At 48.5% G+C, this 71,381-nt stretch overlaps 1 protein-coding gene and 1 long non-coding RNA gene across 2 annotated transcripts; both read right to left on the reverse strand.

The window, feature by feature from the left end:
- Positions 1 to 9,070: 9,070 nt before the first annotated feature.
- LOC113878394 lies at positions 9,071 to 15,429 on the reverse strand. Its single transcript, XR_003506979.1, has 2 exons — positions 14,959 to 15,429; positions 9,071 to 10,043 (listed from the first exon to the last, which is right to left on the reverse strand). It is a non-coding gene; the product is annotated as an uncharacterized LOC113878394 (long non-coding RNA).
- Positions 15,430 to 28,863: 13,434 nt separating this feature from the next.
- PIRT (phosphoinositide interacting regulator of transient receptor potential channels) lies at positions 28,864 to 40,619 on the reverse strand. The gene is made up of 2 exons (XM_027519370.1): positions 40,483 to 40,619; positions 28,864 to 32,280 (listed from the first exon to the last, which is right to left on the reverse strand). The coding sequence occupies exon 2, from the start codon at positions 32,163 to 32,165 to the stop codon at positions 31,758 to 31,760; it is 408 nt and encodes a 135-aa protein (XP_027375171.1). The 5' UTR covers positions 32,166 to 32,280; positions 40,483 to 40,619; the 3' UTR covers positions 28,864 to 31,757.
- Between the last annotated feature and the right edge of the window lie 30,762 nt (positions 40,620 to 71,381).

Raw genomic sequence — 71,381 nt, forward strand, 5'->3', positions numbered from 1 at the left:
TCATGACATACTCATAATCACAAAAACACACTACTCTACAGACCTTTCTCCCCAAAAGCCAGTGCACAGGGTCCCTGGACCTGCCTGGGACCCAGAGGTCTGGTCCTTTCTGTTTAAACCCCTCCTGTCTCCCCTAGACTCCATACTGCCATGACCTAATGTTGTAGGTAAGATACCTCCAGTGGCTTCCAGTTTACCTGATTTGAAATCATTTGCAATACAATAGTAGGCTGTGAACACATGACATAGATTGACTCTGCTCTCAGTGGAAAAACAGCTAATAAACGATGGAAAAACAAATGGTCTTTTGATGGGAAAAAAGAGAAAGAAGAATTATTTAGAATGTTTATCATTCATTCCATCCATGAGTACTTGCTGAGTATCTGTGCTGTGCTGTGCTGTGCCTGACTCTTTGTTAACCCATGGACTGTAGCCCTCCAGGCTTCTCTATCCTTGGGGATTCTCCAGGCAAGAATACTAGAGTGGGTTGCCATGCCCTCCTCCAGGGGATCTTCCTGACGTGGGATTGAACCTAGGTCTCCCACATTGCAGGCGGATTCTTCTGTTTGAGCCACCAGGGAAGCCCAAGATTGCTGGAGTGGGTAGCCTATCCCTTCTCCAGGGGAACTCGCTTACCCAGGAATCAAACTGGGGTCTACTGAGTATCTGCTGCTCCTGCTGCTGCTAAGTCATTTCAGTCGTGTCCGACTCTGTGCAACCCCATAGACGGCAGCCCACCAGGCTCCCCCGTCCCTGGGATTCTCCAGGCAAGACCACTGGAGTGGGTTGCCATTTCCTTCTCCAATGCGAGAAGGTGAAGAGTGAAAGTGAAGTCGCTCAATCGTGTCCGACTCTTCACGACCCCATGGACTGCAGCCTACCAGGCTCCTCCATCCATGGGATTTTCCAGGCAAGAGTACTGGAGTGGAGTGCCATTGCCTTCTCCAGACTGAGTATCTACTGTATGCCAAATATTGTTCTAGGTGTTTGGAATATATCAAAGAGTCAAAGAGACAAAGATCCCTGCTATCAGGGTGCTTACCAAAGGAATTGTATTGCACCTCCCCAGAAAGAGCCCCCACAATCTGCCTTGCACCCCACCCCCCCATCAACTTTGTTACTCCTGTAGTCAGTTGTTGCCAGCACATCCCCATTGCAGCCTCCTTGTTCCAGGAGGCCGGCACCATAGCATCTATACCATCTATACCATGGATACCATGGTATCTATAGCAAGGGGAGGTGGGCAAGATGGGGAAGTGGTATATTTCTCAGAACACCCCAAGCTGGACTTGGGATGGACTGACACTTTGGGCAGAGAGGATGAAGAAACTAGTGTCAAAAGCACAGACAAACCCAAGTGATCAGTGATCTGATGGTGGACCAAGGAGAAGGACTTGGGATGAAGGTAGTGGGTGTTGTACATATCTGTAAATTGCAGGAAAGCATTGTGATCAATTGACAATATCTGCTGTGCGCTCTGGAATGGGGAATAAAGGAGGTAATTACTCTCTTAATCCCTGTGCTAAAAATTTGAAATCCCTCTCTCCCTAACTCCCGTCCCTCCTGCCCTGCCTCCAGTGATCTGTTTTCTGTTCCCGTGGCTTAGTTTTCTTGAGTTTTATACAGAGGAAATCATACAAAATGTGCTCTTTTATAAGTTCATCAGGTTTCTTTCACTCCCTATTATAATCTGGAGATTCATCCTCATTGCTGGCTGTATCAATAATTCATTATTGCTGAGTAGTACTATTCCGTTGTACGATATGCAACAATTTGTATCTCTGTTGACCTGTTGAGAGATTGATGACTATTCCAGTTTTGGCTATTACAAATAAAGCTGCTATAGTCATCTGTGTACACGCCTTTTACAGATGCAGATTTTCTTTTCCCTTGAGTAAATATCTAGGACTACAATGACTGGATTACATGATAGGGGGTTGTTTTATTGAAGAAGCAGCCAACTGTTTTCCAAAGTGGTTGTACCATTTCATATTCCTGTCAGCAATGCACGAGATTTGCAGTCACTCTATATCCTGGCCAATGATTGGTGAGGTCAGTCTTTTAAATTCTAGTTCTCTGAATATGTGCGTAGGGATATTTAAATCAATATTTTAAAAACAAAGTTTAGGTTACTAATCCGAGACTTTCTTTTCTAATACAAGAATTTAAAACTATAAATTCCCTCTGAGCTCTGCTTGAGCTGTATCTTACAAATTTTAAGTTGTATGTGCTTTTTATTCGATTCAAAAATGTTCGGATTTTCCCTTTGAGTTATGGACTCTCTATAAGTGTGTTACTTAGTTTCCAAATATTTGGAAGATTTTCTAGATATCTTTATGTAAATGGTTTCTAATTTAATACTATTGTGGTGAGATAATATGCTTTGTATAATTTCAGTCATTTAAAATTTATTGACACTTGTTTTACGGCCCAGAATATGGTTTGTCTTGGTGAACGTACTATTGTTAGGTGGATTGTTTTATAAATGCCAGTTGGTCAAGCTGGTTGGTAATGTTCCAGTATTGTATCTCCCTGCTGATTTTTTCTCTCCACCTTTTTTTAATCAACTATTATGGGTGTTGAGATTTGCAACTATCACTATGGAGTTGTCTATTTCTCATTGCAGTTCTATTAGTGTTTGTCTGCTACATGTTGAAACTTTGTTATCAGGTACCTATGTGTTTAGGATTGATATGTGATGAATCCATCCATTTATCACTATGAAATGACCTTCTTTATCTCTGGCCATATTCTTTGCTCTAAAGTCTATTCTGTCTGACATACTGTAGCCACTTCAATCTTCTTTTGAATAGTGTTAACATGGAATATCTTTTCCAACCTTTTTGCTCTTAACAATTTGTGTCCTTATATTTAAAGTACATTTCTTTTAGGTGGCATATTTTGGTCTTTTTTTTTTTTTTTTAATCAAATCTGACAATCTCTGCCTTGGGGGTGTTTCAACCACTTATGTTTCATTTAATTGTTGATATGGTAAAGTTTATCATCTTATGATTTGTTTTCTGTTTGACCCATCCGCTATTTGTTTTCTTCAGCTTTATTTTTTCTGTCTTCTTTTCAGAAAATTGAATAACTTTATTATCCACTTACCTTTTCTTTGATGGTTTATTAGCTATAGTTAGTTCAGTCGCTCAGTCATGTCTGACTCTTTGCGACCCCATGGACTGCAGCACGCCAGGCTTCCTTGTCTATCACCAACTCCCAGAGCCTGCTCAAACTCCTGTCCATGATTCCAGTCAGTGATGCCATCTAACCGTCTCATCCTCTGTCATCCCCTTCTCCTCCTGCCCTCGATATTTCCCAGCATCAGTGTCTTTTCCAGCTATTAGCTATAAAGTCTGTTATAAAAATCTATTTTCAAGTAGTACCTACCACTTCATGTATAGTATGATTATACTTTAATTTGTCTCCTCCTGGCCTTTATACAATTTTTGTCATGTATTTTACAAGCAGGTAAAGTAATTTGATCATATTGAGTTTTGCTTGTGAATTTGTTATGCAAGATCAGAGTAGCATTTAGTCTAGAAATAATGTGCTCCACTACTGAGGCAAAAGCCTTCTGAGTACTCTGCCTAATGCATGGCTTATGTGAGTTTTCAAAGTGGTTTGTGGGTCCAGGCTCTGTCAGTTGCTGGTGGCATGGCCTTGGCCGAGTCACTTAGCATTCTGGACCTCAGCGTGCTCACCTCTGCCCTGAGATGCTTCAGTTGACCAGTGTCCCAGACAATGAGAGACAGGCCCATCCAGCCCGAGGCAGTAGGACAACCTTAGTCATCAAGGGGGAAGAGGGATCCATCACCTGCCTTCATCTCCAGGTTCCCATGAATTCATGTCTGAACAGGGGCTCTATAGGCAGAAATGGGAGAAGTCATTTCTTTACCACCTAGAAATGCAACTGGGCTCAAAGATGACCTGACCGAGGGGAATAGGGGGTTATTCCACAACTCAGCCACAGCTGTCCCCTTAGCCTGGTGTCTTGTAGGGGCTCCAGTGTGTTTAACGGTGGAGACTGAAGATGACTCCAGCGTTTGCAGGAGGAGGAGGGTCTGGGGTCTGCTATGGGGGGTGGGGCAGGAGGGAGCAGAGACAATAGCCACTGGCCAAAAGCCTCCCTGGATTAGGGCTGGCTTGTTCATGAATCTGTGAGATGCCCTTTGGAGAAACCCAGAAACAGGGGTGGGGTGGGGGGAAGCTCCTGGGGCGGGCAAAGTCCTGAGTGACTGAAGCAGGAGCCTGCAGACTGTTGCTGATTGCCTCACTGTTTCCTCCTCCTGCCTCTGTTCACTCCGGCAGCCGAGGTCTGGGATCTCTCATTTCATCTCTTCCTTCCCAGGTCCCTAGGGGTTCATGGTGGTTGTAATGGATTGTTTTAAATGTTTCAAAAACTCTAATGGAAACCATAATACATCTGTTTTCTGCTTTTTGCAGACCCAGTTATGGATGCATTTGATTAATAAATAATGGGGAAATGAATTAATTATTCCTTAATGATTAGTCTCTTCAGCAAACAGCCCTTATCCAGACAATATGGGAGAAATGGGAGAAAAATAATAAAGCAGGGTCTCAGTATTGAATTGGTCAGAAAATAACATAGGATCAGAGGCTCTTTAGGGTTCTTTCCAGGCTCAAAACCCTTCTAGAAAAAGGCTGCATGGTCTAGAACTGCCCAAGGCTGGTGGTACCAGTGGTCTGGGGGAGTGAGGGAAGAGTAAGGCATGTTACAGCCATTTCTTTCCAATTCTGCAAAATCAGGAGGTTATTAGGCCAAGAGGTGGTATGTATGAGAAGCATGTCAGGACTGAGTCACCATACCCCAAGCAGAAATTTAAAAAAAAAAAACACTGAAACTCAAGATCAAGGTGAAGTCTGCCTGCTTATGTACTAGGTTGGCCAGAAAGTTTGTTCAGATTTTACTCTACCATCTTATGGAAAACCTGAATGAACTGTTTGACCAACCCAGTAGAGCTATTCAGCCCAGTGGTTCTCAAGCTGTAATGTGCATCACAGTTACTAGGAAGACTTTTTATTTTTCCTTCTCTTCCTTTTATAAAAAAGTTTAAAAAAAATTTTATATTGGAGTATAGCTGATTAGGGCTTCCCTGGTGGCTCAGTGGTAAAGAATCTACCTGCGATGGAGGAAGACTCAGGAAACTCAGGTTTTATCTCTGGGTCGGGAAGATCCCCTGGAAGAGGAAATGGCAACCCACTCCAGTGTTCTTGCCTGGAAAAATCTCATGGACAGAGGAGCTTGGCGGGCTATAGTCCATGGGGTGGCAAAGAGTCGGACATGACTGAGCACATATAGCCAATTGACGATGCTGTGATAGTTTCAGGTGGACAGCAAAGGGTGGGAAGACTTTTAAAAACAGACAAGTGGGCCCAACTCCCAGAGTTCCTGGTTGCAAAGGTCTGGGGCGGGATCAAGAATTTTCATGTAGGACATGGTCCCAGGCCAGGCTGCTGCTGCCGGTCCAGGAAGCACACGTGAGAAGCACTCTTATTTCCCACTTGCTCACACTCCCTAAGTGCCTTCTACCCTTTCCCTCTGGACTTTTCTCCTGCCTCTTCCCTCCTTTTTTGTCCCTCTACTCCAGCAGCTTCCCCCTCTTGACTTTCTTCTGAAACAACAGGAAACTTAATTGTCTTAAAAACTGAAATGCAGAAGAAGCAAGAAGAAAGCAAAACCACCCCCTGGCTGGCAAGGGACATGAGTGGCAGCTGACTCAGGACAGCATGGGCTGGCCAGGATGTGAGGTCCCTCAGAGCTGACAGAGCCACCCAGGGCTGGTCCAGCCCGGCCAGGACTCCATGCAACAGTGGACGAGGCAGCAGTGGAGGAGATGGGGTCAGCTGGGGGGCAGCCTCCAAGCACAAGCTGGGCTTCAGAGCTCCTTCCCCATAGAGGATCCAGGACTTGAGTGTGCACTGGAATCCCCAGGGCTTGGAAAGTCTGGCTGCAGTGCCCTGTCCCCGAGGCCTCTCAGTTCAGGTCTGGGATGGAATCCCCAGTGCAGGAAAACTGGGATGAGCTGGTCACCCAACCAGGGCTGGAGCCCTCACCCTTCTTAGAAATTCCCAGTGAGGCTGACTTGCTGTCCCAGGACCGCACCTTGAGAGTCACCCTTCATTGCTCCAGGCGACAGCAGAGGCTAGAATGGCTGCAGTAGCCTGGACTCTACAGAAGGGCAAAAGGAGAAGGGGGCGACTGAGGATGAGATGGTTGGATAGCATCACCAACTCAATGGACGTGAATCTGAGCAAACTCTGGGAGATGGTGGAGGACAGGGAGGCCTGGCATGTTGTAGTCCATGGAGTCACAAAGAGTCAGACACAACTGAACGACTGAACAATAAACAACATTAGCACCTCTGTGTGTCACTTTTCTGCCAGATATCATTATGTTTACCAGGAACCAACACAACCCAGGTCTGTGCTGGATGTGTCCAAGTGACAATGTATGGGCCTTGGTATCTTATACAGGTCTTTACCCCAAGCTTTGCCTAATCCTTCTTACAGCCCTTCTTCCCTGAGAAAAAGCAGGGGTGTGGGGAAATGCAGGACACTGGGCATGCCTGTGTGAAGTAGTTGCTGAAGCACACTTGTCTGCCTGACTCTCTTTTCCCTTACTTAGTATTAGTGTTAATTGCTCAGTCTTATCTCTTTGTGACCCCATGGACTGTAGCGCACCAGGTTCCTCTGTCCATGGGATTCTCCAGGCAAGAATACTGCAGTGGGGTGCCATTTCCTCCTTCAGGGATCTTTCCAACCCAGTGATCGAACCTGGGTCTCCTGCCTTACAGGCAGATTCTTTACCGTCTGAGCCATCAGGTCTCTTTACTCAGAAAGTTCTTTGGTCCTTCACCTAAATACATTTTGGAACCGGCCTCTACACTGAGGGGCTCAGCTTCTGATCTACCTCCTCCACGACACTGTAATTTTACTGAGAGATGAGTTGACTCAGAGGGGCTTTAAGGCTATTGATTGGGGGTGGGCTGCCGAGCTGAGATGGACCAACCCTGCCCCCTAGTCATCTGCCATCTGCCCTGGCTTTGTGGGTCCCTGTGGATCCTGTCTGCAGTAAAGCGTGGAAACAAGGTTGTGTGAAGTGTAGACTTGATTGTTAGTGGCAGTCTTGACTGTAAAAACTTTACAGGTGACCAGTCCTGCAGTCCTGGAGTCATTAGGCATCTGAGGAGGTGACCTAAACTTCATAGCTCTGTTTTGACTTCTACAAAAGGGGAAACGATACTCTGTGACATGTTTACATTCAGAAGGCTGTGAGTCTTAGAAAGCCAGCACTGAATGACACATGATCCTGTGACTATGATGTCATTATTGTTATAATATTACCCCCTAACAGGCCAGGATCACCTGTAAGGTCACTCAGCTTGTAAGTGGCAGAGTGGACTGAGTCAGGTCACTGAAAAAGACCAGTTGTCTCTTAAGGGAAGAGATAGGAAGAGGGGCCATGGGGGCAGTAGGAGGTGTTCCATGCCCAGCCGACTGGGAGGATGAGCCCCGATCAGACCTGACCCAGCTCTGTGTGTCCCTGTCTGGTGGAAACGCAGCCCCTCTTTGTCCTCCTTGCTCTTTCCCTGCTTGCCCTGGGTGGTAGGTGCTCATGGGCTCATGGCCCTGTCATCTGCAGTGACACAGAGCAGCGTGGAAGCCTGGTTAGGGTCACATTCCTGGTGCGCAGCACAGCCAGGGTGAAGCGCGAGACATGCTGGTTCATGACTCACCTGCAGCATGAGGTGCTCACCTGCCCTGGCTGCTGCCCAGCTTGCTCCAGCTGCCTGGTGCTCCGCAGGGCTCGGGAGAGTCTGTCAGCAGCTTAAGGTGGGGTGGGGAGGGTGGTCAGAGAGGGCTCGACAGGCAGCCTGCAGACCTGGGCCCCAGTCCTGGCCCTGCTGCTCTTGAGCTGCTTGAACTTGGTAAACTCAGGTCACCTGAGGCTTCAGAGTCCCCTTCTCTAAATGGACAGTGTCTTAAGGACACCAAATGCAGCAGTAATACTTCCTGGCGCCTGTAAGAAATGGAAGCCCTCCCTGAATTGGAGTCTTCTTTCAGTGAGACTCCTGGGGGGTCCGCATCCCGTTGGCAGGGTGCTGCTCCCATCATCTCTGAGATGGAGTGTGGCGCTTGTGGCCTCTACTTCTGTGCCATCAGGGATCCCTGAGATACGGTCCTGCCCTGGCAGATGCTCAGCTGCAGACCAAGCCTTGCCCCTGTGGGAACGCCCCGACATTGCACACACATTGCCTAAGAGTGCCTTCTCACTTCTGGCTCTTAACCTGGGTCCCCAGGTGCGTGCATGCTTGCTAAATCGCTTCGGTTGTGTCCGACTCTCTGTGACTTTATGGACTGTACCCCGTCAGGCTCCTCTGTCCATGGGATCTCCCAGGGAAGAATACTGGAGTGGATTGCCATGCCTTTCTCCAAGGGATCTTCCTGACCCAGGGATCGAATCTGGGTTCTCCTACCATTGCAGGCAGATTGTTTACCTTCTGGGCCACCATCTGAGGGGAAGCCCTCAGGTTCCCGAGTCCAGCCTAATTCTGAGAAGCCAGGCTGGTGGCCAAGCACAGAGCTTCCAGAAGCTTCCATGGTGTTAGAATAACGCATGTACTGTCTCCATCCACCTGGTTCTGTGCGTTTCTTCCCAAGAGCTGCTGAGCTGAACATATGATTCCAGGATTTGCACAGAGGCAGGTGAAACAAATGAGAAGTTGCCCTAAAGCTGGGAGTTTGGGTATTGTTATGGAACCACATAGACTCAGAAACAGGTTGTGTGTGTATGTGTGCATGCTAAGTTGCTTCAGTCATGTCTGACTCTGCGATCCTATGGACTGTAGCCATCCAGGCTCCCCTGTCCGAGGGATTCTCCAGGCAAGAATTTTGGAGTGGGTTGCCATGGCCTCCTCCAGGGCATCTTCCCTACCCAGAGATCAAACCCATGTCTCTTATGTTGCCTGTATTGGCAGGCAGGTTCTTTACCACTAGAGCCACCCGGAAAGCCCCAGAAACAGTTAATGTCGAGTTAAAACAAAAGGCCAGTTGACTCTTTTATTTAGGTAACTACCTCACACGGAAAAAGATCTGAGGCAGCTTCTAAGAAACACATACACGGTTAGGGTGACAAATAAATAAAAAGTACAAAATTAGACCATGGAAAATATAAATTAGTGATGGTGAGCTTGTGAAGGTTGACCCCCCTGCCCCCGACCCCGCCCCGATCCAAGTACTCTAGTTGGGTTGCACTGAATTAGATGCACTTGAATCAAGATAAAAATAGAATACTGCTCTTAGGATCAAGAAATGAGTGACTCAAGGACAGTGCAGCGGAGCCCAGCTTGCTTGTCAGAAAAACCCCAGAGGCTTTCATTTGACCAAAAGCTTGACGTGAGCTCCCCACCCCACCATGGTCCAGCTGTGCAAGTCGGGGGCAGCATTGGTGGTTCCCGGTGTCCAGAGCCAAGGAAGGGGGCCCTTGCCCTCAACACTGGCTCTGCATCTGCCTTGTCAGCCGGCAAGTTGAAATATGCACCACGTGCTGACTGGACGACACGGAAGGATGAGTGAGGTAGACCATCCAGGGGCTCACACAGTCTGTCTGAAGAGCCGAAGGAGCAGTAATTCCACGTGATGCATGCTCGAAGAAATCTCATTTGGACTTCTATAGTTGGTTCCAATACTTTTTTTTTAAGGGACCTTAATGAGAGGAGCCTTGGAGGACGGGACTTCTCATTGACTGCCCAAGCCCACAGGGGAGTTATTGCCATAAAACCCCACTGTGTGAATGTTAGGGGCTCTCCAGACCCTCACAGACAGTTGGGGCGCCAGCAGCAGTCAGCCAGTGGCCAGGGGCAGGGGTTCGGGTGTCTTGATGGAGCCTGGCCCTCATAACCATCCCTGGACATCCTGGCGGGTGTTTTGAAAGCCCCTGGCTCCTGTGGGTTCTGTTACAGGAGGTGCTGCAGAGACAGGACGTCTGTTTGCTACTTCTCCATCAGATGGCACCTGGGCTGAATAAATGAAGATGAAATAGATCAGTCTGAGACTTGAACCTGTCAACTCAAGCCTGGACAGGGTGAAACAAGCGTGGTTCTCAGAGTCTGCTGGACTCGGGTGTGAATTCTAATGCTGGCCCTTGACAGTTTCAGAGCTAGTCCTGAAACTACCTTGAGACTCAGTTTCCTCAGCTGTAAAATGGGGACCTGAACCCCAAACCCACAGAGTTGTAAGCATCAAATGAAGTCTTGAAAGTAAGTGACGAGCCCAGTGAATACTGACCCACCTTCTTTCCTCCACCATCCCACCTGCTTCAATCCCGTCCACAGTCCTGTCTTCAGCCCCTGCCTCCAACTCCATGTATGAGCCCCTTTCTGAGTGTAAATTCTGCACATTCTAGGCCTGTTGGGCAGTTCTGCTGATCAGTATCCCCTGCACCCCCAGCTCTGCATATGCAGAGGAAAACACCCAATTTTGAGCAAGCCCGTGCCTTCCCCTGACCTCTCCTGATTCCACAGTGGGAGTGTTTTCTGAAGCCTGTGACACGACCACTCCCCCTCCCCCTTGAGGGAGACTGGGATGTCTCCTGGGCGTCTGTTGTGCACCCACATGATCTCTGTCCCTCTCCCCTCCTCCCTGAAGCCATCACTTTGGTTCAGTTTCTTGTTATTGCCCCTGCTTTCAAATGCCCCCCCAACCCCACCCCTGCAGTCTCCATGACTCTCCTCCCCAGCCCCTGCTGCAAGTGACACCAGGTACTTCTTTCTCAATCAGAGCCTAGCCAAGTCACCCTCTAGACCACGGAGTCATCGACAGTCCCTTCTTGCTTTCCAAGTGCCAGGTTCCTTATCTGGCTTTCAACGTCCTCCAAGTTCAGCAGTGAGGACCCCGAACCCCAGTCCCCAGCATCTGCGTACGCTTTCTGGGCCACCATCTCATTCTTCCCTTCCTTTCCCTCTGGGCCTTCCCAGGTGCCGGCTCTGCCCGGCACGCTCTTATCTGTTGTTCGAGACCCAGAAGCTGAGGCCACACGTCACCCCCCCTTCTCCCCCAGCCCTCTTCCTCATTTGAGCTTTCAGGCCCCTGTGAGACTGTGCTTCTTCTGTGTACATTTTTGAGGCCCTGTGTACTTGCTTGCTCTCTCCTAGATTAGCAGTTTCTCCAGGACTTGGAGAAAATTTAGCTCTTCCTGCAGCTCCAGAGCGCGCACCACGCAGGTAGGCAGGCCTTTCCAGCCGGCTGTGCTCCGAGCCAACCTGGCAGCCTCACAGGCCCCTCCGAGGCAGAGAGGAGAGCCTGTGAGCGGGAAGAAGTGCTCTTCCCAGGGCTCAGGGCTGGGTGCCTTTCCACACTTTTCTGCGTTGGTTGCTGGGGGTGGAAGTGCTTGCTGTAGGGGTGTCTTTCTGGCATGTGCGCGGCAGGTGTGAGGGCCTGTTTGTGTGTGAACAGGGCAGATGGGATGTGGAAGCCTTGTGATTGTGAGGTTTTTATGTGTGTGTGAATGTGTGTGTGCAGCGGGTGAGGGACATGTGACACGTGTGCGTGCATGGGGTGTTGATGTGTATGGAGGTGTAGGTGAGGAATGTGGGTGTGTGTGGGTGTGTGGGGAGAGTGTATCGGGGATGGATTGTGTGCGAGTTGGGTGTGTGTGATGGGAGAGGTTGGCGTGCACGTAGAGTGTGTGTGCCTGTGGGCATGTTTATGAGGGGACTCAGGGCGGGTGTATATTGGGAAAGTGTGCAGAGGATGGGGATGTGAGTACATGTGTGTGGGGTGTGTGTGTACATTTTGGAGGGAGTGTAAACTCACCCCTTCTTGTGAAAGGATGTGTCCTCCCCTGCCTTTGCAGGAACTTTATCTACAAAAGATGCCCAACCAGGAGAGCATGGAGCAAGCAAAGCTTTGGAAAATAGAGCGACTGAATTATAAAACCGCTTGGTACATAGTTGAGGGATTAAAAATGAGCCACTCATCCCAAAATTCCTGGAATGTCTTGGAGGTTTTAGAGACCTGGTGGCCCTGCCCTGTCCTGACTGCTGCCTGGGGGGCGACGTGCTTGCTGGTCTCCGGGTGGGTGGGGTGGGGGTGTCCTAACAATCACCCCACCAAGCCTCTGGGGCATTCACTCTTTCCTTTGCTCCACTCCAAGGACTGCGGAACTGGCTGGGCCAGTTATAAACTGCCCATAAATCGTGAATATGGTCGGAGAGAACTTCAGGGACACAGGTCACAGAAAGGAAGTGGGTGGGTCGAGGCGTTTCAGAAATATCTTTTAGCATCAAAACTTGGGTTCAAATTCATGAAGTCTTATGTGAAAGTCTGGTATAAACCTTCATACTGGAAACCCCGCGGCTCTGGTGTGTGTGTGGTGGGACAATGGGCTGTGGGCATTTTGCCTGCCCGCTGCTGCCCCAGCCCCCAGAGGCCTCTGCAGAAAACAATCTGAAACCTCTCCTGGGGACCAAACCTTCTACTCCAAGAGGGACGTCGCATGACTTGCCCGAGGTCGCCTGGGGGTGGTGAGGGGCCCCTGCACGGTGGGTCCTGGCTGTAACCTGTCACTCTGGGCGGCCCCAGATACCATCAGGGATGCACGGTCCAAGCTGAGCTGTGTGGAAGGGCCAGCTGACTCTTGGGTCCTGTAGAACTCGGAGTGTGGGGACTGAACCAGTGAAGGAGATATTTGCTTGACTGTGATCAGTAAGTGGACCCACAACTTTTGACGTCCCTTTGAGCCCAGACAGAAGTCTGGAGTTCTGGGGCAACCTTCACTCATATCCACTGGGGAATCTTAACACCATATGCTGCCGCATGAGGAACTGGTCGGGAAGGCTTCAGGGATATCTGTCTCCGAGGAAGGTCCTACCCCACTGTAATGGGCTGGCTACCCACATCAGCACACAGGTTTATTTGAAGGCCCCTTGTTTCATCAACTGTCACTTGTATGGTGCTCTACACATGTGAACTTAATCTCTACAGCACCCTTATGAGGGTGGGGATATCATTAGCATCATCTCTGAAATAGAGGCTATTATTAGCACCCTCTCCATTTTCCAGATGGAGTCATAACTAGTTTATAATTAGTCTGTAACTTGCCCCAGGTCTTGTAGCTAGTGAGAAACAAGACTGGATTCAAACTAGACAGTCTGAGTCTTGACCCGTGGTCTTCATCACCGGGTTATTGAACTACTTTCAATTCAATGAAGGGAGGGTGTGCAGGACAAGGAGACTGAACTGGGGACCCCTTGTTTAGGCAAGCGACTAAACTCCCCAGATGGGCTTCCATGGGTCACCATCATTGTCATCTGGGCCTTTGGCCAAGGTGGTCTTTTGGAAACAGATCAAATTATGTCAAGCGCCTACCCCTTCCTACATCTCTTTAATGACTCCTTCTTGTTCTTGAAATCACGACTAAAAGGATTTTAGGCCCTGCCTGGTCTGGCCTTCCCCTGCCACGGGGCCCTGAACCTCCCTTGCACTTGCCGCCTGTCCTTCAATTACTCTGCTGTCTTCTCTTTCCTGCTACCCCAGGATCTTTGCTCAAGCCACCTCCTCCCTCTGTAAGACTCCACCTTCTGGGTCAGTTTCTCTACTGAACATTCCCAAGGAGCAATATCCCTTTTCTTCCTAATCTTCACCAGACTATTATTGTATTGATGCCTCGTTGGTGGGGCTGACTCATGTCTCTCTCTCACCTGATGAGAATTCCCTGAGGATAAAGAGCTCGTGTGTTTTACTCTTCACAGCATCCCAGCACAGGCATTCACAGTGCCTGACGCATCCTTGTGTTGCAACAGGGGCAGGTCATTATCCCGTTTATAGATGGAATTGTAAATAGGGAATACTGAGGCGTGATGCCTCCTAAGCAAACAAGTGGTACTGCTGCGAGCAGGGCCCAGGTGCTCTGACTTCTCATCTCTGTCCTTTCACCTGCTGGGGACAGTTCATCCTCCCCTTCTGAAACCTCTCCAAACCGCTCTTCCCTCTCCCCCTTCCAAGGGTCAGGTGGAACCCCCCAGAAAAGACACAGTTATTATTGCTTCCTTCCAACCCGAAGATGACTTTTGCTTTCCCATGCAGCTATCAAAAGGGAGTGCCAAGCTGTGCCTGGGGGTAGGGTCCAGCCCACCTGGAGGAGGGGATGATGACCAAACTGACCAGGACCCCAGCTTCAGTCCCACTTCTAGTTCAGGGTTGTGGGGGCCAGACCAGCTCTGTCTTTTGCATTCCATGTTCATGTGAAACACCTTACAATTATCCGCCTCCCTGGTTACACACGGTCAACCCAGAGCTGGCCTAGCTGGGATGAAATGGTCAGTCATGGTCCCCCGGCTTCCTGGTCTCTCAGGCTGGCTGGGGGTGGGCAGGTGGGGTGCAGGCTGCCTGGGAGTGGTGGGTAGGGGCACCACTGAGAGAGGAGGCAGGTGTGCTGAGAGGGGACATGGAGGCAGGTCCTGACCCCTTCTGCATGTCCCATCTGGGCAGATGCAGGAGGAAGGAAATGAGAAGGGCCATTCTGGAAGGTTCTGCTCCGCTTCCTCCTGCAGCAGGCAGCCCACAAGGTGAGGGCATAAATGGCCACCAGGGAACTTTCCATCCTCTTGCAGTGCTCAAAGTTCTCCCCAGAGAGCATTCTCCTGAACAGAGAGCCCGGGTGGGCTCCTCGCTCCACTTTCTAAGCTGAAGGGATAACTTCCTTTTCCTCACGGCAGGACCCTTATGGTAGATCTGAAGCAATAGTGTCTGTGGAGACCCCCTTTCCAGTTTCCATGGGAAAAGGGGTCCCCAGGTAGGGAAGCACCTGCCGCTGGAACCTAGGTGGACAGAGTCCCTAGCCAGGGAGTGGTCCTCGGGCCACCTGCCCCTTCAGTCTCCCCCCTGTTTGGTCCAGCCTCCCGCCAGCCCTGCAGGCCGATCAGGGGCACTCACCTGGTCCCTGGCTGGGCAGCATAGCCCTGCGCTCCTCCACCTGCCAGGAAGCCCACGTCCCTCCTCCTCTGCCCAGGGCCAGACTACAAGTCCAGTTTCTCAAGAGGCACCTCCATGTTGAGGGTGTACCAGGCGATCCAGAAGAGCAGGCTGAAAGCCAGGATCAGGGACCCCGTGTAGATCAAGAAGTCCCAGAAGTCAAGGGAGGCAAAGATGCCCACGAGCAGAAGGACCAGGCCCACGACGTCGAGCAGGAGGGCCAGGCCGAAGAAGAGAGCACAGCGTCCGAGGCGGCACGTTCCCCACAGCTTCCCCGGGAGCATCGCCTGGAAGGCAGAGGCAGGAGGGGCCGGGCTGCGCTCCCCAGGCCGGCCTGCACGGGCAGGGGGTGGTGCTGCCAGCCGCTCCCTTCTCTCCCCGCCGGGCATGAGCAAGCAAGAGAGAGAGAGAGCCGCCCTTTCTGGAGCCACACGGAAGTACAGGTGGATGTCCCTTTATGAGCGCGCAGCCAGTGGGGCAAGATATTTCTTAACTGTTTCATAGCTCAGGTATGACCCTGATGCAAGCAGCCTGACATTGTCGTCCCCTGGGGGCCAAACAAATGGCGTGGCAGGGGAGGGGTCTGGAGGAGGGGCTGTCCTGGCCCCTGGCCTCTCTGGTCCTGGGTGGGTCCTCCAGGGCTCCTGAGATGTGCTAGGGACTTCTTCCCACCCCCGTCCCACCTTCTGCCCTACTCTTCTGGGTGGGGACGGGAGGCTTTGTGTAAAATTTAGAGAAGAGGGTTTGTCCATGTAAACAGATCTTGAAATTGTGCTGTAAGAAGCAGTCTATGTCAGCAGCAGGAAAAGCCTGTGTGTCTTGTAGATTCTCCACTCTGAAGCCCCCAGGCCCGAGCTGCCTGGAGGTGGGCTGTGCCCTCTGGCCTGAAGGCAGATCCTGGGGAGCGGTGGCAATGGAAAAGATGGGGAGGACGGGGCAGGGACACCAAGGAGGGAGGGGATGCGTGGCGTCAGTCTGGGTGGGCTGGGTGTGGACCAGAAGGCAACTCCAGGCCAAAGTCAAGAAATGTTTACCTGGTTCTCTGGCAGTGTGACTTTCCAGACTGACTGACTCCCCGTTTGCTTTCTGTGTCAGGGCTGCTGCAGTTGATCCTGAGGGGTTATGTGTGAAACAGGGGTGTCTTATCACCCAGCCCCTCCCAGGGTGTGGTGGAGAAGTGAATGTCAGCTGAGAAACACGCTGTACTGAAATTGTCTCTACTTTTTCTTTGGCCTTCTCCTGTGGATGAAAATGGCTTAGCAGGTGGCTCTGGGAAGATAAAGAATCTGCCTGCAATGCAGGAGATTCAAGAGACATGGGTTCGATCCCTGGGCTGGGAAGATCCCCTTGAGGAGGGCATGGCGATCCCCTCCAATGTTCCTGCCTAGAGAATCCCACGGACAGAGGAACCTGGCGGGCTACAGTCCATGGGGTCACAAAGAGTCGGACACGACTGAAGTGACTGAGTGCACGCACACACGTGAATGAAAATAAATACAGGGGGTTCAAATTTAGTTTCCTAGGAGTAGACTAAGCAGGATGAGGGAGAAACTTTCAGGTGAAAAGCATCGCTGAGGGAGAGAGTGTTTTAAGTTATAGATTTTAGGATCTGAAACACAAGACTTGTCCAAAGCCAGGGAGCCAGTCTGGAGCATCAGCATCTCGAGAAATCGCCAAAGCCAAGCCCCCACCCCGTATCCACATTGTCTCCCCAGCCTGTCCTCAGAAGGGACTAGGTACCTACACAAGAACCCCTCCCAGGGCAGGAGAAGCCTCGGCTCTTCCCGTCTGTTGTCCCCAGCTTTGACTAGAGAGAGTCTCTTAGGAAGAATAGTTGAGGGACAACCCTGCCCTCTTTAGGGGCAGGAGCAGGGCCTCTAGGGTAGGGGGTGGGCAGCACCAGGCTGGTGTGTCCCCGCCTGCCTGTCCACGGGTCCCCAGGCTCCTGAGCAGCATCTGGTGTACGTGTGTGTGAACAACAACTTTAGTGTGAAAATTTCTGGATGCCAGGAGGTCTCTGAGCCCCGGGCCGCCCGAATGGTTGGTCACCATTCTTCTGTCTGACATGTGGGGTCAAAGGGAAGCTGGTATGGGGAGGGTGGGGTTGGGGGTTGAGGAAGAGTAAATTCGGAGCTTGGGTTAACCGAAGCACACTGGTGTTCAGTGTTAGTTGCTCAGTTGTGTCTGACTCTGCGACTCCAGGGACTGAAACCCACCAGGCTCCTCTGTCCAGTGAATATTCAGACTTGATTTCCTTTAGGATTGACTGGTTTGATCTCCTTGCTGTCCAAGGAACTCTCAAGAGTCTTCTCCAGCAACCACTGTTCGAAAGCATCAATTCTTTGTTTGAGTGATAAAATATGATGGAAAAAACTACAAAAATGGGGAAATGGAAGACAGCAGGCATCTGTTATGCTTTCTGAACCATGAGCATGGTGTGTAGGGTGCAGCTAGATGCCCGAACCCCAGCTAGTGATTCTGAGGGCTGATCCCTTAGGGCGCTCTCCCACCCCTCCACTTCTGGGAATCCTTGGGGCTGCAGCTGCCCGACAGCTCAGAGAGATCTCTGTTTCTGCTGTCACCACACAGTCCTGCCTCCTCTTGGCAATGGGGACCCGGTCACTCCCTTGGCAGAGTCACCACGGTCTGTCATGCCTGTGACGTCACACCTCTTCATGACCTGGATCCTACAGGTCAGGCAGAGACAGAGACAGGGACAGGCCAGCCAGGTGCTGAGCTGACCCAGAGCCACAGTTCCAGGGCTGACTCTTTGAATGACAAAGGCTCAGTCACCGCCTGAGTGGCAGGGCTCGGATGCTGAGCAGGTCTGGCCACACGAGCCTGTGCCACTCATCAGCTGTGTGACCTTGGAAAAGTCACTTGCCTTCTCTGGGCCTCGATTTCCTCGTTGTAAGATAATCCCTTGTTTCACAGGATTACTGTGACGATTAAGTGAGTTCATAGGTGTAAAGTGCTTGGAAGCTGCATGCTGGGACACAGACAAGTGTTACCGTATGCTTGTCACTGGTGTGTTTTATTACATCCTTTCTGCCACAGTGCTTCTATAGGGAAAACCACAGGTTGGGAGGGACCTGCCACCGACTCTCTTGCGCCATCATCCTCTCCCCTTTATCAGTCTTGGCTTCACCTGGGGCAGCTCCCTGTCCCCCTGCCCCCACACCCCACCCCACTAGGTCCATGCTGAGCCCTCCCTCCATCCTTTTTATTATTATTTACTTACTTATTGTTGTTCTGGGTCTTTGTTGCTGTCTAGTTGCAGCGAGCAAGGGCTACTCTCTAGCTGTGGAGCAATGGCTCCTCATTGCGGTGCCTTCTCTTGTTGCTGAGCACAGGCTCTAGGGTTCTCAGGCTCAGTAGTCGTGGTGCATGGGCCGAGTTGCCCTGGGGCACGTGGAATCTTCCCGGACCAGGGATTGAACCTGTGTCCCCTGTGTTGGCAGGCAAATTTTTAGCCACGGGACCACCAGGGAATACCCTGCCTCCATTTGTGATAGCTACAGATTCATCCTTGATGAAGCTATTGGCCTCATGAAATGCTTTCCCAGTCCCGAGTCTCTCATCTCTACTGCAGCTGCTCTTTATCATCATCAGTCTCAAATCTCTCCACTTGCCCTACTCTTCAGTTCAGTTCAGTCGCTCAGTCATGCCCAGCTCTTTGCGAACTCATGGACTGCAGCACGCGGGCTTCCCTGTCCATCACCAATTCCCAGAGCCTACTCAAACTCATGTCCATCGAGTTGGTGGTGCCATGCAAACATCTCATCCTCTGTCATCCCCTTCTCCTCCCGCCTTCACTCTTTCCCAGCATCAGGGTCTTTCCCAGTGAGTCGGTTCTTCACAGCAGGTGGCCAAGGTATTGGAATTTCAGCTTCAACATCAGTCCTTCCAGTGAATATTCAGAACTGATTTCCTTTAGGATGGACTGGTTGGATCTCCTTGCAGTCCAAGGGACTCTCAAGAGTCTTCTCCAACACCACAGTTCAAAAGCATCAATTCTTTGACACTCAGCTTTCTTTATAGTCCAACTCTCACATCCATATGTGACTACTGGAAAAACCATAGCTTTGACTAGACAGACCTTTGTTGGCAGAGTAGTGTCTCTGCTTTTTAATATGCTCTCTAGGTTGGTCATAGCTTTTCTTCCAAGGAACAAGTGTCTTTTAATTTCATGGCTGCAGTCACCATCTGCAGTGATTTTGGAGCCCCTCAAAAAGTCTCTCACTGTTGCCATTGTTTCCCCATCTATTTGCCATGAAGTAATGGGACCAGATGCCATGATCTTACTTTTGTGAATGTTGAGTTTTAAGCCAGCTTTTTCACTCTCCTCTTTCATTTTCATCAAGAGGCTCTTCAGTTCTGCCATAAAGGTGGTATAATCTGCATATCTAAGGTTATTGATATTTCTTCCAGCAATCTTGATTCCAGCTTGTGCTTCATCCAGCCTGTCATTTCACATGATGTACTCTGCATATAAGTTAAATATGCAGGGTGACAATATACTGTCTTGATGTATTCCTTTCCCAGTTTGGAACCAGTCTGTTGTTCCATGTCCAGTTCTAACTGTTGCTTCTTAACCTGCATACAGATTTCTCAGGAGGCAGGTCAGGTGGTCTGGTATTCCCATCTCTTTCAGAATTTTCCACAGTTTGTTGTGATCCACACAGTCAAAGGCTTTGGCATAGTCAATAAAGCAGAAATAGATGTTTTTCTGGAGCTCTCTTGCTTTTTCAATGATCCAGCGGATGTTGGCAATTTGATCTCTGGTTCCTCTGCCTTTTCTAAATCCAGCTTGAACATCTGGAAGTTCACAGTTCACATACTATTGAAGCCTGGCTTGGAGAATTTTGAGCATGACTTTGCTAGCATGTGAGATGAGTGCAATTGTGTGGTAGTTTGAACATTCTTTGGCATTGCCTTTCTTTAGGATTGGAATGAAAACTGACCTTTCCAGTCCTATGACCTTTCCAGTTTTCCAGATTTGCTGGCCTATTAAGTGCAGCAATTTCATAGCATCATCTTTTAGGTTTTGAAATAGCTCAACTGGAATTCCATCACGTCCACTAGCTTTGTTCGTAGTGATACTTCCTAAGGCACACTTGACTTCACATTCCAGGATGTCTGGCTCTAGGTGAGTGATCACACCACTGTGGTTATCTGGTCATGAAGATCTTTTTTGTATAGTTCTTCTGTGTATTCCTGCCACTTCTTCTTAATATCTTCTGCTTCTATTAGGTCCATATCATTTCTGTCCTTTATTGTGTTCATCTTTGCATGAAATGTTCTCTTGGTATCTCTCATTTTCTTGAAGAGATCTCTAGTCTTTCTATTGTTTCCTCTATTTCTTTGCATTGATCGCTGAGGAAGGCTTTCTTATCTCTCCTTGCTATTCTTTGGAACTCTGCATTCAAATGGGTATATCCTTCCCTTTCTCTTTTGCCTTTACCTCTCTTCTTTTCTCAGCTATTTGTAAGGCCTTGTCAGACAACCATTTTGCCTTTTTGCATTTCTTTTTCTTGGGGATGGTCTTGATTACTGCCTCCTGTACAATGTCACAAACCTCCGTCCATAGTTCTTCAGATACTCTATCAGATCTAATCCCTCGAATCTATTTGTCACTTCCACTGTATAATCATAAGGAATTTGATTTAGGTCATACCTGAATGGTCTACTGGTTTTCCCTACTTTCTGCAATTTAAGTCTGAATTTGGTAATATGGAGTTCATCATCTGAGCTGCAGTCAGCTCCTGGTATGACTGTATAGAGCTTCTCCATCTTTGACTGCAAGGAATATAATCAATCTGATTTCAGTATTGACCATTACCATTACCATTACCATCTGGTAATGTCCATGTGTAGAGTCTTCTCTTGTGTTTTTGGAAGAGAGTGTTTGCTATGACCAGTGTGTTCTCTTGGCAAAACTCTATTCATCTTTGCCCTGCTTCATTCTGTACTCAAAGGCCAAATTTGCCTGTTACTCCAGGTAGCTCTTGACTTCCTACTTTTGCATTCCAGTCCCCTATAATGAAGAGGACATCTTTTTTTGGGGTGTTAGTTCTAGAAGGTCTTGTAGGTCTTCATAGAACCGTTCAACTTCAGCTTCTTCAGCGTTACTGATTGGGGCATAGACTTGGATTACGATATTGAATTGTTCAACAGTATGTGAACCGTGAACTTCCAGATGTTCAAGCTGGATTTAGAAAAGGCAGAGGAACCAGAGATCAAATTGCCAACATCCACTGGATCATTGAAAAAGCAAGAGAGCTCCAGAAAAACATCTATTTCTGCTTTATTGACTATGCCAAAGCCTTTGACTGTGTGGATCACAACAAACGGTGGAAAATTCTGAAAGAGATGGGAATACCAGACCACCTGACCTGCCTCCTGAGAAATCTGTATGCAGGTTAAGAAGCAACAGTTAGAACTGGACATGGAACAACAGACTGGTTCCAAACTGGGAAAGGAATACATCAAGATGGTATATTGTCACCCTGCTTATTTAACTTATATGCAGAGTACATCATGTGAAATGACAGGCTGGATGAAGCACAAGCTGGAATCAAGATTGCTGGAAGAAATATCAATAACCTTAGATATGCAGATGACACCACCCTTATGGCAGAAAGTGAAGAGGAACTAAAAAACCTCTTGAAGAAAGTGAAAGAAGAGAGTGAAAAAGTTTTCTTATAGCTCAACATTCAGAAAACTAAGATAATGGCATCTGGTCCTGTCACTTCATGGGAAATAGATGGGGAAACAGTGGAAACTGTGACAGACTTTATTTTGGGGGGCTCAAAAATCACTTTACATGGTGACTGCAGTCATGAAATTAAAAGACGCTTACTCTTTCGAAGAAAAGTTATGACCAACCTAGACAGTATATTAAAAAGCAGAAACATTACTTTGCCAACAAAGATCTGTCTAGTCAAAGCTATGGGTTTTCCAGTAGTCATGTATGGATATGAGAGTTGGACTATAAAGAAAGCTGAGTGCCAAAGAATTGATGCTTTTTTTTTTTTTTTCAAAGAATTGATGCTTTTGAACTGTGGTGTTGGAGAAGGCTCTTGAGAGTCCCTTGGACTGCAAGGAGATCCAACCAGACCATCCTAAAGGAAATCAGTCCTGAATATTCTTTGGAAGAACTGATGCTGAAGCTGAAGCTCTAATACTTTGGCCACCTGATGCGATGAACTGACTCCCTGGAAAAACCCTGATGCTGGGAAAGATTGAAGGCTGGAAGAGAAGGGGATGACAGAGGATGAGATGGTTGGATGGCATCACCAATGTGATGACATGAGTTTGAGTAAACTCCGGGAGTTGGTGATGGACACAGGGAGGCCTGGTGTGCTGCAGTCCATGGAATTACAAAGAGTCGGTCACAACTGAGTGACTGAACTGAACTGAACTCAGTGGTTTGCCTTGGAAATGAACAGAGATCATTCTGTCATTTTTGAGATTGCATCCAAGTACTGCATTTTGGACTCTTTTGTTGACTATGAGGGCTACTCCATTTCTTCTAAGGGATCCTTCCCCACACAAGTAGATATGATATAATGGTCATCTGAGTTAAATTCACCCATTCCAGTCTGTTTTAGTTCACTGATTCCTAAAATGTCGATGTTCACTCTTGCCATCTCCTGTTTGACCACTTCCAATTTGCCTTGATTCATGGACCTAACATTCCAGTTCCTATGCAATATTACATCACCTGTCACATCCACAACTGGGTTTGTTTTCGCTTTGGCTCCGTTTCTGCTCTTGTCCAATAGCGTATTGGGCACCTACTCTTATGTTTGTGTGTGTGTGTGTGTGTGCTCAGTCATGTCTGACTCTTTGCAAGCCCATGGAATATAGCCCGCCAGTCTCCTCTGTCCATGGAATTCTTCAGGCAAGAATACTAGAGTGGGTTGCCATTTTCTTCTCCAGGGGATCTTCTCAACCCAGGTATCGAACCTGAGTTTACTGCACTGAAGGCAGATTCTTCACTGTCTGGGCCACCAGGGAAGACTAGTTCCTTTCTTAATCCCATTTAATTAAAAATTATTTTAAATGTGTAGTGTGACATGGACCATTTTTTAAAAGTCTTTATTGAATTTGATACAGTATTGCTTCTGTTTTATGTTCTGGTTTTTTGACCTCCAGGTGTGTGGGATCTTTATTTCCCCAACTGGTGATAGAACCCATACCCCCTGCATGGGAAGGTGAAGGCTTAACCACTGGGCCACCAGGGAAGTCCCTAAAAAATTATTTTTGAAGTTATTTAATGGTAGTGAAATATGCACAACATGAAGTTATCATTTTAACTATTGGTACCTGCACAGTTCGGTGGCATTGTGCAACCATCACCGCCATCCCTCTCCAGAACCTTTTCCCCCTTTTCAAATCAAACTCTGTCCCCGTGAAACAATAACTCCTCATTCCACTCTCCCCAGACCCTGGCAGCTACCGCTCTGCTTTCTGTCTCTGTGGATCTGACTGCTCTAGGAAACTCACATGAGAGGGATCACATTATACGTATCTCTTAGTAAGTGATGTATTTCACTTAGTATAATGGCTTCAAGTTTCCCCCACAGTGTGGCATGCGTCAGGGTCTTCTTCCTTTTTAAGGCAGAATGATACTCCACTGTATTATGGACCACATTTGGTTTATCTGCTCATCTGTTGACGGACGCTCGCGTTGCTTTCGCCCTCCAGCTATTGTGAATAACACTGTTTGAACAAGGATGCACACATATCTGTATGAGTCCCTGCTTTCAATTCTTTTCAGTGTATACCTAAAGGTGAAGTTGGTGGATCATAGAGGGGTCACTTTTTCTTTTGAGACACTTCCTTTCCGCTTTCAATAGAAACAGCACTGTTTTCCATTCCCACCAGCAATTCATGAGGGTTCCAATCTCTCCACGTCCTCACCCACACTTGCTGCTTTCTGTTCTTTTGATTACAGCAATCCTAGTGGATAAGAAACAGATTCCTGTTTAACTGGATGGTTATTTTTATAGCACCTGGTACATTTATGGAGGTAATTTGTTGAGTTTTCCGTCTCTCCTGGTAGGCTGGGCATCCCTTTCAGTTGGGGAGCATCTCTGCCTTCTTGTAACCCAGCACTCACTGTTTATGACTAGATTCATTTTGTAACCCCTGGGCGCCCCCAGCTACTGGGAAAGCTGAGAGTGACTCACCAGAGTTCCCCAGCTCTGCACAGATCCCTTCATTGTCCCTCTGCAGCTTTCATCTCCTGCTTCATCCCTGTTTCTGAGGAATTAGTGCTCCCACAGCTCCTTCGGAAGCAAAACGCTTCCAGAGGACACCCTAAAGTTTTATCACACGGCAGAAATGGTCTACTGGGCTGCTAGTTTTTCTTTTCCATGCCCTTTAGGTTTTCCATCTAGTAAGTATATTATGCTTGCTCAGTCACTTCAGTCATGTCTGTCTCTTTGCCACCCATGGACTGTAGCCCTCCATGCTCCTCTGTCCATGGGATTCTCCAGGCAAGAGTACTGGAGTGGGTTGCCATTTCCTTCTCTAGGAAGTATATTATGCTTACACTATAAACTATGGTGTTGGTCCAAAAAAAAAAAGGAATAAATTTTAGTGGATATGAAAGCGCTTTCACAAACCCAAGTCTACAGAAAAATGTCACATTGCTTAATGTTTAAAATCAAATTAAACCAACCTTGAATATTAAGTACAACTTTGATCTTGCAAAGCTGATAGAAAATCCAGTATCAGTAAATACTAGACTCTGTTGTCATCAGGGCTTGCAAAGTCCCCAGCAGCTTTCTGCAGAGTACACCCTTTAAGGAGAGCCCTCTGGAGTTCAGGCCACACCAGCCATGCTTAAGAAAGGTCGTTGCCTAAGGCCTCATGACATTTTTTGCTCAGTTACTCAGTCATGTCTGATCCTTTGCGACCCAATGAACTGCAGCATGCCAGGCTTCCTTCTCTTTAACTCTCTCCCAGAGTTTGTTCAAACTCATGTCCATTGAGTCGGTAATGTCATCCAGCCATCTCATCCTCTGTCGTTCCCTTCTCTTCCTGCCTTCAATCTTTCCCAGAGTCAGGGTCTTTTCCAAAAAGTTGGCTCTTCGAATCAGGTGGCCAAAATATTGGAGCTTCAGCTTCAGCATCATTCCTTCCAATGAATATTCAAGGTTTCCTCCTTTAGGATTGACTGGTTTGATCTCCTTACAGTCCAAGGGACTCTCAAGAGTCTTCTCCAGCACCACAGTATGACATTTTGGATTTCAGCAAATCTGAAGGCATCACTCCAGGATATCCGCTGGGTTTGGTGCTAGAATCTTCTGTCACTATTTTTCTCGCCTGCCTCAGGAGCAGTTACCTGCAAAGCCTGTTTGCAAGTGCCAGGGTGAAGCTGTACACGGCTCAGATGTCTGTGACCCTCTTCCTCTACCAGTCAGGCCCAAAGCCAAGCCCCTGGCCTCTGCTTGGGTGCCTCTATCCACAGGCTCCACGTCTAGCAGCCTCTCCACCATGGGCTAAGCTGGGGCTGAGCTCAGCTCTCTGGAGTTGTTGAGGCTCCTTTCCACGCAAAATCAGCTAGAAGTGAGCAAGGAAAATGTAGCGACTGCCTGCAGGGAGTTTCAATGTGGTGTTTCTGATCTTCATGGCACTTTCCTTAAGGTCATAACCAGCTCAGGCGTTTCTTACAAAATATCATTGACTGGGTGGTTTATTAAAAAGATGTGTGTTTCTTATGGTTGTGGAGGCTGAGAAGTGCAAGATCCAGGGCAGATGAGTTCCTGGTTTGCAGATGATCACCTTCCTACCATGTGTTCATGTGGCCTTTCCTGGGCGTGTGGGTGTAGAGAGAGAGCTGTCCTGTTTCTTCCTGTTTTTATGACGTCATTCATCCATCCTGAGGGCGTCACCCTCACAACCTCATCAGAACCCCATTACCTGCCAAAAGCCCTACCTCAATATACCATCCCCTGGGGGGCCAGGACCTCAACATATACATTTCAGAGAGACACAAAGACGCAGTCTGTACCATTTCCCTTGGTTACTTGGATCCCGGCTCCTGGCATATAGTGGCTCCTCCCTGCAGAGCTGGGAGAATAGGCTCACTTCCTATTAGGTCCGGCCCAGCAGAGTCAATGCCGATTCTGCTCCCGTGAGCCTATCCTGTGGTCACACCCAGACCTCAAGGGTCCCCGGATGTGTGGACCTGATGGGCCAGCTGCTTCACCCCTCACTCTGAGGGGGAAACATGGATTTTTATGGACAGTGAGTGAGCTGCCTAGGCCTTAAACAAATGGCCATCCTTGAGAGACAGAAATTGTAGGCTTTGATTAGGGCTTCCTAAGTGGTGCTAAGGTGATGTCATGGCATCCAGTCCCATCACTTCATGGCAAATAGATGGGGAAATAATAGAAACAGTGACAGACTATTTTCTTGGGCTCCAAAATCACTGCAGATGGTGACTTGAGCCATGAAATTAAAAGATGCTTTCTCCTTGGAAGAAAAGCTATGACCAACCTAGATAGCATATTGAAAAGCAGAGACATTACTTTGTCAACAAAGGTCCATCCCATCAAAGCTATGGTTTTTTCAGTAGTCATATGTGGATGTGAGAGTTGGACCATAAAGAGAGCTGAGCACTGAAGAATTGATGCTTTTGAATTGTGGTGTTGGAGAAGACTCTTGAGAGTCCCTTGGACTGCAAGGAGATCCAACCAGTCCATCCGAAAGGAAATCAGTCCCGAATATTCATTGGAAGGACTGATGTTGAAGCTGAAATTCCAATCCTTTGGCCACCTGATGCAAATAACTGACTCATTTGAAAAGACCCTGATGCTGGGAAAGATTGAAGGTGGGAGGAGAAGGGGATGACAGAGGATGAGATGGTTGGATGGTATCACTGACTTGCTGGACGTGAATTTAAGCAAGCTCTGGGAATTGTTGACGGACAGGGAAGCCTGCAGTCCGTAGGGTTGCAAAAGTCGGATACGACTGAGTGACTGAACTGAAGTGGCTCTAGTGGTAAAGAACCATCTGCCAATGCAGAAGACTTAAGGGACATGGGCCAGATCCCTGAGTTGGGAAGATCCCCTGGAGGAGGGCATAGCAACCCACTCCAGTATTCTTGTCTGGAGAATCCCCATGGACAGAGGAGTCTGGTGGGCTACTGTCCATGGGGTCACAAAGAGTCGCCCCTAACTGAAGTGACTTAGCATGAATGCACGGTTGATTGGGACGGATTGAAGCAGAGGGGAGGCAGGAGTCAAAAAGGTCGGAATGAAACTGTTGGCTGGTGGCATCAGGCCCCCATTCACCAGATAGCACAGTGCGCAGTGAACTCCTCAATCTCCCAATTCTCTTTTTCCAATCAGCTCATACTTAGTCGTATAAACCTGCATTCTTTCCTTACGTAAAACCATTCAGGAGCATATACTGCCTGGTGTAGTCCATTAACATTAATAATGACTGATATTTAGGGTTTAATACATAAAAGCCTTACGTAGATTATCTCAATTAATTTTTAGGAAGATGCAGGCACTTTTATTAATCCCATTTGCAGTTGTGAAGATGGGGGTATGGATGAAAATAAACATGAATCCCAAAAGATATCTACACCTCCATATTCACCCTGACATTATTTACAATAGCCAAGATACGGAGACAGCCTGAGTGCTGATCAGTGGATGAATGGATAAAGAAAATGTGGTATATGTACAATGGAATACTTGTTGTTGTGCAGTTACTAAGTCGTGTCCGACTCTTTGCAATCCCATGGACTGTACCTGCCAGGCTCCTCTGTCCATGGGATTCTCCAGGCAAGAATACTGGAGTGGGTTGTCATTTCCTCCTCCAGAGGATCTTCTTGACCCATGGACTGAACCCACATCTCCTGTGTCTCCTGCATTGGCAGGCAGATTCTTTACTGCTGAGCCACCTGGGAAGCTCCTAAATAAATATTACCTCAACAGAAAAATTAAAATTAAAAAAAAAAAAAAAAAGAGCTCACACATACACACACACACACGCTAAAATGGAGGTTTGCAGAAATGAAGTAAGCTGTCCAGGGTCAAAGACCTGGCAAGACCAGATGGGACATGTGCCCAGGTGGGCTGTCTCTAGAATCTGTGCTCCTGACCAATACAGAATCCTCTATGTTTGTAAACTTGGGTCACTTTAATTTTGACAAATGCGGAGGTTGAAAACTGGGAGAAAGAGAACTGAGTGTCTAGGTCTCCTCCCATTAATGATTCTAGGTTATAGAACCCTCTATAAACCGACCACCCTCTCCCACCCACCCCTGCCTCAGCTCTTAGAGTAGGTGGGGCAGCCCAACTGGTCACAGAGGCTGCCAAGTGCCCTGTGTGAACCCCACTCTTCCATGCCCAGGCTGAGGGAGGTCCCTGTTCCCCAGAGACAGGGGGACAGGAAGTCTGGCCCTGTCGTGGTCTTCCTGCTCTGGCTTTCCCCTCCCATGTCTCTCTCCTTAGAGACGTAGTGAATCCTGGAAGGATTTGGAGGAAAGATACACTGCACTGATTTGGAGCTTATTTGTGAAAGTCCTTGTTCTAAATACATCAGTTCCAGGTCTCATCAAGTAGTGGAAGAAAAGAATGCAGAGGCTTAGAGGAAGAAAAGAACTCTGTCCCCAGACTTGTCACCTGTGTGTGAATAGGAATTTTATTTGGCTGCAAGTAATGGACCCCAAAAACAGTGGCTTAAATGAGATGTTATTTGTATTTCCTATAAGACATGGTGCCAGGCAGTCCAGTCTCTTCCCCTGGACCATTGATTCATTCAGGAAGGCTCTTTTTCCATCTCTCAAGAGCAGGCTTGTGGGGAGGAAAGCAGGAGCTTCTGTTCTTTCTGCTCTGTCAGCATCTCAGAGTAGGGTCATCCACTCCCACGGGGCCCCTGAGAAACCAGGCGTGAAACCCACACAGTCCCGTTTCTCCCAGATAGCACATTGCTGGGAAGGGCGTGTGGTGATGGGGTAGGGTGGGGGGCATTTTAGAGGAATGAATTAGTGGACGAGTCTGCAATTCCTGATGGAACAGAATGAAAACACAGTGGACACTGTCAAACAGGATACAATTTAACATCCCATCAGTTCTTTCAGCACTTAGATTAAATGGAATTCTCCCAGACGGAACAGCCATGGGTGAGATAATATAATCCAGTAACCAGACACATGGATGCCTCCATGGCATGGAGGGAGGCATGGTGGTTTTTTTTTTTTTTTTGCCAGAAACATGGCATCTGACCAGGCACATGCATTCCTTAGACTTCCGTGTGGCAACGGTCTTTGGCTAAAGCCCCTCAGCCTGACCCAGGCATACTTCTTGGTCCACAGTCATATGGAGAAGCCCAGCGGAGGGGGTTGGTGAACTGCTTGGAATCTCCTCATTCTTCTTGCTGAGAAACTAGCTTAAGGAGCAGGGGATGTGGGAGAGACTGTGGAAGCCTTCAAGGTCAGTCCAGACCTTGGATGCCTTCTAGAGTCTTGTGGTCCTCAAACTGCCCTCCGCCAAGACAACATGTGGTAGCAGCATCACCTGGCCCCCGTTCCACGGCAATGCCCAGATGACAAGCTTGTGGGGGGAGGAAATGAGACTTGGGACATGTAGATGACCATCGAACCAGCCAGGAGTCCTCCTTGCTTGCTCCCAGGTGGGAAAGCATAGAGGACTCTGAGAATGATAGGGTCGGGCTGTTATGGAATCTGCTTTCATGTCAGAAACCATCCGTAAGCCACATGAGGCGCTGGAACCATAGTGAGTGACATAGTGACTGACGACACCCCATGACGGGCCCTGACTGCCTGTGTGCAGGGGCCAGGTGACCGTGCTGTTTGAATGAGAAACATGGTCATTCTGGCTGAAACTCCCTGAACTCTGGCTCCTTGGGTGGGCGGGGCAGGGGGTGTCCCCATGTCACAGGTACCTGCCTCCACAGAATTTCCCATGATGCAGAGCAAACAAGATGGTGTCCTGACTCTGCATATGGAACCACCTTGATAAAGATGGAGACACCTGGAGGCCTATTAGAGAGAGAGAGGTTGCCAGAGTGATGCAGTCCAGGGCAGGGGCGGAGGCGGGGACAGAAGGCTGAGGTGACACTCCCCTGGTGATCAGATGCTGTCCAATGGGCCACAGGCCTATGGGAGCCTGGCTTCCTCACAGGTACCCTCCTGGTCTGGCCACCTCTGTATGCTGCAGAAAGCCTCTGTTTTGGGGAGCACTTACCTCATGGGGGATTTCTGTGTGGTTATCCCTGGGGAACCCCCACCCAGTCTCTGCCTCAGACCCAGGAGGGCTTCGAGGAGAAGCTGCAGTAAGGCACTTGGGGAAGCAGGTGGCGGGGCGAGGAGCAGGCCAAGGGAGGGGCTCAGGTGACCATTCCAGATCAGGGAACTTGCTCCACGGTTTTCTAATCATATCCTGCTCCCCTCCCCCAGCTCTGCACACACTGTTCCCGCCAAATGCTTTCCCTTCCTGCCTGCCAGTTCTCCTCTTTCCTCCGGTTGTGTTGTTTCTGTTGGCTACACAGCCTCCAGCTAGACCAGACTGCTGCTCCCCCTCCCGCAGCCATGTTCCTGCCCCCACCCTCACAGCCCCAGAAAGGACTCAGCACCCGGTGTCTGACCGCCTGTTGGCCTGGCTGTGTCTTTCTCTTCATGTGGAAGATGAATGCAGGGACCGGCTGTCTAGCTTGCTCTGTCTCAGGGCCTGGCCCCGAGCTGAGCCCTCGCTGAATGTGGGTGGGTGGGTGGGGGCTGGGAGAGCAGAAGTCGGGACTTTCTGAAGTAAGAGCGGTCTCTGGAAACCTCCAGACACTCAGCTGTGGAGTGGAATCTCTGGGTTGTGATTCTCGATGGGGATGAAGCAGAGCAAAAGCTTACAGAAGCCCTCCGCAGCGGCTCTCCACCCAGCTGTTCCAGAATCTGGGGTTGGGGGAGAAGAAAGTTAGGGCAACATGCGCTTGTTCTTGGCCAAGTGTCCAGTTCAGATGGAAGAGTAGTCACAGAGGAGTTAGAAGGTCAAGGGGAGACTGTGATACCTCCCAGCGCATGCCACCACCTCTGGTGTAAATACCGTGTAACTGAAGGTTAAATTGCTTCTCTGACTAACTCCCAGAGCCATTTCTAGGGGAGAATGTGCCTTCTTGGAAAGTGTTTCTTCCCAGTCACACTTCAGTTCTCTTTGGAATGTTTGGTGCTTGTGACTTATCTGATCTCTTGAAATGCAAGCTAGCAACTCGCCCACAGAGAGAGCTGGGGTGGGTAAGCCCAATGGTCAGGACTTCCCTCCTCTCTGCAAAGGGCCTCTGCTGGTCATTCTGGGTTCTGGAAGGGAGCAAATGCAGAATCCAGTTCAGGCACTCAGAAGTGTAAGCAGGATGGATAGTCCATCTCAAGGAATTTCCCAACATGCATAGCGCTTGGCAGAGCACATTCATTAGATGAGTGACACCTGGATGCACAGGCCGAGGTGAAGCCATGGAAGGCGACGGCCACAGCCAGGATCTGGGCGGGGGAGCGTAGGACACAACAGAGACTAAATGAGATCATCCCGGTGCCTCCCAGCCACACGGAGGGCGCAGCCCTGAGCTTGCTTTTTCCCATGGGGCCCAGAAGAGGGTTTGCCTGCATCAGTTTTATGGCAGACTCCACCACCCAAGGGACCAGAGGTGTTGGACTATGGCCATCACACTTTCTCCTGGACAAGGTGTTGGGGTGGTAGGGTGGACAGAGGGCAAGGTTGTCATCAGCGGTTCAGGAAGAAGGACTTGAGGTTCTGGAAGAACACTGACTTTTGTTTCTGCTTCTGTTTCTTCTTAATGATGGGCACCCAGACCAGCCCACATACCAGCATCATGAGTCCCAGAGACAGGAAGGCAGGCCCCACCATCTTCAGGACCTTGAGGCTCATATCGCCCAGGTTCAGGGTGTAGGCCAAGCAGGTGATGACCACACCGAAGAGGAGGATGGCACCACCCACAGACATGATAATGACGGGTTTGCGGTAGATTTCCCAGTTACTCCGGGGAGTGGCGGTCCAGACGGACTCACTTCTGGAGCTGATGCACAGGGAGCTGGCTGTCTGGCTGGGCAGAAGGTCCTTGGACTCTGGAGACTTCTCTTCAACCTCCAGGGCCTTGGGGAGGGCCTCCATGGTCACCGCTTCTAGAGCCTGGGCTCCTGGTACCGGCAACGGTTAGAAGCAAGGGCAAGGACTCTTCACACACCCTTCCTGTTCTCAGCATCCGTCTCCAGCCTGGCTCTCAGTGCTGAAGTCAAAAGGAAAAGCAGATGAGATCTACAAAAATAAGAAGCCTCTCAAGCTGGTTTTTTTTTTTCCCCCATGTGAGAGATAATTCCCTGGTGGCTCAGATGGTAAAGAATCTCTCTGCAATGCAGGAGACCTGGATTCAATCCCTGGGTCGGGAAGATCCCCTGGAGAAGGAAATGGCAACCCACTCCAGTATTCCTGCCTGGAGAATTCCATGGACAGAGGAGCCTGGTGGGCTACAGTCCATGGGGTTGCAAAGACTCAGACACGACTGAGCAAGTAAGACTTTAACCAAGTCTTCTTCTTATTTAATCAGGGAACAATGATGTCCTTTAAAAGAACAAACAAAAGCTATAATTTACGAAATGGCATCTTATTTTCAGACTCAGCCGCTTTCCAGCTGTGTGATCTAGAGTGCGTTACGGCCCTGGTCCTCGGCGTCCCTCCCAGTCACCCTCCTGGTGCCTCAGTCTTCCTCTCCCTTTGTATTTCCTGTTGGGGCACCTCAGCCCCCCTCTCAAACCGCATTTACTAATATCCCTTTTTGTGAGCAGTATGGGAGAGATTTCGGTACACAGCAGTAAATTTACTGGGAAGGTGGGCTGTGTTGGATGAGGACTGAAGGCCCTGAGGGGCTGGGCTGGGAGGAGTCAGTGGAAGAAAGGCCTGGGGTGTGGGCCTCTCGGACTACCCTTGGGTTTGCATGTTGGCTCAGCCCCAGGGGGAGCAATTTGAGAAGGGAAATGGAGGTCCTTTTCCCTTGGAGGCCACTTCTGGGTGTCAGGAGGCAGGTGTAGTGCGTGGAGATGTATCAATATCTGTTGCACAGAACTAGGGAAGGTCAGGCTGCAGGCTGGCGCCAGGAGGGAACACCAGCCTGGGGCTCCAGAGCATGAGGAGGAGAGAATGAACACCACACCTGTCCATCCAGGACCCCAAACTTGAGCAAGAGAAGCCAGATGCTATCTTCCATTTACAGAAGATTCAAAAACGTGTAAGACGATCAGTGCCGCATAGTGGTTACCTTCAGTTGGGGTGGTGACCAGAAAGGAGACTAGATGGAAACTTCTGGAGTGCCATCATGGTCCAACTCTCTATCTGGCCATAGCCGGTTACATGGGCTGTTTACTGTGACATGACTACTCTCATGTGTGTGTGATAAAGATCAGTAAAATGGCATGGACCTAGAGAGGATCATACCAAGTGAAGTAAGCTAGACAGAGAGAGAAAATGTCATATCGTTTATTTGTGGAATCTAAAAAAATGATAGAAATGAACTTAAATACAAAACAGACACTGACCCATAGACATAGAAAACAAACTTATGGTTACCAAAGGGAAAAGGGGGAGAGGGATAAATAAAAAAAAAAAAAAGAAAAGATCAGTAAAATATTTCAGCAAGGAAAATCAAAAAATATAACTAAATACAATATGTTCCTTTTTGGGATTCTGACTAGATGAGACCAACCGGTACATTTTAGGATAGTTTTAGGGAAGTTTGGCTTTGGTTTGGATGTTAAATGCCACTGAGGATTTAAAATGTGTATTTGGGGGCTTCCCTATCAGTCCAGTGGATAGGACTCTCCCTGCTGTGGGCCTGGGTTCGATCCCTGGTTGGGGAACCCAACCCACAAGCCCTGCGGTGTATTTAAAAAAAATTTTTGTATTCACTATAATGACTATACTGTGGACACAGAAGAAAGCGTCTTAATGAGTATAGAGTTATATCTTGAAACCACATACGGGGATGAAATGTCTCGATGGCATGATATACATGAAAACATGAACCTCCAGATCAGATACGACAAACTGTTAAAGGTTATAAAATCTTTTTATGGAAGATGGATGTATGGAAGTTGATTATCTTACTATCTTACCTAAGTTGTTTATCCTACTAGAAACATGTTTGCAAATGTCTGTAATAGATGAGACACTGAGAATACAACCAGACAACAGCCAGACATGTATCAAAGCAGAACTCTGACCCACAACTTGCAGCAACCAGCCTGAGAAACCAGCCTGAGAAACCAGCCTGAGAAACCACCAGCCCAGGAAGCCAACCCTCTCTCTGGAAGTCAGACTTTCAGGAAGTCACACCACTATTCCTAGTAACCAGCCCCACAAGCCTACCAGTAACTGCAGACAACTACTTTTGACAAATACACCAAAACTATTCCACGGGGGAAAGGGAAGTCATCGCAACCAGTGGTGCTGGAATAACTGAATATTCATATGGAAAAAAATGAAACTTGTCCCCTCCTCATACCATCAACAAAAAATGAATTTGCGATGGATCATGGGCAAAACCTGAACATAAAAGTGAAAACCAGAAAGCTCTTAGGAGAAAAAAATAGGAGGATATCTTTGTGACCTGGAAGTTGGCAAATTTCTTAGGACAGAGATGGCAATAACCAAGGAAGAAAAAAAAAATCAATAGATTAGATTTCATCATAATTTAAAACTCCTGCTCATTGAAAGCTACCAGAAGAAAATGAATAGCAAGCTATGGACTGGGAGAAAATTTTAGCAAAATATGTATTGTCAAAAGATTTGCATCTGGAATATGTAAAGAACTACCACATGGGATTAATATCAACACAAACAGCACAATTCGAAAAATGGGCAAAAGATTTGAACAGATCCATTACAGAGGAAGACAGATGAAGAAGAAACCCATGGAAAAAAAACCCTCGAGATTGACATGCAAATTAAATGAAAGATGAAATGCAAATTAAAACCATAAGGAGATACATTCTCTCACTAGAATGGCTAAACTTTAAACATCTCACCACACAAATGCTGGTGAGCGTGGGGAACAAACAGAACTCTTGTGCGCTGCTGGTGGGAATGTAAAATGGGACAGCCACTTTGGAACCAGGTCGAATAGTTTCTTGCAAAGTGAAGCATCCACCTTCCCTTTGAGCCAGCAATTCCACTCCAAGATAAATGGAAACCTATATGCACCAAGTAATGACCAACCTAGATAGCATATTCAAAAGCAGAGACATTACTTTGCCAACAAAGGTCCATCTAGTCAAGGCTATGGTTTTTCCTGTGGTCATGTATGGATGTGAGAGTTGGACTGTGAAGAAGGCTGAGCGCCAAAGAATTGATGCTTTTGAACTGTGGTGTTGGAGAAGACTCTTGAGAGTCCCTTGGACTGCAAGGAGATCCAACCAGTCCATTGTGAAGGAGATCAGCCCTGGGATTTCTTTGGAAGGAATGATGCTAAAGCTGAAACTCCAGTACTTTGGCCACCTCATGTGAAGAGTTGACTCATTGGAAAAGACTCTGATGCTGGGAGGGATTGGGGGCAGGAGGAGAAGGGGACAACAGAGGATGAGATGGATGGATGGCATCACTGACTTGATGGACGTGAGTCTGAGTGAACTCTGGGAGTTGGTGATGGACAGGGAGGCCTGGCGTGCTGCGATTCATGGGGTCACAAAGAGTCGGACACGACTGAGAGACTGATCTGATCTGATCTGATGTGTACCAAGGCTTGTTTAAGAATATTCATCGCAGCTTTGTTCATAGTAGCTCTAATCCAGAAAACAACCCCAATATCCACGAACAGGAGAAAAGATGAACACACGTTATGTGTTCACAAATACACAAAATACTATTCAAGAATAAAAAAGAACCAACTTTGGATACACACACAACTTGGATGAGTCCCATAGATGTGGTGTGAAAGAAATCAGATAGGAATGAACACATATAGTATATGTTTCCACTTATATGATCTTCTAGAACTTTCTAATGACTAATCTAAGGTGACAGATCTCAAAACAGTGGTTGTAGGGGTGGGGAGGAAATAACTGGGACTTTCTGGGGCCAATGGAAATGTTCCATCTCTTTATGTCAGTGTAGGTTACATAAAGGATCCATTTGTCAATGTGGTACACTAAGATTTGTGCATTGCAATGTGTATAAATTATACCCGGTGAAAAAGAATTGTTAAAGTCGTAGTAAGAATAATCGAGTGGGTCAGTCTGGGGAGCAGGTGAAAGTGTAGTTAAACCAAGAACAGTGGAGTGTTGATAATGGTTGAAGTCCTATGATGGAAGACGGGATCCAGAGTAGAGGTGTGGGCAGGAAGCACGTTACCCCAGAAAAGGAAAGTGGGGGTGCGGGCAGGGGCAAAGTGACCCCAGAATAGGACAGAGAAGGAAATCTATGAGGTGAGAATGTCACCTGTTACAGGAACCCTCTGTGCTGATTCTGAGAAAGAGGAGATCCTGAGAGAAAGAGAAGGTACATCTTTGAGAGACTGGGATTTGGGGACAGAAGATGGAGGTGGAGATGGAGACGGGAGTGGAGATGGAGGTGGAGATAAGAGATGGAGATGACAGAGATGGAGGCAGAGATGAGAGAGGATGATGGAGGCAGAGGTGGAGTTGAGAGATAGAGGGAGAGAGAGAACAAGAATTTTACCGTTTTCGCCTCATCTCTGGAAAGATATGTTCAGACGGTAAAGCGTCTGCCTGTAATGCAGGAGACCCGAGTTCGGTCCCTGGGAAGGGAAGATCCTCTGGAGAAGGAAATGGCAACCCACTCCAGTATTCTTGCCTGGAAAATCCCGTGGACGGAGGAGCCTGGCGAGCTACAGTCCACGGGGCCGCAAAGAGTCGGACACGACTGAGCAACTTCACTTTCACTTTCTTTCTTGAAGGAAAACTCTTTCACAGAGCCAGGAGGCCCTGGACAGAGCAAAGACAGGGTTTGGTTGGCAGAACTAGTGTCCAGAAGGGACTGTCTCTAATCTTGTTAGAGCACGTCTCCTTATCTGTGGCATATTTATAATGGGCCAGGTATTTGGAGACCCTGCCTACGAATATCCTTCAATGTTTGCCCTTTGACCTTGTGTTCCCCAGGTTGCTCCATAGTGCTCCCTGACACCGCACCAAACTCTAGACGTGGAGCCACAGACACATGTCCCTCTCTGAAGAGGAGCTCTGGGCGTCCACATTTCCTGGCTCAGCAGCATCTCTGATGAACGAGGTAAAGTGATGTCTCAAATGAGAGGGGAGAGAAGCAGGAACTTTCTGGCTCTTTCTCACACACTCATAGGTTCATTCGCCAAGGGCAGTTGGGTGGGTGGCATGGATCGTGAAAGCTGGTGAGCAACACTGAGTGTCTAGGACAGTAAGGACCATATAGTTTTCCCTCCGGTAGATTCTTGGGTGTCAGAAATGCGCCACTTAACGGACGGCAGTTGAAAGTGAAATAAGCGGGTCACTGCCCTGGAGGTGACCAGAGGCATGTCTGTTCTTACAGGGCTGGACGTTCTCCAGTTGCTCCCCGAGTCCTTGCAGGGCTGGGCCTGGGGCTTCCTCGGCTTCCCGTGCCCTCCAGCAGGTAGCTCAGCACCTGGCTGGGGCTTGGGATCACCAGTCCTGTGTTAAATGACTCACTAAGCAGCAGAACTGCGATGGGAAGATTGAGCATCGCAGGGTCAAGTCTCCATTGCCGTTCCTCCCCATCCATCACCCGTCCCCTTTGCTCTTACAGGGGGTGGAAGGATGGGACTGGCTAACTTGGGGGCAGGAGAGGCAGCTGTGAGGAGCAGGGGGACCGTCTGACTGCCCCCCTCCCTCCCTGGTCTCTGATGGACAGACCTCTCATCAAGGCTGGGTGCTTTCTGCTGGCTGGCCTTCCTGAAGTCTGCAGGGTGCCCCAGTGGCTTCTCCAAACAGAAGCGGCACCTGGTGCATCAGGGGAGGGTCGACACTTCATACAATAACAATAACTGTCATTTCTCCGACTCTCACTAGGGGCTAAGGACCCGGCTGAGTGCCTTTTCGGCAGTGCGTCATTTCCCTCTCCTTACAAGTCACTGAGATTGGGACAATTATTATCCCATTTTGCAGGTGAGGAAACTGAGGACCAGAGAGGTTAGGTGATTTGTCCAAAGTTACTCAGCAGATGCATAGAGAACCAGGCTAGAAATGGGAGTCGTGGAACCTGTTTGGCTGCAGAGCCTGGGTTCGAGTCTATCCTGCTCCCTGTTGGGAAGGTTTTGAGCTTTTGGTTTTCTTTTTAAATGAGGGGAGTGGTGAGTGAGGAGCGCAATGGGGGCCTGGGCCATGAACAGAATTGCAGGGTGGCTGCTTCAGGTGAGGCATCAGGCCGACATTGCTGGGTGAGACTGCTGAGGATGTGCAGGTTGGAGCGTGGGGCCTTGAGCTGCCAGTAGCAGAGCAGCAAGAGGCCTGTGACAGCGGCCACAAAGCACCCCACTCCCCGCCACTGCCATCATCCCAGTAGAGCACAAAACGCCTGGAACCTGCCACTTTCTTCACCTGCAGCATCTCTTAATAGCTCCACGAGGTTACTGTTGTTGTTTAGTCGCTAAGTCACGCCCGACTCTTTTGTGACCCCATGGACTGCAGCATACCAGGCTCCCCTGTCCATGGGATTTCCCAAGCAAGAATACTGGAAAGTGAAAGTGAAAGTGAACGTGTAGTCACTCAGTCTTGTCTGACTCTTTGCGACCCCATGGACTGTAGCCCAACAAGCACCTCTGTTCGTGGAACTCTCCAGGCGAGAATACTGGAGTGGGTTGCCATTTCCTTCTCCAGAGGATCTTCCCGACCCAGGGACTGAACCCAAGTCTCCTGCATTGGCACTTGGGTTCTTTACCACTGAGTCGCCAGGGAAGCCCCAGCTCTATGATGGTGGTACTGTTATTATTATTCCCATTTTACAGATAAGGAAACCGAGGCTCAGAGCTGCTTAAACCCAAGTCATGGTCCTTATACTTGACTGTATTTGCTCAAGGAAGAAGCCTGCCTTTCCCCTTCACTTAACACTGTCAATATTAATAGATTGCCTGATTTGGCCAATAAAATGTCAAAATGCCCAGTTAAATTTGCATTTCAGATAAGCGACGGATGCTTTTACTTATAAGAATGTTCCAAAGGTGACCTGGGACATCCTTACACCGAAATGCATTTGTTGTTTGTGAGAAATTCAAAAGTAGCTGGCATCCTTGTTAATATATCTGCAACCCTGATATGATAGGAGGCCCCATTGTGCTTGGGGCTGGAGTTATCAGTCCTTTTTCAAGCTTCTCATCCCTGACAGGAGCTGGACTATTCTGGGAATTGCAGGGACTGACAACAGGGGAGACACGGCTCATGTCTCCCAGCCAGGAGGTGGCCCAGAGGGAAGGGTCCTCTTGTGGGACAAGAGGGGAGGGCAGGTTGCAAAACACAAGTGACAGAGATAAGAGGATTCCTGAGAAAGACGCAAGCGTGAGTTTCTGTTTGGAATTCCCGAGACGTGGAGGGTCTAGCCTCTCCCCCCGGGGTCCCCACAGCACCCCCACCCAGCTGTCACTGCCGGCCGCTGGCCACCCCCCAACCAGACATTCCATTGGCGACCCTGTCCCCGATGAGGTGAGTGGTGCCCTCGTGCTTGAACTGATAAGGTTTCTGAATCCGCTGCTGCTGTCCCCGGGGCAGGGCCACCCGTCTGTCACCTGCTCCCAGGGCTTCTAGGAAGGGAAGTTCTTCAGCTCCATCTAGACAGGGCCACTCACCTCACTCTTCACGCAGCCGGGGCCCAGGTCCTGCCCCGTAACAAGGTGGAAAAACAGCTCAGGTGGTAACGTCTGCTTTTCCCTGGGTGTGTGGTCCCCAAGGCGCACGTCTCCCTTGCACGTTTTGTCCGTGTTTATATGGGCCAGCCTGCTTTCCCCTTCCCGACACGGAGCGTGCCCAGCCCCTGCCCGCACCTGCCCTGGGCGCCTGCCACACCTGCAGCTGGGAGGATGGACTGGCAGACACTGAGGTCTGATGGGGATGCCTAGGTCTAGTTCTGAGGTCCCTCTGTGGCCTCCGGGACCCGAGGGTGCCTAGCACTTCAAAGTCAGGCTGTTTGGCTCGTCTGTGTCAGCTCGGGAGGGTGGTCCCCGCCCACAGCTGTGGAGGGTGAAGGCTGGTTGCCCTACTACAGGGCAGAGGCAGCCGCCTGCACCCAGCATCTCCTTCTCCAGGTGCAGCGCGGGGCGGGGCAGCCCACCCCATCACCTCTCTCCTCAGCCCAGCCAGCCCTCCTCCCCTTAGCCGGCTGTGCGCATCTACCTCCCACCTCCGGCTCACAGACTCAAGGCGCTCTAAAGCGAAGTTAAAACTGGCTCCTTCCTCCGGGGAAGTGGAAGGAGGGGCAGAGGGCCAGTGGCCTCCTTACTTACTGTGCTCAACGTCCCCCGGGGAAGATGGGGGAGTCCTGGGGATCGCACACAACTGGCGCCAGGAGGAAGCGGGCAGTGAGTTCCTGCTCAAGTCCTGCACCCTAGCCCCCGGGAAGAAGCCTCCCTGGCCCCTCCAGGAGCCGCGTGCAGCGAATCCCAGCGCAGAGCTGGCTCCAGCGGGGTGAGCTCACCAGGATGTGGGCTAATGGGTTAACCCTTGGTGGGCCGCGGGCAGAGGCGCTTGTGATAGGGCTTTGGCTCAGCTCTGCTCAGCCTCTAGTAGATGAAGCTGGTGAAAAATTAATGAAGCTTCTCTGCAGTTGGTCTTCAGGTTTCAGGGAGATTTGGATGAGGCTGGTGTGTGGGCAGAGCCACTCCTCCCAACCCCAGGCTCGGAAATCTGGAGATGTGGGTCCCTGGGTCAGTGGAGTGTGTGACCGTGATGGTGGTGGCTGCCAAAAAGTGGATCACTCAGAGTCTGCACTAGCTCAGTCCAGGGCAGGTGTTGGCCATGGGACCTAGGAGGCCTGTTTGTTCTGGATGTAGGAGAAAGCAAGTGTAGACTTTTTTTTAGCATCCTCGGTTCCAAGACAGCAGGGGTACCTCTGGGAGCACCCCGAGGCCTATGTGTGGGTATCCTATGAGACCCGAGGCCAGGAACCCACAGCTGAAGGTCAGAGGGGCACAGAGGGGCCTACCCCAGCCCCGGGCCCAGATGTTCCTGAACTGGGGGCAAAGCAGCACGTTCACCTTCTCTTCTCCCCCCTTTCCCGATGGCACCCCTGTGCTTTTCATGTTACTTATCATGGTGATAAGGAGCCAGTGAGGAATGTCACTGCAGTGGAGGGGCAGGGTCTCCATCTCTGTTAGCAGTTACCACGTTGTGCTGTCAGAAGCCAGGTGTGAGGTGATGAAGAGTGAATGCGAGTCTGTACCCTGAAGCCAACAAGAAAGCCAGGCTGACCCTCCGTTCTCACACCAACTCCAGGAGGATAAGCCTCTCTTCTCACTGGTTGGGAGCCCCAGGGTGAGACTGGAGAGGTCCCTGCTACGGTAACAGGACTGGGTGAGGACTCCCTAGGTGGCCTATAGGGAAGGCTCTCCTAGGAGGGACCTGGGACGTGCAGACCAGGTCAGGGCGAGATGAAATTTCCAGAGGGGGAAGGCTCTGCAGAGGTTGATGTGGGATGAAGGCCTGAGAAGCAGAGGGCCGGAGGGCAGGCTGTCCACCGAGCCGCCGGGGGTGCTTGAGCTGATGGGGCTTTTCTTCTGGTCTCCTTTGGAAGCTGAGCATTGTCTGTGCAGGGCCTGAGTGACCAGGAGGCCTGGACTTGGAGGCTTTTGAGACTGTTGCTTGCTCTGCTGTAGCTGCCTCTGCAGACCTACAGTCGGTTTGTCAAGCCCGATAGCCTGGCTGGTGAAGAACCCCGGGGGTGACTTACTTTGCAAGGCAAATAATCAGATCATTTCTTTTCCCCTGGTTCAGATTTCTATGCTTTCCTCCACCCTCTGCAGGGTGTGGCAGGCGGTGGAGTAACCGCCATCAGAAACACAAACCCTTATTTAGCATTTCCTCTGTATCAGGCACTAGTCTAAGCACTTTCTGTGTACAGCAATTCACTGATTCCCCCACAGAATCTGAACGGGATGTGAGGTATATTGCTATCCTTATATTTGGCTTTGCACAAATTACTTAACTTCTCCGTGCCTTAATTTTTTCATTTGTTAAGTGGATGTGATCATTGCTACCTTAGATAGCTTTTGCAAGGCTAGCATAAGAAAATGCACATAGAAAGGGCTTGATGAATATATGTATAGCTTCCCTGTAGCTCAGATGGTAAAGAATCTGCCTGCAGTGCAGGAGACCTGTGTTTGATCCCTGGGTTGGGAAGATCCCCTAGAGAAGGAAATGGCAACCCAGTCCAGTATTCTTGCCTGGAGGATCCCACGGACAGAGGAGCCTGGTGGGCTACAGTCCATGGGGTCGCAAAGGGTTGTATAGACTGAGTGACTAACACTACTACATATTGTATATGAATACATAATTCACATATTGTGCTCAGTCACTTCAGTCGTGTCCGACTCTCTGCGACCCCATGGACCACGGCCCGCTAGGCTCCTCTGTCCATGGAATTCTCCAGGCAAGAATACTGGAGTGGGTTGCCATTTCCTTCTCCAGTGACAAAGTGTGAAGTGACTGAAGTGAAGTCGCTCAGTCGTGTCCGACTCTTTGCGACCCCATGGACTGTAGCCTACCAGGCTCCATCATCTGTGGAATTTTCCAGGCAAGAGTACTGGAGTGGGTTGCTATTTCCTTCTCCGAATTCACATATTACATAATCATAATATGTAATACATGGTATATGATTAATGTATCACAGATATAATGTGTATATTATGTAGAGTGTATGTATGTATATATCAATGTATGTATGTACGCATGTGTATGTATGTGTGTGTATATATATATATATATACACACACACACATATATAAGCACATACACAAACTGGGGGGATCTGGGCCCAGGAACAAGTGTCCAGGTATGAGCTGGGCTGTCTGCAGGCTCCTCCCTCACAGGACAGAGGAGGTATATCACAGGCAGTTGTGGTATCAAGGGGGCAGAAAGCAGGCCCAAGCCCTGCCTGGAGGATATCTGTGTGCCCCCATTCCCCACCGTGTAGCTCACAGCTGCTCCAACTCAGCTCTGCCGCCTTCACCCAGCTAGCCCAGAAGTCATGTACCAATGGCACAGGATGGCAGCCATCACCCACGTGACAGGTGTGACAGGGGAACCAATGCTCATTCTTTTTCATCTGTCACCCTTCTGCATGTTTTTTTTGACTGCCCCATGAAGCCTGTGGGATCCCAGTTCCCTGACCAGGAATTGAACCTTGTCCATGGCAGTGAAAGCATCGAGTTCTAATCACTAGACCAGCAGGGAATTACCCCTCTTTCTACATTTTCTTTTTAAGTGTTTTAAAAAAGCAAATCCAAGAATTTTTCCCCCCGTAAATCCTTGCAAGTGGAGATGGGTATGTCTAATGAGGACTACCTTCCTTCCTCTCTTCCTCTTTTTTGAAACAATAACCACAATGCCATCATAAGCTCACCTGAAATGTACACGTTCCTTAATGTTAGTAACCATCCCACACTCACAGATCCCCAGTTGCCTCAGAGATGTCTTTTTATGGTCAAGTCTCCATGAAGAGGGTCCTCCCAAGGGCTGGCCTGACACTTAGTCGTCGTGTCTCCCAAGCTTCGTCTCACCTGTAGCCGCCCCCGCCTCGGCTCACACCGTCTAGTTACTGAAGATTCCAGGGCGTGCAGCTTGGAGAACCCACATTGCAGACCTGGCCGGCTGCTTCAGATGACTGAAGACTTCCTGTAAGAGAAGTGGAAATTGGAAACCACGCTATTTAACGCACATTTAAACTTGCAGAGCTTAAATGGTATCATCTCACATTTCCCTCTTTTTTGCAAGGGCTGGGTCTGGACTTCTGCCTCTGCCCAGGATCTTAGGACAGGGCCTTGGCAAAGAGGTGCTGGTGGTCGCATGGAATAAACAACCAAGAGAACATTCACAAGGCACCTTACAATTTATAGAGGCCGTTTGCCATACTATATATATTGTATATGAATACATAATTCACATAATTATGTCCGTGTCACTTGGTCCTCAAAGCAGCCCGGTGACACAGGCAGGGCCATACTTCCTGTCTGTCTCTCAGTAGGTCACCTCGACGGGAGAAGCCTTTTCATTTTCCAGGGCGTTGGGAAGAGAAGCCACCACCTTCCACCTCTCCTCCTCAGCCCTCACAGTGTTAATCTCTGATTCCCTTCCTTTTCCATCCGAGGTGCCCTGGACAAGGAGCTGGGACTCTGGCCCTGAGTCTCTCCGGGTCTGACCCCTTGGTCCTCTTGACAAATTCAGTTAAGTCAAGTGTCCTCCTCACCAGTCTCTCTGGCTGGTCAAGCCTCTTCCTTTCTAAGTCCCATAGCGCCCAGAACTAGGTTCTTATAGCTGTTTCCTCTGGTGCTTTCATCTTTTGCTTTTTTCTACTTGTGTCTTGAGACCCTTTTTTTTCCCCTTGTCTATCTGTCTGTCTTCCTCCTGGGCTGCTTCTATTTCTCCTACATGACAGTTCTCAAGATGCCTGATTTCGCTGGGAGACACTGCCCCTTTCTTTCCTGCTGCTGCTGCTGCTAAGTCTCTTCAGTCGTGTCCAACTCTGTGCGACCCCATAGACGGAAGCGCACCAGGCTCCCCCGTCCCTGGGATTCCCCAGGCAAGAACACTGGAGTGGGTTGCCATTTCCTTCTCTAATGCATGAAAGTGAAAAGTGAAAGTGAAGTCTCTCAGTTGTGTCCGACTCTTAGCGACCCCATGGACTGCAGCCTACCAGGCTCCTCCACCCATGGGATTTTCCAGGCAAGAATACTGGAGTGGGGTGCCATCGCCTTCTCCGCCTTTCTTTCCTAGTGCATATTAACTGAGCAGGTGGTTTACAGCTGGGTTGGGTTCTGCATGAGGAATTGGATCACCCTGTAGGCAATGGGAGTTTTATCAAGTGGGGGCTGGTGGGTAGAGAACCGGGGACATGAAGGAGGAAGAGACTGGTGGCATTTATGAGAACAAATGAGAGTGGAGTGGGACAGGAAAGAACACCTTCTGGGGATATGGTCCCAGGGTCATCAATACCTGCCAGGACCTGCCCTCCTCATCCAGTGATCTGAGATCCCTGAAGGAGCAGGATCAGAAGGTGGACAGCCCCTGGCAGGGTGTGGTCGGAGGGCAGGAATCGCCTGCTCCTGGGACGCTGCTGCCATCTAGTGGTGAGATTCAGCTAGTGTTGCTCTCTGAAGTTCAGTCAATGCCCAGCAATAGGTCTCTGGCCTGATATTTAACACTGGACTTGATCTGGTCCCATTACTTCGTGGCAAATAGATGGGGAAGCAGTGGAAACAGTGACAGACTTTATTTTCTTGGACTCCAAAATCACTGCAGATGGTTACTGCAGCCATGAAATTAAAAGACGCTTGCTCCTGGGAAGAAAAGTTATGACCAACCTAGACAGTATATTAAAAAGCAGAGACGTTACTTTGCCAACAAAGGTCCATCTAGTCAAGGCTATGGTTTTTCCAGTAGTCATGTATGGATGCGAGAGTTGGACTATAAAGAAAGCTGAATGCCGAAGAATTGATGCTTTTGAACTGTGGTGTTGGAGAAGACTCTTGAGAGTCCCTTGGACTGCAAGGAGATCCAACCAGTCCATCCTAAAGGAAATCAGTCCTGAACATTCATTGGAAGGAGTGATGCTGAAGCTGAAACTCCAATACTTTGGCCACCTGATACAAAGACCTGACTCATTTGAAAAGACCCTGATGCTGGGAAAGATTGAAGGTGGGAGGAGAAGGGGACAGAGGATGAGAGGGTTGGATGGCATCATTGACTCAATGGACATGAGTTTGAGTAAACTCTGGGAGTTGGCAATGGACAGGGACAGGGAGGCCTGGCATGCTGCAATCCATGGGGTCACAAAGAGTCAGACATAACTGAGCGACTGAACTGAACTGAACTGACTTTGGAAAAGTCACCCGGTCACAAAGTTTGCCAATAAATACCCCAAATAGTCTCCACAGTTTCCAAATCTGAAAAAATTATTATTTTCTAGCTTTTGAATAATTTAGACGATTCACGTTGTCATCATATCATCAATATTTACTGTAGGTCCATTTCATGCCAGTGCTTCCCTGGTGGCTCAGTCGGTAAAGAATCTGCCTGCAATGCAGGAGACCCCAGGTTCAATTCCTATGTCAAGAGGATCCCCTGGAGAAGGAAATGGAAACCCACTCTAATATTCTTGCCTGGGAAATCTCATGGACAGAGGAGCTTGGCAGGCCCCAGTTCCTGGGGTCACAATGAGTCCGACACGACTTAGCAACTAAACCACCATTACAAGCCAGGCATGTTTCAGGCTAGACATTGAAAATAAAGAGGTGACCTTGATGAACTGTAGGACTTATGTGGCAAATGAAAGCCAACTACATCAACAATTTCAATCTAGAAGGAAAAATGCTTCAATACAGATATGTCTGTGCTGTGCTTTGAGAATACAAAGGAGGGTTGTCTTAAGACAGATTGGCTTAGAGTGGTAGCTGGGAGGGAAGGGAGAGGCTTCTTGAAGGAGATGATGGCTAAGGTGAGCCTTGAAGAGCATATCGGAGCCAGAGAGGGTGATGGAGGAGTTGCAAGTGGTGAAGATGGAGGGAGTGGTGATGATCAGGAGACAGAAAACAGACCACGGGGACATGTTTTCAGTTTCTCCTTTTATGAATTCCTCAAGCATTCAGTTGTGACTATAAGGGCTTGTCTTGTGGCTCAGCTGGTAAAGAATACACCTGCAATGCGGAAGAAAGACCTGGGTGCGATCCCTGGGTTGGGAAGATCTCCTGGAGAAGGGAAAGGCTACCCACTCCAGTATTCTGGCCTGGAGAATTCCGTGGACTATACAGTCCATGAGGTCACAAAGAGTCGGACACGACTGAGCAACTTTCACTTTCACTTCATAAGGAATTCAATCTAAAATGTGCAGAATGTGTTCTAACCAAGTATTTGATTTATTATTATTATTTTTAAGATTCAGAGTTTTTTTTCTTTTTCATTATCATTTATTTTTGGATGCACTAGGTCTTTTTGCTTTGCATGGGCTTTCTGTAGCTGCAGAGAGCGAGTGCTACTCGCTGCAGTGGTTTCTCTCGTTTCAGAGCATGGGCTCTAGGAACACAGGCTCAGTGGTTGTGGTCTGCAGGCTTTGGAGTGTGGGCTCAGCAGTTGTGGTGCACAGGCTTTGTTGCTGTGAGGCGCTTGAGATCTTCCAGCACCAGGGATCAAATCCATGTCCCCTGCATTGGCAGATGGATTCCCATCCACTGTGCCACCAGGGAAACCCCTTGATTTATTATTATACTAATATGATAGAATTTTGGAGCTGGAAAGGATCCCAAAGAACTTCTGTCTAATGTGTTTACCAATTCTTCTGCTCGTATTTACAATGTGTCCGTTTTCTCCTGCTAAAACGGCAGCACCTTCCTGTGCTTCGGGCTGTTAGGCCGGGGCCTTGATGAAGTCCAGTGTGGACTATGTAATAGTCTGCCCAGGGGTGTCCCTGCCTGGATTAGTTCCCTCATCAGACTTCATTGCAGAAGGAAGAATCCGATGTATTTCTTCCTTCCATTCCTTTTCCCTTCTCCCCTCCCTCTCTCCTTCCATTTATTCTTTTTGTTTGTTTGTTTTTAATCCAACAAATAGTGGTGACTACCTGCTATCTGCCAGACTGGGCATTTTGCTATGGGAGGCAGAGTCAATAGGACAGAGTACTTAGGACCTGGAGACACACAGGACACCCTGGAGGCGGACGTCAGCTGGGCAGCCCATCCTCTGCGGTGATCTTTGTAATCACTTCCAGAGCACACCGGACTTTTTGTGGCATCAGTTACTGGAGGCTCTGGGTGCTCCATTTGGCTTGAGAACCCCTCTCCTGAAAGTCAGAATAGCAACTAAGGAAAGCGTGGGGAGTGTATTAACCCATTTAAGTAATGGGGTCACTTGTTCTGCTGATAATCTCACCAGGGACTTGGAGAAGGACTGTAGCAGTGGATTAAAACCCCTCAAGGATGGACTTTTCCTCTTTAGCCCATAAAGTATGCATCAGGTCCTGCAGAGCCAGTCGCTGGTTTTAAGTGACCTTATCTTGTCCTTCCCACTAATTTCTCTGTGCACCTGTTTGACTCAAGCCAGCCTCCCTGGTGGCAGGGCACGGGGGAGGGGATCCTCAAAATGGATTATGTAATGTCAGTCAGTGTTTGTAGGATGCTGGACACCTGTCCTAAGAACGATGACACTGCAAAGCTATGATGTCCTGCTTTGTTCCTGCTAACCTTACGAAGTGCAGAACTCTGGTGTCTGACCTCTGCCTTCGCCAAGATGACTTTCACACACTGTCTCTTTCCATCCAGCCCAGATAGGTGGACATGCATCATGGATCCTGCCATGTGAATGCAGGGCTAGCCCTTTCCAAGTCAGGGCTCTGTGAAATTTACAGGTGCCTGCAGGCATAATTAAAGTTTTTTTTTCTTTTTAAAAACACAGAAAATTTTTCATCAAATCTTTGCTAAAAAGGTAACATTATATCATTGATTCTACTAAAACATGACTCAACACTTACATCATTACGTATAAATTATGTTCAATGTGGATAGAGTTTGATTTGTTTAATATGATGTAAGACTGGATGTCTCCAAACATAAAGGTAGGTACCACCTTTGAAAGTCCCTAAACGACCTTGAGAGCTCCTTGAAATTCAGGTAAGATTTTTCTAGAATCCTGAGGAGATTCAAGTCCTGTCTATGGTTTCTGCTATTTGCTGAGTTCCTACTGCAAGCATGCCTTGTAATCACATGGTTGTCCCAGCTCCAGGAACTGCCAGATTAATGCTAGACTGCGATCTCTCTGGGCTTCCCTGGAGGCTCAGTGGTTAAGAACCCACCTGCCAAGTAGAAGACCTGGGTTCAATCCCTGGGTTGGGAAGATCCCTTGGAGAAGGAAATGGCAACCCACTCCAGTATTCTTGTCTGAGAAATCCCATGGACAGAGGAGCCTGGTGGGCTATAGTTCTTGGGGTTGCAGAGTTGGACACAACTAAAGTGACTTAGCACACACATGGATAGGTTACAAAGTGATTACTCCTGGGATCCTGTAAATTAAAGTTAAAGTTTGAGGCCCCCTTGGAAATGTTTTCCAAATCTCTGGGTAGTCAACTGGTTGTCAGTTTGATTCTGATACATATAATGACCCTTTGACTCCCTCCTCAGGTTCCATGATTTGTTAGAACGGGTCACAGAACTCACAGCAGTAGTTGACTTCCGTTTCCTGTTTACTGGGAAGGATACAGTGTAGGCAGAGCTGGATGCACTAGATACCCGGGGTGTGTGTGTGGTGGGGGGCAGAGTTTCAATGCCCTCACCAGCACACCACCCCCCCAGCTCCTCCATGGGGTCACCAACCCTGAACCTCTCTGAGCCTCTTCAGTTTAAGGTTTTTCTTGGTGTTCCGTTTCATAGCGTTAGAACCACTGGCATTCCTGCCCTTGAATGAACAAAGCATAATAGCCCACAGGGGAGAATGAGGGGTGAATGTACATCTTTTATCCCCTTTTCACTTACCTCTGGGCAGGAGGCCCTGTCCTGGCCCCCATGCTTAAGAGTAGGGCTCAGCAAATCTTCTCTGTAAATATTTTAGGCTTTGTGGGTCCTGATGTCATTGTTACAACTACTCAAGTCTACTGTTCCAGTGGGAAAGCAGCCACAGACAATAGGTAAATGAATGGGTGAGGTTGTATCTCCATCAAACTATTGACAAACACGGGCAGTGGGCCGGTCTGGCCCCTGGATTGCAGTTGGCCACCAGACCCAGTGGTGCTAAATTTGCATACTCACAGTATCTTCAGTTACTTAAGCTAATATATTCCCTTTTCTCCCTTAAGCCCATTTATGAGATGAGTTTCTGTCTTATGAACTAGAAACAGTCCTTTGTTCTTCAGTCACTCAGTCACGTCCGACTCTTCGTGACCCCATGGACTGTAGCACGCCAGGCTTCCCTGTCCTTCACTGTCTCCTGGAGTTTGCTCAAACTTGTGTCTGTTGAATTGACGATGCCATTCAACCATCTCGTCCTCTGTCATCTTCTCCTCCTGTTGGTCAGAAACAGTCCTTACTGACAACGTAACAGTGAGGAGGAGGATAAGGAAGAAGGGCTGTTTCAAGTCCTTGCTTCTCAGACCTTCCTGCGATAAGAATCACCTGGAGAGGTCATTGACCCGAACACTGGTGGGCTCACGTACACCCGTGCTAGTTCAGCAGATCTGCAGCGGGACCCAGAATTTGCATTTTTAACAAACTCCCAGCGGGTGCTGATGCTGCCGGTCCCTGGACCACATGTAGAAAAAGCTGTCCTGGATCGGTGGCCCTCGGGTCTCAGAGAACCTCAGAGGATTCTGATTCGAGCATCGGAATCACTGGAGGGCTTGTGAAAACACAGGCTCTGCTCAGAGTTGGTGATTCAGTTGGTCTGGGGTGGGGTTAGATAGTTTGCTTCCTAACGAGCCCCCAGGGGATGTTGCTGCTGGACCTGGCTTTGAGGAATGATTCTGGAGGACCCTTGCATGGCCTTCTTCCAGCTTGCCCCTCCCCCAAAGCAAAGATGTCTATGGGGTCAAGGACCCATCCTCTCTGCTACTAGATCAAACTCTGGGCACTTGAGATCCCAGAATTTTTGTCCAGGCAGCCTTGAGCCAGCTTCCAGAACCTGCATGGGGTCATTTCATGTGAAATGGAAAAGAGAATGAATGGAGGTGGAGGTGTTGGTTAGGTTGGCAGGGGGGAGGGGGGAGTTGGTCCAAAAGCTGCAGGAGGCCCTTGCAACTCAGGATGGAGCCAAGGTGGGGAAGAATGGGAGGGTGAGACCCCCACTACCACCACCACCACCACCCCCTGCCCAAACCGTCCTTCCCTAAAGGAGCAGGTGGAATGGCTTCCTCCATTTGGGGCCACCCTGATTGGGAACAGGGCTCATGAGCCATGGTCTCTGGAGTCAGACACACTTAAGTTTGATCCTTGATTCTGATACTTATTTACTTAGTGAACCTCAGGCAAATTACTTAACCTCTCTGAGCCTTGTCTATGAATCTATACAATCCATAAATATGCCGAACATCTACTGCATCACTATTTGGGGTTTCCCAGGTGACTCTGGTAAAGAATCCGCCTGCTAATGCAGGAGAGGCAAGAGATGCACGTTCGATCCCCTGGAGGAGGAAACGGCAACCCACTCCAGTATATTTGCCTGGAAAATCCCATGGACAGAGGAGCCTGTCGGGCTACAGTCCATGGGGTCACAAAGAGTCGGACCCGACTGAGCAACTAACACTTTCACTTTCTCTTGACAAATGCGGTAAGGTTTTTGAAGCACTGAGCGTAAGCCTTGGCACATAATGAATGTTGGACATTATTGTTCTTGTTGGTATCAATGACTCTTTCGTTCAGTCCTCGGGGGGACGTGTTATTTGTGACTGTCCTTTCCGTGCATCCTCAGAGCGCTGGCGTCGTCAGTACCTTGTGAGCGGGGACATGGCTCTTCCGTAGCTGCTTCCCACTCTCTGCACTCACAGCCTTGAGTCTCCGTCTTGAAGAACACAAGTAAAGGATATTAGAACCCAGAAGATGACATGTCTTTTTATAAACAGCTAATCAAAACTAGTAATTTTATAGGGAAGGAGTGCTCATCTTGTTTTTTGCTGCTGTAATTAAAAGGTTCATGGAACTATCTACTTGTAGTCCAGACAATGACATTTATTGAAAGCGATGACCCAAAATTATTTGACCCTTGCTCCTATTTTCCATCTGAGCCACAAGGCTTTAATTATGTTTTTGCTGCTTTTGTGACTACCTACGATGCAGCGGTGACATACGAGCACTTCGGCAGTCTGCGATGCCGGTGCTCAAGGTGTGTGGCCGATTGTGAATGGGTGTGTTTCCTCGTGTGTGCTCCGGGTCTAACCTCCGGCAGTGGCGCTAAGACTGTGACTTGCTGTTTACTTGCACCAGGTTGTGTCGTTGAGAATAGTGATGTGGGTAGAACTTTCTCGAGCCACAGAGATGTCCTCTGCGCATGTGTCCGTTACCCGTCCATTATCCACCTGTCCACCAAGCAGGGCTTCCCTGGTGGCTCAGTGGCAAAGAATCCGCCTGCAGTGGGGGAGACCTGAATTCCATCCCTGACTCAGGAAGATCCCCTGGACGAGGGCATGGCAACCCACTCCAGGATTCTTGCCTGGATAATCCCACAGACAGAGGAGTCTGGTGGGCTGCAGGCCATGGGATCACCAAGAGTTGGACATGGCTGAGCGACTAACACACAACCACCACCTGGGGTTGGAAAAGGTGGCTAATGTGGCTAAACTAAATGTTAAATTCTGTTTAATTTTCATTAATTTACATTAAATAGCTGCCTAAACACAAGTGGCTGCTGCCCTGGACAGTGTCGGTTAAGAAGGTCTTTGTTCATCTGATCACTACAATCCCTCTGAGAGAGCAAGGGGGAAATGCATCATTTTCTGGAGGATGAGACGGTTCACCAGATGTTCACCTGGGCAGGTGGAGCAGGTGGCCATGGCATCATGTGATTTAAGATGTGTATTGCAAAGGGCCCTTCCTGCACTTCTTTAGAATGGCTCTGCCATTGGGCTGTCATAGGGGATGTTATTTTTAGCAATTAAATGAAAACACTGGCAGGAATTTTTTTTTTTTTTTTTAACAAGGCACTGGTCTACCCTATATTTCCAAATAACTGAGCATTCCTTGGCTAAAAAGTAATATGATTAAAATAGAGATTTTTTTTTCCTTGCCTTTGGAAGGAAATGTCAACATTTTGACTACTGCATAATTTGAGCTGAGGCAGATCATCAAAAAGAGCAAATATTTGTTGTCTTTTAATTTTTTTGGCCATGCCACACAGGATGAAGGCTTAGTTTCCAAACCAGGGATCGAGCCTGCACCCCCTGCATTGGAAGCTCGAAGTCTTAACCACTGGACCATCAGGGAAGTCCCAGAAGGGAGCAAATATTTGAAATGTACATAAGCAGAGGTAAACTACTTCATATGTAAGAAGTTCTCCTTGATTACTCTGGACAGGCCAAGCAAATCACATACCGGATGCTGTGCCATCATTTGAGATGCCAGTCACACTACAGCCCCTCTCTGTGGTGTACCTTACTCCTCATTCTCTATGCTCCCAACCAGTGGGTGATTTTGACCTCCAGAGATCATCTGGCAATTTCAGGAGATATTCTGGTTGTCACAGCTTGGGGTCAAGCTGCTTCTGGCAACTAGCAGGTAGAATCCAGTGATGCTACTGAGCATTCTACAATGCGTGGGACAGCCCCCGGCAACAAAGAGTTACCTGGTTCCACATGTCAGGATTGCTGAGGTTGGGGAACCCTGCTCTAAGCCCTTGGTATTCAAGGTGTGGGCTGTGGATATCTGTATTTACAAAGGTCACAAATGTGGATGTCTCTCTTGCCCCATGTTTTAAAACCAACCTTGACTGAGGTACTAACCATGTCATCAGTGGCTCAGCACCCATTCTGGGTTGGGTTTGGAATTAAGCCTCACCTCCCGACCTTGGCTGCAGGGTCCAGGCTTGAGGTTGGGCTCCCATGTGCTGCCTGAATCACCTTGGAAGCTGACTGCATTTCCCGCTTCCAGGAAAAGTCCCAGGATGTGTTTCCCCTGGGTCATCATCCTCCCCATTTTCTCCCTTCTTCCCTTCCTCCATCATGTTCTGTCCTCCCCACTAGGTCTATCTACCACTGGTAAGTCAGAGAAGTATCAGAGTTAAATAAATCTCCCCATCTTTCTAAGGGGCACGGAGTGGCTCTGTAAGACTATGTAAAGCTCTTATGAAAGGCAACAGGGGGAGAAATACTAACTACAGAGACCTTGAACCCGTATGGTAAGTCCCCTACATGTGAACCTTCAAGTTGAAACTTCCAAAGATGCACACGTGCGTTCCATCAGCGTCAGGTGTAAGCGGCGTTGCAGCTTGCCCTCTGTCTCCTGTTGCCGACGATCCTTCAGTACTAGATAGCCAGTTGTGTGAGTTGGGTACCTAGACTAATTTTGTTGAACTTAGGAACAAAATCGGACTTAGGAATGTGCTCTCGGAATGGAACTCTTTGGTATGTACGGGATTTACTGTATCCCATCTCTTAAGGGTGGAGGGGTGTCCAGAAACATCCCCCCCAAGCCAAGCAGGTCATTCCCCCTTTCATCTTCCCCTTCAGTGCCTGGAATTGAGATTCAGAGGGTGCCTGACACATCCAGCCTTTCATACAAAGCCAGGCCCCACCTGGGTTACTTCTACTCTGCTGTCTCACTCATCCAATCACGACCATTTACCAGGACACATCGCTTCTTTTCCTGACCACTCTCCAACCCATTCCTGCCTCAGCGTTTCGGGGAAATGAGGTGAGAGACCCAGGAGGTGGGACCCGGCTGTTGCTGGCTGTATTCTAGAACAAACCCCTTTAAATGATTTCTGAAGTGTCCCCCAGGCTGGCGGCTGGGGGAGCAGGAATGAAGCGGCAGTGAAGAAGTGAAATTATCACCTATTGCTTCACCCGTATAATTGGGTTAATAATGAAAACATAACTAGCAGGGGCCTCATCCACAAGGAGTCATTATGTGCTTTCTTCCCTCGACCATGGTCACAAAACATGAAAAGTACGTCTCATAAGGTGAGCGTGCTCAGGACCGCTTAGCAACCTCCCCTGTAATTGTCTCCCAGTTTATAGGAACATGAAATTAATTATCGTATCTCATACCTAGAACAGTAAGTGTGTGGAAAAATCACAGAGATGGATCCTCCTTGTCCTGAAATGGATCACTCGCAGTTGGCTTCCCCTGGGAACATTTCAGGTTTAGTCTGCTGGGAGAGCCTTGAGACAGCCTTCATCAGAATGCATTGCTATTGTTTCATCGTTCTGTCGCATCCAACTCTTCTCAACCCCATGGACTGAAGCCCACCAGGCTCCTCTGTCCATGAGATTTCCCAGGCAAGAATACTGGAGCGGGTTGCCATTTTCTTCTCCAGGGGATCTTCCTGACCCAGGGATCAAATCCGGGTCTCCTGCTTGGCAGGCAGATTCTTTAGCCCTGCGCCACCAGGGAAGCCCTTTAGAACACATAATTTCATGATAAAATAGCACTGTGTCTCCGTGGTGGACGGCATCTCTTGCTAACCATATGGCCATTGTTGTACTGGAACAATTGCTGAACAAATCCAGATTTTGTGTGCTCATTCATGACAAGAATTTCTGTCTCATAAAAATTCTCGGGAAAACTTAGGGGTGATAACATCAGGTTTGGGAATAAAGAGACTTGAGTTCTGTTGCCACTTCTCCTGCCACTGGTTTTTGGACTTTTATCCAAACCTTTTCTCATTAAATCTCAGTTTCTTTCTCTGTGAACCCAGTAGGACTGAAAGTCTGGGCTGGAGTGCCTCTGGCTTCTGCCCATAGCTGGGAGTCAGCAGGCACAAAGGGGTACACTCATTGCAGTTAAAATGCTGATGAACTTCTGCACTGACTGGCAAAAACCCACCCACCCCCTGCCCACACCTCTTGCCCAGGGCCTCTCTGTTGCTCTGGCTACAGATTCCCTCACCTGGCCATCTCCTGCCCCCCACCCGCCACCATCACTCATCAACTAAAGTTTAATGTCTGGTCCAGCAGGAGCTCTTAACACAGCTTTATTGCTGTGCTCAGATGCTCATTCATGTCTCTTTTAGACCCCATGGACTGTACCCCACCAGGTTCCTCTGTCCATGGGATTCACCTGGCAAGGATACTGGAGTGGGTTGCCATTTCTGCCTCCAGGGGATCTTCCTGACCCAGGAATCAAACACTCATCTCTTACATCTGCTGCATTGGTAGGTGGATTCTTTACCAGTAACGCCACCTGGGAAGCCCCTACATTGCATCGTTATCAGGACCTTATTTTAGGACGTCTGTACCTCTGACTTGCCCATGGTTAAACAGTTTAAGTATTACCCCTGATGGTTGCCTTGTATTTAGGGAAGAGCATTACCCACATTATAAATTAGCTGTTTACATTTCTGACAAGCAAAAAGAAAAGGGATATTTTTTAGAGTTTTCCATCTGTTTCTCTGTTTTTAGCCAGCTAGGGTCAAGCACTGACACCCTGACTGTCTACTGATACACACAGTGGCACTTGGATTTCATAAACAGAAGAAAATCCCATCTATGGCAGAGTCTTTGGATAATTCAGGCAAGGATTAGACTGAAGATGACCTTGACTTTGGAGATAATTAGATTTAATTATGCAAATACAATTTGAATACTAAGAGCATATACATAAAACCGTTTTCAGGCACCACCAAAGTTGCTCTTTACCCGGCAGTCACTGAAGTGCTTCCAATTACAGCAAGACAGCCCCTGTAAGCCATCCTTGAGTTATTCATACAAAGGACAACAGTGAGAAGGCGTTTCTTTCCAAAGGTCCTATCAACGGCCCTGTTTATTTATTGTAAATTACTAAAGACTCAGGGTATGTTTCTTGTATCATCCAGATACGAACCTTGATATTTTCAATGCCTGTGACATATTTATTCATTCATTCAACTGTTATTAAGACTTCATGCCAAGCATCTGGGCTAATTGCTGGGAATAAAGGCATGAAAACATCTTAACCAAAGGAGCTTTCGGTCTAGCAGAGAAATAGACACACTAATAAAAAAGTATAAGACGATAAGTAAGTTGAGTGGGCTCTTTCCCCCTGGTTCTTTGGTGGTGCTTTTCAAAGATAGCATCTCCATTCTTTCTGAAACATCTACTTGGTGAGACCCTCCTGGTGTCCCTCTCATCTCTCAGGCTGCTCTTCTCAGTCTGTGTCCTGGGCTTCTTTTTTCTCCATACCCTGGATACTTAGAACAATTAGAAGTAGGAAACCCCCTGGGACCTGTCCCCAAAGCCCCTTTCTCTTCTCATGCCCCACGATTTCCCCAGGCCATTTCTTTCACTCTCCTTGTTTTAATTACCACCTTTTGCCAGTCTCTTAAGAACAGCTCTCTTCCAGACCTGTATATCCAACAGCCCACAATCACTCCAGACTCCACTGTCCCAAACAGAATTCATCACTTTCTTCACTGTGCCCTTCCCAACCCACTTCTCTCCCCCTGTTCTCCTTGTTTTATCCATGACATCACTGTCCACCCAGGTGGTCAAACCATAAGCATGACCATCACCTGATGTTCTTCCCCATTTAGACCTCCTGGACAGCAAATCATTGTCCCTATTTGTTAGCTTGTTCTACAGTTTGCTAGTTTGAGCTCCCCACCGTCTCTCGGGCACTCCCCCAGGCCCACAGCCACCACTCTTGACTCCAGTCCTCACCGCCTCTCACTTGCATGGAGTCCCTTCCTGGTGTCTCTGGCTCCGTTGGAGCCCCCCTCCTGACCTTCCCCCAGGGATGGTGCGGTCATCTGTGTAACATGCTGGTCTGATTATGTCCGCAGTAGTTGCTACTGGAGATGTGCTAAGCCTAGGAGCCAGTGCCCCCTCTCGTCCGAGATCCATCCCACCTCCTGGAAAGCACGTTTTTATGACAAGGTCTTGAGCTTCCTGGACCTCACCCATAGCTCAGTGAGTTAGGGCAAATACTCTGACCCAGGCTGACTCAACTGAGTTCTTTCTCCAGGCATTTTGATTTGGGACTCATAAACACCACTGTGTCTCTCTGTATGGCTACAACTGTAACTTATGGGGCTTCCCAGGTGGCACAGTGGTAAAGAAACTGTCTGCCAATGTAGGAAATTCAAGAGACGCAGGTTGGATCCCTGGGTCAGGAAGATCCCTTGCAGAAGGAAATGGCAACCCACTCCAATACTCTTGCCTGGAGAATCCCATGGACAGAAGAGCCTGGTGGGCTGCAGTCCATGGGGTCACGAAGAGTCAAATACAACTGAATGACTAGGCACATGCGCCCACATAGCTTATAACCTGAGCACTGAAAGGTTGGCCAGTGTCTACCCTAGTTTTGGAGAAGCAGAGGAAGAGAAAGTGCAAAGAGAGAAAGAGAAAACCAATACAATATTGTAAAGTAATTAACCTCCAATTAAAATAAATAATTTATATTAAGAAAAATAATAATAGAGCAGACACACAGAGGAGTGGATGTGGCAGAGAGAGACTAACTCTCAGATTCCAGAAGAGTGTTCCCGATTCTGACTCCAGGTCCTTCCTGAGGACTATTCATGCTCTTAGATTCCATTCAATTTCTGGGAATTTCTAAGAAATGCCCCAGTTTCACTCGGGCCTCCCTGATTTCCATTCCTTAAGACCAAGCGGTCTTCGCTCACACTAACATCATCATGTGAACCCCGCACCCTGCTCCCCTGCATACTGGGACACAGAAGCAGGTTCTAGGTGGCCCAAAGGCCCTGGTGGATTCTCTAGGCTCCTTAGGGTCCCTCCTCCCTTTCCTCTCTGTACTCCAGTTGCCACAGGAAGTTTTCAGATCCCAGACATACCTTCTTCTCTTCGGTCCCTAACCCTGTCATGCAGCTGTCTGGGGTCCCCTCAGTGCCCACCCTGCCCTTCTTTCAGCTCTCAAGGTAAATGCCAGGTCTTCAGGAAGCCAGCTGTCTTGAGCGCCCAGGCTGGGCCTTGCCCCTCTGGAAGGGGACCCCGCTTGGCATTCCCCATCCTTCCCTCCCTTACCACACCTTAGCTTCCCCAGGGCAGGAATCATGTCTGGTTTATGATAGCCATATGCTCAGCCATCCGTGTTGTGCCCGGCACACGGACAGCCCTCAGTATACATCTGTGGATGAACCGAGTCGGGAGCAGGAGAGCCAGGGAAGGATTTGTACAGAAGACAGTGTCTGAGCTGAACTTTGAAGGACGGACACAGGAAGCCCTCACTGAAGCCACTTCCAAGAATTTAAGGAAACGGATGGGGTCCTTGGTGAGAAGCCCGGGCTTTCAAGTCAGAGGCTCCTCTAACTGTGGGACTTTGGGCAAAGTCTTACCTGGAAAGGCTGGTGTGAGCATATGAAACAGCAAGTATGGAGTTGCAGGCAGTGCTTTATCATCCCATTTTATTTAGCTCAAAGCATCCCACAACGCTCTGGGGCCTTGCCCAAATTCTATCGACTCTCCGAGCCTCATTTTCATGATCTGTGTTATCTTTTATCTTCTCTGCCACCTTAGATTATCTTGGGGGGCCTTTTCTGGACTCTGAAACCCTAAATAAACTCGTCGTTATCTGGATTATTATCATTAGCGATTATAACAGCTGGAACTTGGGGCTCACATTGAGGCGCCCCCTTCTTTCAAGAGCCAGGCTGTCATTCTTTCCCTTGGAGAATTAAGCTGTGAAATATGCAAAGTCACCAGAAAGATACAGCCTGGCTCCCAGACCAGCAACATCTGAATGTAACTTGGTTGAATAGATTAACATATTAAAAGACAGTATGTCAATCACAGAATGCAGGGACAGAAGAAGTTATCACAGATGCAAATGGGCTCAACTTGGCCCAGGCCGGGAGGAAAGGCAGCTCAGCACCCCCAGAATGATGCATTTCTGTTTCCAAAGATAAGGCCATCCCTGGAGTCAGCAGACGCACAGAAGATGCCAATCATCGCCTCCCTACACCCGATACCTCTTACAGATCTCACCTACCCCGCAGCTTCAGATGCCAGAGGCCTTTGCAGCAGGCACCCTTGCTCCCAATCCCACCCTGCTGACCAGGACAGAGAGTGAACGCCAGATTGATATTCCCATTAAATACCCACTGCACTGAATATAATCCAATACCAGATTAATACCAGTCTATCATTTTCTCTGTGTTCTGAACATTTTGTGGGGACGAGGCAGGCATGCAAGGAATTTTTCTCTTGTTTTTATAAAAATTATTTTTTATTGGAGTGTAGCCGCTTTATAATGTTGTTACTTTCTGTTATTTGTTGTTTAGTCACTAAATCGTGTTCAATTCTTTTTCGACCCCATGGACTATAGCCCACCAGGCTCCTCTGTCCGTGGGATTTCCCAGGCAAGAGTACTGGAGTGGGTTGCCATTTCCTTCTCCAGGGGATCTTCCCTTGCAGACCCATGGATGGAACCTGCGTCTCCTGCTTGGCAGGTGGGTTCTTTACCCCTGACTCACCTGGGAAGCCTGTGTTACTTTCTACTGCACAGCAAAATGAATCAGCCATACATATGCATGTATCCCCTGCCTTTTGGACTTCCTTCCCATTCAGGTCACCACAGTGCCCTGTTTTGGACTGAGAGTGGGGAGACTGAATCAGTTGGCTGTGGGGGAACCAAGTTGGAAGGTTGGACGGTCCCTGGGAGAGAAGCCCTCCTCTTGGGATGGCCACGCTGTAGCCTTGTAAAGAGGCGTAAGACAACAAGTGTCTGCCAGAAGAGAAGAATAAATAAGCTACGTGTGGAAAAGCAGGGCGAGGGAGAGTAAGGGAGGAGAGAGAGACCCGCTGATTTTTCTGGTTCCTTAAGTCTTGCTCTGCTTCTAAACGGCATTCCTTTTTACTTTAAGCTTTGGTGAGTACGGATATGCAATGAAACCATTCCTCACGGGATGGAATCTTAGCTAACAGATCTATCTCAGTTTGCCTTGGTAAGATCTTCCTACTGCGAGTGAGATGACGTTCCACTGAACTATCTTGAGCAGACATGGTCAGGCGGGGATTCGAGCCGGGGGTGGGGAGAGGGGCTTCTGAGATTTCGTGGCCTTCACCGTGAAAGTAAGCACCTCCTTGCATGGCAATTTGGTTTCCATGTGCTGTATTGGTTTTCTACTGCTGCTGAAGCGAATGACCACACTTAGAGGTGCAAACCAAGAAAATTTTATTACTTGTAGCTCTGAAGGTTGGAAATTCAAGTAGACACGGGTCTCACTGGAGCTAAGATCAAAGGGTGGGCTGGGTTGTGTTCCTTCCAGCAGCCCTAGGAAGGAATCCGTTTCCTTGTCCTTCTCTAACTTCTGGAGGCTGCCTGCGTTCCTTGTCTCCTGGCTTCTCTCTCCGTCTTCAATGCCAGCAAAACAGCAGCTTTCTCATCTCTCTGTTCCCAACTCTTTCTTCTGCTTCCCTCTGCCACGTCTAAAGCCTCTGTGATTGCGTCATGTCCACCTGGATAAGTCAGGCTAGTCTCCCCATCTCAAGGCCAACCGAAGAGCAATCTTTATCCCTTTTGTAAGCTTAATTCCTCTTTTCCAAAGACCTTAGAATTTCATAGGTTCTAGGGATCAGGGCATGGGCATCTTTGGGAGGGGACATCATTCTGCCTAACAGGTGCACCTTGACAAAGTGAGGACAAAGGACAAAATGCTGCCATATATAACGTTTAAGGACACTCATTTCAGCTTAGAAACTGTGGTGCCAGGTGAGTAAACTTGTAAATTTCCCTTCTCTGATGCACACAGGAAGGTCTTCTGAGTCTGTGGTTTAGTGAAAAGAGTATGGACTTTCCACTCCTTCAGGCATGGGTTCCATCCCACTTGGTCTCTGTTTAACCTCTCTGTGTTTCAGTGTCCTTCTCCATGATATATATACATAATAATAGTATTGTTTGAAGGATTATGTGAAATCAAGTATGTTCTTTTTTAAACTTGATAAATGCCTTTTTTTTTCTCCTTTCCTTGCTTTCCAGATCTTGATTGTCTGGAACCATGAAGTGAATACACGGAGTACGCTTCTAAGTGAGGGAGGGCCTACTATGCCTTGGCAGCAGAAGGGGGCTCATGCCAGGAATCAGACACGAGCATTATGCCGTGATGACTATCCATCATCTTTCCTTGCTCCTTCTCCCCCATATTTTAGGTTCTTTTGTCTCTCAGAGTGGGAACCGCCCCAGGGTTTCTTTCGTCTTTCATTCCTTGCTGCATAAAATGGTAAGTGTCAGGAGCCAAGTGCAAGAGGACAGAGACTGCCAAGGAGGAGCTGCCAGGACAGTGGTTTTCAGGGCCTGAGTGATGGGAGGAACTGGAGAGTTGCCAGTGGACTGCCTCCTGGCCATGACCTACAGCAAGCTCTGTCCCTGTCCCTTTGAGCAGTTTCTTGTCCCTCTAAAGAATTCTCTGTCTACAAGGGTGGGTGAGCACTGGACATGGCTGGGACCACAGTTCTGGGCTTCTGATGGACACATTTGATGTTTGATGTTCGAAAGAGCTCGGGAGCCTTTCCACCACCCTAGTGATTCAGGATGGAATTAAGTGAAGGACGGCTAAGCTTGTTTGTAGCAGGAAGACTGCCTGGCTGGATTTAAATGATGCCCCTGTGGAGATACAGCCAGTTCAGATATCAGAGACTTTCTGCAAAATGTTCTAGAAAGTGAGTCCCATTTTCGCTGAAAAAGCAGTCTGCTAATTGGGATGTACAGTTCATTTCTAACTTTCTTTTCCTTTCAATTTCAGACGCGGCACCTATGTAAGCTCATTGGCAGCTCACAAAACAGTTTCATATATGTTAGCACTTTTTAAAAAGACTCTTGTGTTTCCATTGGAATAGAAATCTACTCTTCCTGTCCAGAGACAGGCCAGTGTAGAAATCCCAGCTCTCCTGAAACCAGTGATGTTTCCTAACCTGGGTTTTAGTTTTCTTAGCTGTAAAAAAGCATGCTAATAGTTACTTCTTAGGGTTGTTGCCCTGACTGAAAGCTCTTAGGTGGCTCTTAGTGGCAGGAACCTGCCTGCCAATGCAGGAGACACAAGAGACGCAGGTTCCAGCCCTGGGTTGGGAGGATCCCCTGGAGGAGGGCATGGCAACCCTCTCCAATATTCATGCCTGGAGAATCCTGTGGACAGAGGAGCCTGGCGAGCTACAGTCCATGGGGTTGCAAAGAGTCGGATACAACTGAAGCGACTTATCACACAGAGCATAGATTCAGGCCCTTATTAAGCATTCGGGAGTTAATATTCACATATTCCTTTTTGGGTTCTCTGTACCCAGCACTTGTATGTTTCTTAATTAAAACTAGTTCCGCCTTTCAAAGAGCTAATACTTGAGTATAGAATGTAGTACTTGTCTGCAGAACCTTCTATACCTTCCCCTCAGCCATCCTTCCTGGGATACAGTAAGTTGACTTTTGTTTTTCTGAATTTGGGAATGATGGGAATAGGATTGCCCTTTGGAAGTTCAGCTGTAGGATAATATGATGGAGCACAGTAAAGATATGCAAAGCCAGCTGATGGAGAAGGCACAGCTCCCAGTTGGGCAGGCCCTGCCATCAACAGATTGACTGCATTAAATAAAGGATGTGTCCATCAAAGGCAGGACTGGTCAATGCTGAAGGCAAAAAGATATGGGAGGAAAATGTCAGCAATGTCCTTTCTGGCAAACTCCAGGGAAGAGGGAGCCTTAACTCAATGGGGGTGGAGAGTGGAGCCCCACACGCAAAACGCCTCTGGTCCCATTGGAAAGACCATTCCTCTTGGAGATGCCAGGCTGTCTCAGCTGGACTCAGCACAGGATTATTAAATTCCCCTTGTTCTGCTCCAGGTACACCAGAAAACTCTCAGATTGTAATTTGGATTCTCTTGGAGTCCGTCTTTGGGGCAAGAAAGGGCTAATCCTACAGAATTCGAGTTTTTTTTAGGTCTTCGTGTTAGTAATCTCTCACTGTGAACGAAGAAAGAGACATTTGAGTTTTATATTAATACATCAGTACTCCGTGCTTGGTTAAAATGTCTCTACTGAGAGATGGATCCCTCTTCAGATTCTGTAGTGTCTAAGAGTCAGATGGAGTCAAATGGAGGAACATGGGAAATTCCTCAAGGTCAGTAATACCAGTTTATGAGACATCTTGGCAAACAGTCTGCTGGCCTTTCCTCTTAGTGACTACCTTCCGGCCTTTCAGAAGAGAGAGGCTTTCCAGTGGCTACGTTAACAGTCCTCTCCATGTTACTCGGTAACAGCCACGGAGGCAGTGTTGCCTGGTGGAAAGACTCTGGGATTTGGAATCAAACAGACTTGGGTTTGAGTCCATCTCTGATGCTCATATGAACTTGGGCATGTAATTGAGCATTTCTGAGCAACAGCTTATCCATTTATAAAATGGGATACTTTCAAGGGCTGTCACAAGGCTGAAAGTAGCTATGATTATCGTGTGCCCTGAGAGGGCCCATCACAGGGGAAACACGATAAAGCTTGAATCTTTCATTCTATAACACACTGAGAATCTATTATGTGCAGAATCGAATTCAGTCTAATATATAAACCCTACACTCTTCTTCCATCACTTTAGCCTGTTTTAGATTTGAAAATCAGAAGTGGGGGATGGTTTGCATCTTTTCCCAGGTCTTAACAGCCTTGAGCTTCCACAAGGCTCTTGGTGATGAGCGTAGATGCACAGTGGCTTTGCCTGTGGCCTCGAGTTGAGTCCCCAAAGGTTTCAAGAGGTGACTTCTAGCAAATTCATTCTTACAGGTCTGCATGTGTATGTGGATACCCACTTTTTGATCTTCTTTGGAGCAGGAATTCCAGCCTCCTGGTGCTATTCAATTGGAACTTTGGCAACTGATTTATTGAATGAGTGAGATTCAAGCAGAAAACAGCATCACTCTTTCTCACCTCTGCTCCTTGTTACCTGATCTCTCCCCCTAGAGAACATTTTGGTCAATGCAATAGCTTTTTTGGTCACTCTTAGACAACAATAAGAACTTCAGTCACTTTGGGGTCATAGAAAACCTAATCCCAGCTGATAAATGAACTCCAGACTCTCTGTCACTTTGGTCTATTCCAGGCTCAGAACTCAGGGTGAGGGAGGGCCCTGGAGTGTTGCTTCCTTCATTCCCATTCACCTCCCCTGAACCCCCAGCAGGGATTTGGGGACCCTCCTGTGAAGGCGTGGAGGAGAGGAAGGACAGAATAGAGCTCCTAGGGCAGTTGTGACTGGGTGGCACAAAGGACATTTTCCACGTGACAATCTTGTGAGTTTCTGGGCAGCCATCTGACTGCAGACCCCGAAGTTGGTGCGGATGGCACCCAGTCAACTCCTTTCCTGAGATCCCTTCACCACTGCCGGAAAGTCCTTCCCTTCCTCTTAAAAAAAAAAAGTTACTTCATGTGTGCTTGCTCAGTCATTAAGTCACAACAAACCCAGGAGGCAGGTGCTGCTCTTCACAGCCTCCTTTTCACCAGTGAGGGAATCAGCACAGAAAGAAGTTAAGTAACTTGGCCAAGGACGTCCAGCTTGAAACCTTGACTCCAGCAGTGATGCCCCCAACCTTCCCTGGCCTTCTGCCTACTTCACAACTTCATGAGGCTTCCTATTACCCTTGCCTGACCAGGAGCTCTCCAAGGTGCTGGAGAGAGGCCCGGAGAGGCCCAGACAGGCGTGGCCACGGTCATAATAAGGTCCCCTTCCCTTGCGAGAGTGAAGAGAGACTGCAGGCAGCTAAAGGAATGGCTGCCGCTTCTGACTGTCACAGCCAGTTCTCCGCTGCGTCTCTATTTAGCACGTGGGAGCTGGCTGCTTACGTGCCCACCTCTCCTTCAAGATTGGAAATGTGTTGCTGTAGGGACCATATCTTAGTCACTTTTCTATCTTCTTCATGCTGTCCCAGTTATACAGCACAGAACTGGCATATATGGAATGTCTAGCACATGTTTGTTGGATGATTAAAGGGGAATGGATTTTTTCCCTGTTCCTGAGGTATAGATGATGTACGATATTATGTTTCAGGTGTATAGCATTGCAATTCACAACTTTAAAGGTTATACTCCATTTATAGTTATTATGAAGTACTGGCTGTATCCCCTGAATTGTACAATATATCCTTGTACAGTAGCTCATTTGTTTTATACACTGTAGTCTGGACCTCTTAACCCCCTCCCCTCCCCCCCGCCCCCAGCTCCCTCTCCTCAGTGACCACTAGCTGGATTCTTAATTGTCTTAAAAAATTTTCATGTTTCCACAGCTCAGTTAATTTCAGAGAGACTCAGGTATATTTCTATAGCATCATGGCAATAATAATGAGGCTATTAATAGCAGCAGTAACTATGTGATAAGCATTATGTGACAGGCTCTGGGCCAGGTATTTTATATTAACTCTAATATATAGTATATATGTAAACGATAAGCAGAGTTTTCTCAAGGGTGAGACCCACCTGGGTGGGCGCGTCAATCCCAGGGGTGGAGCAGATAGCTTCTCGGGTGTGACCACTAGGTGGCGGTGTGACACCACTGTCATCTCTGTGCCTTGCGGTGGGGTACTGAGCCGCTTGGACCAGTTCTGAAAGGCTGGCAGGATAACCGGGGGCCTCCTGGTGACCAAGACAGCCAAGATGGGGCCCCTGCATCATGCCCTGTAGCTGGGGTTGAGGGCTTTCCAGTTTATCGCCATGAGGGGGCCTTGTAGGACGGCCCTCCCAAAGCCAGGGCACATTTTCTCCTTGCTGACATCTGAAAATTACTCACTTCCTATTAATTCAGTTTAGCAAGGAATCATTGAGTCTCAGCTCTCGCCAGCCACCCTCTTTGTCTTCACACCCTCTATTTTAGACGAAGTTGGAAGTCGGGGGCCAGGAAGGCCATCAGGCCTGATTCTCATGTTCACGAGAGTGTTTAGGCATTTACTGTTACATCCAGATAAGGTTCTATGTATGAACACTGCATTCCTCCCAGTGTTCAAACTGTTTACTTCTTCCAAGAAGATTACTTAAATTATACCACTATTTCTGTACCCTCTTTTAGCATATCTTCGTCTTTTAATGTATCAGCATCCTCAAAAATTCAGTGTTCAGAGCTCTTCTCTCAATTTTTGAAGCACCTCAACTGAAATGCTTGGAGTTCCACCCACATGACTGATTACATGTTCTCTCATCTCATGGTTTCTGTGCTCATTCCCAGTCCTGGGACCCCTCCTGCTCCCCCTTCAGTCGACTAACTCCCGCCTGTTCTTCAGATGTCAGTTTGGACATCATCTCCTCCCCAAAGCAAGCCTTGCTAGGTGCTTTTAAAACACCGAGAGGAACCCTCAGTGCTTCATTCACTGTGCTATAATTCCTGTATTCTTCATGAGTCCCTTAGAAGACCACGGGTTCCCAACTTGGGATCTACTGACCTTTGGGTTATTCCTAAAGCCCTCAGATTTTTGAGTTATTAACCAACTGCCACAATAATCAGGAGCAAACAGCCACAACATCTCAGTGGCCTCCCATAGAAATGACTGTTCCTGACATGTTCGGAGTTAGCCAGGGTTCTTTCACGGGTTCTGCTTATCTTGAGTTATTGTTGTTTTTTAGTTGCTCAGTCGTGTCCGACTCTTTGCGACTCCATGGACTGTAGCCCGCCAAGCTCCTCTGTTCATGGAATTTCCCAGGAAAAAATACTGGAGTGGGTTGCCATTTCCTTCTCAAGAGGATCTTCCCAACCCAGGGATTGAACCCACTTCTGCTTTGCAGGCGGATTCTTTACCGCTGAGCCATTAGGGAAGCCTGCTTATCTTGAATGGGCTTGTTTAAATCTCTGGGGGGTACCTGGCTGATGGCTGGTGAGATTGGCCTTTGCTGGGGCATGTGGGTTCCAGTCACGTGTTTCTCATCTCTCTTCTGGGCCAGAGAGCTGGTCCAGGCTTGCCCTTCTCATGGTGATGGTGGAAATGCACATGTCTCAGAGTGCAAGTCATTTCAAGTTCTGTGTCATTCTCACTGGCATCCCATTGGCCCAAGCAAGGTCCAGGGATGAGCTCAAAGCCGAGTGGTGGGGTAGGCCACCCCCATCCCAGCCACAGTGGAAGGTCCTGCCAAGCTACACGGCCAAAGGCGTAATACAGGGGAGGAAAAGGCGAGGAATCAGGGCCAGTACACCTACCTACCAAGGACTGTGCCAAAATACGCATACTTTCTAGAAATAGGATCTCAGACCAGGTTTTCACTGGAGCCCATATACAACAAGCAGATGTTTGTTGAATAAATGAATGCCTTCTGTACAGTCTCTGTGCTAGATTCTAGGGAGACAGAATTAAACCAAGGAGGCTTCTAGCCTCAAGGCACTGCCACTGTCCGTGGTTTCTGAGAGCCGCTGCTCAGAGGCTGGGGTCAGGAGGTGGGAGGACAGCCTTCGGTTTGCATCATGATGAACTCTTGAGGGTGAAAGTCAAGGAATGATAGGCCTTTACAGCGGACACAGTATGTGGATATGCTTGACTTCCCAGGTTTCCTGACTGATGATCATGTAGAGACCATAAGCTTTGCAAACAAACATACATGTGGGCTTAAAAAATGCAAGTGGAGACCTCCTATTTATTGGTGTCACACAATGAATAATGCATTTTCTTAGCAACTAGCTCCAGAATCGCTTTCAGAGAAGGAAATTGCCTCTGTCCAATGGAAATATCTTGATAAGCTGCTCAGGGCAGAAGGCGAGACCCCCGAGGGCATGGATCAATTTGTTTTCACCTCACTAGGAAGGAGAGAGCAAGAGGGCATGAGGATGGGGTAAGAGGAGGAGATAAGACCTGGGGTGGCAAACCACAGCCAAGACCTGAGTCAGAGAAAAGAGCAAGAAATCCCTGAGAGAAACCAGTAAAATTAAAAAAAAAAAAAAATCCCTGGGCCTTTGCAGAAAATGTCTAGCAAGCGGTTTTCGGTAGATTGCCGAGAGGTGTTCTGTGCTTGTGACCCTGAAGTTTACAGCATGCTCCATTGCATTTTGTTTGTTCGGGTTTCATTGTTTGTCTTTATTATACTTTTGTGAGAACTGAGAAAAGGACAGAACTACTCATTAGGATCAGTGTGGTCCCAAACACAGACAGGTTTGGAAGCAGAGCCAGGGAGGCAGAGGGGCCCAGGCTCACCTTAGGAACTGGGGAAAGATTTGGACACCCAGAGATCGTGGAACCCAGGGCTGGCCCAGGCTCAGTGAGCTGGCACATCTGGGGGTCTGTGTCTAATACCCACCAATGACACTCTCTGGACTTCCCTGGTGGCTCAGTGGTAAAGCATCCACCTGCTGATGCAGGAGATGTGGGTTCAATCCCTGGGTCAGGAAGATCCCTGGAGAAGGAAATGGCACGGAAAGGGCCCTCTGATGATTCAGAGTCTGGAATATGGACAGGGACCAGGAGAGTAGAAAGAAAACCTAGAGAAGAGCATCCAGTATTCTTGCCTAGAAAATCCCATGGACAGAGGAGCCTGGCAGCCTACAATCCATGGTAGCCCAAAGAGTTGGACATGACTTTGCAACTAAATAACAAGAAGTAACTCTCTCTACTTGTGTAACTTTGGGCTGGTTTCTTAAATTCTTTCTGCCTCTTGTTTTTTTTTTTTTTTTTCAGCTTTCAGCTGGGGATATACTATTAGCGTCTCCATGAAGTCCTTGGAAAGTTTAGTGAATTAATGGATAAAAGGCACGAAAAGCAGCTCAGGATATATACATGCACACAAGTCAGCTATCACCGTCTGAGTTACTGTTGTTTTGGTTATCAGTAGCTGACATCTGGGTAGCCCTGGAGGAGCAGACAGGAAGTAACATAGGACTGGGAATCAGAAAGCCAGTGATGGGTCTTAACTCTGCCCCTGGGTGTCATGTGACCTTGAGAAAGTCACCTCGCCTTTCAGGGCTGCAAGCTTCCCTCTCCCCTTTAACTGGAAGGCGCTTGAAGAGGTTCTCGCCCTGGGTTGTCTTCCCCTCCTCGACCTGAAGGGGGCGCCGTGGCCCCACAGCCTAGCCCGTGGGCTCCCCACCCCACACAGCCTGACTTGACATTGAAGGAGCCCAGGGGTTGCAGTCCGCTCAGAAATCCATTTTCCCCACTCAGCATAACGCTGAAGTGAGGCTGACTTGGTGTGTTTGCTTACGCCCCTTGGGAAGTTATTTCCCTCTGCCCGTAATTACCTGATACCCAGGCACTGCTGTGCAAAATTTGCCTCAGATACATTTTGTAAAGTCATCTAGACCAGCTCGGCTTTGATTAAAATGTGCAATCTTCCTCCAGGCTTTGGCACCTCGTTAAATAATTGCACCTCCAGTGAGAAAGTAAACAGCACCCTCTGGGGCACAGAGAACAAGATAAACCTGGTTCACTTCCGGCAGACACTTTACCCTCCACTCCCACCCTCCTCCCTACCTTCCTCCCCACGTGGGGTCAAGTGCGATGAAACAGAACAGAGTCCCCCACCCTGTCCTGGCTCCACCGCTGGCCAACTTGGGCCCCGTCCTGGGGAAAGACTGGCCAAGGGTTTTTGCTCCCTGGGAACTCAGCTGGGCCCCAGGCAGCATCATGAAGGGACGTCTTCTGAATTGCCCAGGACTCATTGTGAAGGGTCAGGGCAGGCTCCAGACCCGCTACTCCATGGAAGGCACTGCCATGCTGCAGCGAGGGTGACAGTGGTAATTCGGCCTCACTGTTCTCCCAGATCAGTGATGTTGCTGTTTAGTCACTAAGTCGTGTGTGACTCTTTGCGACCCCAAAGACTGCAGCACACCAGGCTCCCCTGTTCTCTACCATCTCCCGGAGTTTGCTCATATTCATGTCCATTGAGTCAGTGATGCCATCCAACCATCTCATCCTCTGTCACCCTCTTCTCCTCATGCCCTCAATCTTTCCCTGCATCAGGGTCTTTTCCAATGAGTCAGCTCTTTACATCAGGTGCCCAAAGCATTGGAGCTTCAGCACCAACCTTTCCAATGAATATTCAGGGTTGATTTCCTTTAGGATTGACTTGTTTGATCTTCTTGCTGTCCAAGGGACTCTCAAGAGTTTTCTCCTTCACCACAGTTTGAAGGTACCGATTCTTCGGCGTTCAGCCTTCTTTATGTCCAACTCTCTCACATCCATACATGACTACTGGAAAAACCATAGCTTTGACTCTAGGGACCTTTGTCAGCCAAGTGATTTCTCTGCTTTTTAATACACTGTCTAGGTTGGTCATAGCTTTTCTTCCAAGGAGCAAGTGTCTTTGAATTTCATGGCCGTAGTCACCGTCTGCAGTGATTTTGGAGCCCAAGAAAATAAAGTCCGTCACTGTCTCCATTTTTTCCCCATCTCTTTCAGCGTTTCACGCCAGCTCTTTGGTCTTCTTTTCTTCTTTTATGAAGTGAGGAATTCGACATTGCAGACAGCCCTGGGTGAAACCCCCTTTTGCCACTTGCCTGTACTAAGACCTTGAGCAGGTGACTTATAAATACCTCTCCAAGACTCAGTTTTTCATCTGGGAAAAGTGGCTGAAAGTTGACATGAGGATTAGATCCCCTGAATCACATGTTTAATGTGTAACCACAGTACCGGGCATAGTGAT

The sequence above is a fragment of the Bos indicus x Bos taurus genome, chromosome 19 (genome assembly GCF_003369695.1).
Source record: "Bos indicus x Bos taurus breed Angus x Brahman F1 hybrid chromosome 19, Bos_hybrid_MaternalHap_v2.0, whole genome shotgun sequence".
NCBI lineage: Eukaryota > Metazoa > Chordata > Mammalia > Artiodactyla > Bovidae > Bos > Bos indicus x Bos taurus.

Coding starts and splice junctions, on each gene's coding strand:
- PIRT (XM_027519370.1), bottom strand. CDS start 32,165: ATGGAGGCCCTCCCCAAGGCCCTGGAGGTTGAAGAGAAGTCTCCAGAG.